The sequence below is a fragment of the Colletes latitarsis genome, chromosome 1, assembly GCF_051014445.1.
Source record: "Colletes latitarsis isolate SP2378_abdomen chromosome 1, iyColLati1, whole genome shotgun sequence".
Taxonomy (NCBI): domain Eukaryota; kingdom Metazoa; phylum Arthropoda; class Insecta; order Hymenoptera; family Colletidae; genus Colletes; species Colletes latitarsis.
In genome coordinates, this window is record NC_135134.1 from 24,852,681 (window position 1) to 24,924,769 (window position 72,089).

Consider the following 72,089-nt stretch of genomic DNA (forward strand, 5'->3'; position numbering starts at 1 on the left):
AAGTCAAAGCTCGACTCGGTTTCCGAACAGTACAAGAAAGCTGTTGATCAGTACTTGGCTGTTCGAAGAAAATATCCACCTGCGAAGTGCGAGAAAAGCAACTTCGTTTTGAAAGGTGGAATTGAAGCATGGGAGACTATGTTTATGGAGTTTCAGGCGTACATTGCTACGGAACTGACGCAACTAGCCGCTGAGAGAAAAACAGCGGCGTCGTCGGTCGACCAGCATGATGTCGCTATTGAGCTTCCAAAGCAACGTCTGAATAAATTCGGCGGGGATCCTCGTAAATGGAGCCATTTCGAGGATCTATTCACCGCTAGTATAATCAATAACCCGAGGCTTTCAGATGTGCATCGATTGCAATATCTGAACGCCTGTGTGGAAGATCAAGCGTTGGCTGCGATCGCACACCTTGAAATTACTGAAGGTAATTTCGAGGTAGCGTGGCAAACCCTGAAAGATCAGTTCGGGCTTCCACGTATGGTGACCGCCAAACTGCTTGATCAATTGACAAAAATGAAGACGATTAAAAAGGATGACCTGACTAGCTTACATCAGGTCACTGTCGTCTTCAAGCAGGCTTTTGCCGCTTTTGAAAAACTGGGCACGACAAGAGAGCAGCGAGATTGGCTGCTGGCCCATGCAATCAAAAGCAGGCTTGAAGGGTCTCTCCTTCTGGAGTGGGAACTGTCGCAGAAGCTCTCCACGAAATATCCCTCGTTTTACGAACTAGTGGAATTTCTGGAGGTGCGTGCTCGCGCTATCACAATAACGGATGATGGTAAGGGCAAATCTTCGACGAGTAACCCACCGAAAATTAAAGTACGGAGTTACAACTCCGTCGTGGAAAGTCGCTCGGAGAACAGCGAATCTTGTGGATTTTGCGGCCTCGAGCATGGAATAGCACAATGCAGTGCTTTCCAAGGCTTGACGGTAGACTACCGCTATCGTTACGCAAAAGATAGTCGGTTGTGCATTATCTGCTTGTCGCCGGGTCACGAGCGGTTCAACTGTCCGTCCGAAAAAGTATGCTCTAAATGCAATGGCAGACACCATACTCTGCTGCATTTCGAGCATTACGGAAAGGAAACGGAAAGTCGTAAGCCTACGACAGAGTTTTCAAAGGACAAAGAAAAGAAAAAACGGGCAGTCGACCCGCAACGTCTCTACCTGGCAGGACAGAAAAGTCAACCGGGTGGCGACGAAACGGAGAAAATCCCCGATACTGAATGAAGGCATTTCGCGAGCGTTCCAATACCGCGAATTCAAATTCGCAAGGAATGGAAGCCGCGGAACTTCTTCAATTCAAGCGGTGGATTTGTGGAAAAAATTGGTTCGGACAATCAAGAGATTGTTGGCCAAAAGACGCCTTCGTGCATCGAGATCGATGCGGTAGAAGCGAAGGTCGATGTAGCGAATCAGATGCGGCACGTAATTTTCAAAATTGCAAGCTGTATCGATAGCACGCATTTTTGATAAATCACCGGTGTGAAAACCAGTGAAATCTCACTGAAAGCGCACTCTGAGTGAATTCACGCAAAAAGCGGAGGAATGTAGATTTGTTTCTGTACGATCGAAGCGGAAAATCGCGATCGATCGCTGCTTTAAGTGATAACTCAGACGATTAAGCGTTTTTTACACTGAGTTATTTTCGGTCGAAAGTCGATTGAAAGACTTTCCGACAGGAATCAGTGGAAACTGAACGTCTCTCGCGTTGTTTAACCGATCGAGGGCGATTCAGAAATTTCCTGAAGTGATCTAGAGACAAGCGGGACGTGATTATTGCATGTTTCGCCAAAGTCTTGATCAGAAGATGCGGGACGTAATTATTTTACGTTCCTATAAAGTCTTGGAAAGAGGCATATGGCCCATAAATTGCTAAAATCAAATTATGTGGTTTTAGTGCAGAACTCTCTATTCTCCCATAAATCTATGGAAAATGGGACGAATAGAGAATGTTTCATTGGTAAGGGATAGGCACGTGTCGTTAAAGAACGCACGGCCGAATCTATCTCTACACGACCAATTTCGGGGTCGTGTAAATTTTCTGTGAATTTTTCCACGATAGCGACAAGTGGCAACGTCGCTTTCGAGGAAACATTGAAATTCCAGATTTTGTTGTCGAAGAATTCGGAAGGTGAAGTACCACCGCGTTCATAGAAACCGGTGTCTACTTGCATCTATCCGTCGTTGCTAGGGCTCAATCCGAGGTACGGGTTGCCTAGCAACGTAAACAACCCGAGCGAGACTGCGGTCCACGCGTCGCCATATTCCATTCAGTCAATTCTGAACTACCATGAGCGACACAAGTAGCAATCCAGAAAGTACAATTATGATCTCGGGGGACCCCGAGATCGACATTCAGTTTGGACGAATCCTGAAGTTGGCGGAAACGTCTCAGCCCTCTTGGGCAGAAGAGGTAGAGGCCGCCGCTGCTCCCGAACCGGACGTCGAGATAAATTTGGGGCTGGACAAGGTCCGGATCCCGGCTCGAGTTGTACAGGCCGGAGGAAAATATAATGCCCGCATCCCCGGAGGGACGTATGTCCTTCGGTGGGCACCAGGCGGGCGGCTGTTACATAGCGCCTGGCGGCCAGACAAGCTGGAAGGACCGGCCCAGCCGCAAGACCAGCAACAGGCGATACCGACGCCTCCACCGCCACGGCATGGGCAGCCAGCACCAGCGCAAGCTGGCAGCAACCCGGCTGCTAAGAAGCGACGAAGGAGAAGGCAGGCCAAACCTGCTGCGGAGCCACAGCCGGGGCCAAGCGGATTCCGCCAAACGCAGAGGCCCTTGCCAAAGAAGGCACGGCAGACAAAGGGCTATGCGGGGATGCATCTCCGGACGGTTGACGCTACCACGAGAGCATTGGCAGATCAAATGCTGCAAACCTCAATGAGGATTCTGCAACAGGCCACTGCTGGACAACAGTAAGTACTTTTAATTATTAAAAATTTTTTAATTTTTTGAATTAAAAGTGCGCGTCTCTCTTTCTCGGTTCGCGTAAAATCCTTGCCGTACGGGACAACCGCGTCCTCTTAGTGTTGCACAATTCGTGCAAGGGGGGCGGTATGTTTAAATATCGCATGAGTCCGAGACGCAGAAACTCGGCCGCGATGCCCGTATCTATATGGAATTCGCGTAATTCTAGATGGTTGTGCTGACATGGAAATTTTCCATCGTTCAGATTGGTATACCGCGGCTATTTACGTGTTTTTTCAAGCTAGCTTCACTGAAATTCTCGAGTTTTGGAGCAAATTCTAGGAATGTGTTGTTAGCGCTGAGAAAGAGAGAGAAAAGAGATCTATCGGAAAAAGATCGATAGACGAAACGCGGCAGCGCCGCGCCGTGGCCACGCGGCGCGTAGCAGCCCGGGCCCAGCAACGCGAGGCGTAGCTACCCGGTTCTGCGCTTGCGCGACGGAGCCGGCCGCGGCCGTCGCTGCTTGCAGATCGTCACGGTTCATTCTTGAGCCGTCGGCGATCGAGAGCGGACCTTGTGACGGTCGCGTTCCCATTTCCCTACGAGCTCCGAGGTGGATGAGCCGATCTCTCTCCTCGTAATAGAATCAGTTTGCGGACAAATAGTTTATTGGAAAATCTCGTCATAGCGACTTGAGATTTTCCCCAGAAAACGGACAATCTGCCTGACGTTGCAGCGATTGTAAGGCACGTCGAGTGTGAAGCGATCGTAGACGCAGGATTGTGATTGAACGTTGCAGTTCGTGGATGCGACTGCGACGTTGGAGATTCGGTGTGGATCGCCTTGAGTCTTCTTCCAATTATCCGGTTAGAGCTACTGGAGGGCTGATACCGACATACAGGTATCACCTAGTGGTAGTTCACCGTTTCTAGAGGTCATACGAAACCCACTGGAACCACCCGTCCTGTGTACCAGTGAGAGTACACCGACCGGTGGGGTGGAAAGTTTCACCGACCAAGATTAGAGCTATACGGCGTAGGAGCAACCGGAAGATAGATATTCAGAAAGAATATCACTTCGTGGTGCTCTCCGTGCATCGGGCGTCGGAGAACCCGCTCCAATATACCGTCGTGAGGGGACAATAAGTAGGGCCTAAGCGTACGGTGGAGCAAAGGGTTCGAAGAGCCTTCCTTCCATCGCTACACCCACTACCAGCTGTGAGTCGACCACACTGGGCTGTGAACGTAGGGTGGTTGGAATTGCAGGGGATTGAGTCCTGAACCGGTGAGCCGCAGGCCAGTTCCTCGGGACAGGAGCCTCCGTCGAGGTAGCCACGGCTGGCTGCCGGGCGTTCCTTTGATGAAGGAATCGCCGGCTTGGCAACCACGTGTGCATACCGCAGGTCGCTCCTGAGGAGCAGCTGACGAGGGAGCCGAACTAGGACAAGACGTCCTCTTGCGTGGGTGGTGTAGAAACGCCACCCGCACGGGGAGCGTGCTCGCGGGATATAGCCTCTTGGAGCCTTACAACCTCCATTTGGTTTCCCGTCCGTGGCATTGCAAAGAGAACCCGGTAGAACGGAGAAAAGCTCGTCTACCCGGTTGTGCGCGTCGGTGAGATCGTAGAAAGAGAATCTCATCGACCAGAAAGAGAAGAATACAGTCCACTAGCTAGAGCGCTAGATAGCCAGCCAGCTCTCCCCTCCAAGCACACCAGACTGTCGCTGGAGCGCGAGAAACAGCTGACGAGCGCGCGATTGTTGACTTGTCCGCAAATGTATTTATTAGGCGGATTCTTTTGTTTCAGAAAGCCTCCGCAGTAGAAAATTAAACAGGAGACAAAGAAAGAGGAGACGAGGCCGCAAAAGGAGCCGTCGTCAGTTTTTCTTTTAGTTTCTAGTTTTTTTTGTTCTAATGTTGTGATAAGTTTAGTTCTATTTTTGTAAAATAAAAACGTTATTGGAAAACTTGTAACAATTTCTCTCCCTGTCTGTTTCCTCATCCGGACCCACGTTAAAGTCCCTTAGTACTTTAACATTTGTACAAGTATGAGAAGAATGCGAAAGTATGAGTCTGATGGGTGAAAATCCCAGGGCTAACCTAGACCTAACATGCGTTATCCTCTAAACAATTGATCCAAACCAGGTTTAATGGACTGTTTCAGTGTGGTACCACTTTACTACGTGATCCAAAGCAGAAAAAACCCTCGATCAGGTCAACATGTATGTTAAAACTGCGAAAGTATGACCCTGATCAGGGCAAATCCCAGGCCTAACCTAGAGCTAACATGCGCTGTCCTCTAAAATATTGATGGAAACCAGGTTTAATTGACTGTTTCAGTGTTGTACATCATTACTACGTGATCCAATCCAGAAAAAGCCCAGGATCTACCCATCAAGTATGAGAAATATGCGAAAGAATGAGCCTGATGAGAGAAAATCCCAGACCTAACCTAGACCTAACATGCGTTATCCTCAAAAATATTGATCGAAACGTGGTTTAATCGACTGTTTCAGTGTGGTGCCACATTCCTATGTGATCCAAACCAGAAAATAACCCAGGATCTGTTCAACGAGTATGTGAAGTATGCGAAAGTATGAGACTGATGAGGTCAAATCCCAGACCAATCCCAGACTTAACTTGCGTTATCCTCTAAAATATTGATCGAAACCAGGTTTAATCGACTGTTTCAGTGTGGTACCACATTACTACGTGATACAATGCAGAAACAGCCCAGGATCTAGCCATGAAGTATGAGAAATATGCGAAAGTATGAGCCTGACGAGGGCAAATCCCAGACGTAACCCAGACCTAACATGCGTTATTCTCTAAAATATTTATCAAGACCAGGTTTAATTGAATGTTTCAGTGTGGTACCACATTACCACGTGTTCCAAACCAGAAAAAACCCAGGATCCGTTCAACGAGTATGTGAAGAATCCGAAAGTATGAGTCTGATGAGTGAAAATCCCAGGACTGACCTAGACCTAACATGCGTTATCCTCTAAAATATTGAGCGAAACCAGGTTTAATGGACTGTTTCAGTGTGCTACCACACTACTACGTGATCCAAACCAGAAAAAACCCAGGACCCGTTCTACAAGTATGTGAAGTGTGCGAAAGTATGAGTCTGATGAGGGCTAATCCCAGACCTATCCCAGACCTAACATGCGTTATCCTCTAAAATATTTATCAAGACCAGGTTTAATTGAATGTTTCAGTGTGGTACCACATTACTACGTGATCCAAACCACAAAAAACCCAGGATCTGTTCGACAAGTATGTGAAAAACGCGAAACTGTGAGCCTGATGAGGGCAAATCTTAGACCTAACCTTGACCTAACATGCGTTATCCTCTAGAATTTTTATCCAGACCAGGTTTCATTGAATGTTTCAGTGTGGTACCACTTTACTACGTGATCCAATCCAGAAATAGCCCAGGATCTAGCCATGAAGTACGAGAAATATGCGAAAGTATGAGCCTGATGAGGGCAAATCCTAGACCTAACCCAGACCTAACATGCGTTATTCTCTAAAATATTTATCAAGACCAGGTTTAATCGACTGTTTCAGTGTGGTACCACATTACTATGTGATCCAAACCAGAAAATAACCCAGGATCTGTTCAACGAGTATGTGAAGTGTGCGAAAGTATGAGTCTGATGAGGTCAAATCCCAGACCAATCCCAGACTTAACTTGCGTTATCCTCTAAGATATTGATCGAAACCAGGTTTAATCGACTGTTTCAGTGTGGTACCACATTACTACGTGATCCAAACCAGAAAAAACCCAGGATCAGTTCAACAAGTATGAGAAGAATGCGAAAGTATGAGTCTGATGAGTGAAAATCCCAGGGCTAACCTAGACCTAACATGCGTTATCCTCTAAACAATTGATCCAAACCAGGTTTAATGGACTGTTGCAGTGTGGTACCACTTTACTACGAGATCCAAAGCAGAAAAAACCCTCGATCAGGTCAACATGTATGTTAAAACTGCGAAAGTATGACCCTGATCAGGGCAAATCCCAGGCCTAACCTAGAGCTAACATGCGCTGTCCTCTAAAATATTGATGGAAACCAGGTTTAATTGACTGTTTCAGTGTTGTACATCATTACTACGTGATCCAATCCAGAAAAAGCCCAGGATCTACCCATCAAGTATGAGAAATATGCGAAAGAATGAGCCTGATGAGAGAAAATCCCAGACCTAACCTAGACCTAACATGCGTTATCCTCAAAAATATTGATCGAAACGTGGTTTAATCGACTGTTTCAGTGTGGTGCCACATTCCTATGTGATCCAAACCAGAAAATAACCCAGGATCTGTTCAACGAGTATGTGAAGTATGCGAAAGTATGAGACTGATGAGGTCAAATCCCAGACCAATCCCAGACTTAACTTGCGTTATCCTCTAAAATATTGATCGAAACCAGGTTTAATCGACTGTTTCAGTGTGGTACCACATTACTACGTGATACAATGCAGAAACAGCCCAGGATCTAGCCATGAAGTATGAGAAATATGCGAAAGTATGAGCCTGACGAGGGCAAATCCCAGACGTAACCCAGACCTAACATGCGTTATTCTCTAAAATATTTATCAAGACCAGGTTTAATTGAATGTTTCAGTGTGGTACCACATTACCACGTGTTCCAAACCAGAAAAAACCCAGGATCCGTTCAACGAGTATGTGAAGAATCCGAAAGTATGAGTCTGATGAGTGAAAATCCCAGGACTGACCTAGACCTAACATGCGTTATCCTCTAAAATATTGAGCGAAACCAGGTTTAATGGACTGTTTCAGTGTGCTACCACACTACTACGTGATCCAAACCAGAAAAAACCCAGGACCCGTTCTACAAGTATGTGAAGTGTGCGAAAGTATGAGTCTGATGAGGGCTAATCCCAGACCTATCCCAGACCTAACATGCGTTATCCTCTAAAATATTTATCAAGACCAGGTTTAATTGAATGTTTCAGTGTGGTACCACATTACTACGTGATCCAAACCACAAAAAACCCAGGATCTGTTCGACAAGTATGTGAAAAACGCGAAACTGTGAGCCTGATGAGGGCAAATCTTAGACCTAACCTTGACCTAACATGCGTTATCCTCTAGAATTTTTATCCAGACCAGGTTTCATTGAATGTTTCAGTGTGGTACCACTTTACTACGTGATCCAATCCAGAAATAGCCCAGGATCTAGCCATGAAGTACGAGAGATATGCGAAAGTATGAGCCTGATGAGGGCAAATCCTAGACCTAACCCAGACCTAACATGCGTTATTCTCTAAAATATTTATCAAGACCAGGTTTAATCGACTGTTTCAGTGTGGTACCACATTACTATGTGATCCAAACCAGAAAATAACCCAGGATCTGTTCAACGAGTATGTGAAGTGTGCGAAAGTATGAGTCTGATGAGGTCAAATCCCAGACCAATCCCAGACTTAACTTGCGTTATCCTCTAAGATATTGATCGAAACCAGGTTTAATCGACTGTTTCAGTGTGGTACCACATTACTACGTGATCCAAACCAGAAAAAACCCAGGATCAGTTCAACAAGTATGAGAAGAATGCGAAAGTATGAGTCTGATGAGTGAAAATCCCAGGGCTAACCTAGACCTAACATGCGTTATCCTCTAAACAATTGATCCAAACCAGGTTTAATGGACTGTTGCAGTGTGGTACCACTTTACTACGAGATCCAAAGCAGAAAAAACCCTCGATCAGGTCAACATGTATGTTAAAACTGCGAAAGTATGACCCTGATCAGGGCAAATCCCAGGCCTAACCTAGAGCTAACATGCGCTCTCCTCTAAAATATTGATGGAAACCAGGTTTAATTGACTGTTTCAGTGTTGTACTTCATTACTACGTGATCCAATCCAGAAAAAGCCCAGGATCTACCCATCAAGTATGAGAAATATGCGAAAGAATGAGCCTGATGAGAGAAAATCCCAGACCTAACCTGGACCTAACATGCGTTGTCCTCAAAAATATTGATCGAAACGTGGTTTAATCGACTGTTTCAGTGTGGTGCCACATTCCTATGTGATCCAAACCAGAAAATAACCCAGGATCTGTTCAACGAGTATGTGAAGTGTGCGAAAGTATGAGTCTGATGAGGTCAAATCCCAGACCAATCCCAGACTTAACTTGCGTTATCCTCTAAAATATTGATCGAAACCAGGTTTAATCGACTGTTTCAGTGTGGTACCACATTACTACGTGATCCAAACCAGAAAAAACCCTGGATCAGTTTAACAAGTATAAGAAGAATGCGAAAGTATGAGTCTGATGAGTGAAAATCCCAGGACTGACCTAGACCTAACATGCGTTATCCTCTAAAATATTGAGCGAAACCAGGTTTAATGGAGTGTTTCAGTGTGGTACCACACTACTACGTGATCCAAACCAGAAAAAACCCAGGATCCGTTCAACAAGTATGTGAAGTGTGCGAAAGTATGAGCCTGATGAGAGCAAATTCCAGACCTAACCTAGACCTAACATGTATTATTCTCTAAAATATTGGTCGAAACCAGGTTTAATTGAATGTTTCAGCGTGGTACCACACTACTAAGTGATACAATGCAGAAACAGCCCAGGATCTAGCCATGAAGTATGAGAAATATGCGAAAGTATGAGCCTGGTGAGGGCATATCCTAGACGTAACCCAGACCTAACATGCGTTATCCTCTAAAATATTTATCAAGACCAGGATTAATTGAATGTTTCAGTGTGGTATCACATTACTACGTGATCCAAACCAGAAAAAACCCAGGATCCGTTCAACAAGTATGTGAAGAATGCGATTGTATGAGTCTGATCAGTGAAAATCTCAGGCCTTACCTAGACCTAACTTGCGTTGTTCTCTAAAATATTGATGGAAACCAGGTTTCATTGACTGTTTCAGTGTGGTACTACATTACTACGTGATGCAATCCAGAAAAAGCCCAGGATCCGTTCAACAAGTATGTGAAGAAAGCGAAAGTATGTGTCTGATGAGGGCTAATCCCAGACCTATCCCGGACCTAACATGCGTTATCCTCAAAAATATTGATCGAAACCAGGTTTAATCGACTGTTTCAGTGTGGTACTACATTACTACGTGATGCAATTCAGAAAAAGCCCAGGATCTAGCCATCAAGTATGAGAAATATGCGAAAGAACGAGCTTGATGAGAGCAAATTCCAGACCTAACCTAGACCTAACATGAATTATTCTCTAAAATATTGATCGATACCAGGTTTAATCGACAGTTTCAGTGTGGTACCACATTACTATGTGATCCAAACCAGAAAATAACCCAGGATCTGTTCAACGAGTATGTGAAGTGTGCGAAAGTATGAGTCTGGTGAGGTCAAATCCCAGACCTATCCCAAACCTAACTATGCGTTATCCTCTAAAATATTGATCATAACCAGGTTTAATGGACTGTTTCAGTGTGGTACCACACTACTACGTGATACAAACCAGAAAAAACCCACGATCTGTCCAACAAGTATGTGAAAAACGCGAAAGTATGAGCCTGATGAGGGCGAATCCCAGACCTATGCCAGACCTAACTTGCGTTATCCTCTAAAATATTGATCGAAACCAGGTTTAATTGAATGTTTCAGTGTGGTACCACATTACTACGTGATCCAAACCACAAAAAACCCAGGATCTGTTCGACAAGTATGTGAAAAACGCGAAACTGTGAGCCTGATGAGGGCAAATCTTAGACCTAACCTTGACCTAACATGCGTTATCCTCTAGAATTTTTATCCAGACCAGGTTTCATTGAATGTTTCAGTGTGGTACCACTTTACTACGTGATCCAATCCAGAAATAGCCCAGGATCTAGCCATGAAGTACGAGAGATATGCGAAAGTATGAGCCTGATGAGGGCAAATCCTAGACCTAACCCAGACCTAACATGCGTTATTCTCTGAAATATTTATCAAGACCAGGTTTAATTGACTGTTTCATTGTGGTCCCACATTACTACGTGACCCAATCCAGAAAAAACCCAGGATCCGTTCAACAAGAACGTGAAAAACGCGAAAGTATGAGCCTGATGAGGGCAAATCCCAGACCTATCCCAGACCTAACTTGCGTTATCCTCTAAAATATTGATCGAAGCCAAGTTTAATCGACTGTTTCAGTGTGGAACCACATTACTACGTGATCCAAGCCAGAAATAGCCCAGGATCTAGCCATGAAGTATGAGAAATATGCGAAAGTATGACCCTGATGAGGGCAAATCCTAGACCTAACCCAGACCTAACATGCGTTATTCTCTAAAATATTTATCAAGACCAGGTTTAATTGACTGTTTTAGTGTGGTACCACATTACTACGTGATCCAAACCAGAAAAAACCCAGGATCTGTTTAACAAGTATGTGAAAAACGCGAAACTGTGAGCCTGATGAGGGCAAATCTTAGACCTAACCCAGACCTAAGATGCGTTATCCTCTAAAATATTTATCCAGAACAGGTTTCATTGAATGTTTCAGTGTGGTACCACTTTACTACGTGATCCAATCCACAAATAGCCCAGGATCTAGCCATGAAGTATGAGAAATATGCGATAGTAAGAGTCTGATGAGGGCAAATCCTAGACCTATCCCAGACCTAACTTGCGTTATCCTCTAAAATATTGATCGAAACCACGTTTGATTGACTGTTTCAGCGTGGTACCACATTACTACGTGATACAATGCAGAAACAGCCCAGGATCTAGCCATGAAGTATGAGAAATATGCGAAAGTATGAGCCTGATGAGGGCAAATCCTAGACGTAACCCAGACCTAACATGCGTTATCCTCTAAAATATTTATCAAGACCAGGTTTAATTGAATGTTTCAGTGTGGTACCACATTACTACGTGATCCAAACCAGAAAAAACCCAGGATCCGTTCAACAAGTATGTGAAGAATGCGAATGTATGAGTCTGATCAGTGAATATCTCAGGCCTTACCTAGACCTAACTTGCGTTGTCCTCTAAAATATTGATGGAAACCAGGTTTCATTGACTGTTTTAGTGTCGTACTACATTACTACGTGATGCAATCCAGAAAAAGCCCAGGATCCGTTTAACAAGCATGAAGAAAGCGAAAGTATGTGTCTGATGAGGGCTAATCCCAGACCTATCCCAGACCTAACATGCGTTATCCTCTAAAATATTTATCAAGACCAGGTTTAATGGAATGTTTCAGTGTGGTACCACATTACTACGTGATCCAAACCACAAAAAACCCAGGATCTGTTCGACAAGTATGTGAAAAACGCGAAACTGTGAGCCTGATGAGGGCAAATCTTAGACCTAACCTTGACCTAACATGCGTTATCCTCTAAAATTTTTATCCAGACCAGGTTTCATTGAATGTTTCAGTGTGGTACCACTTTACTACGTGATCCAATCCAGAAATAGCCCAGGATCTAGCCATGAAGTAGGAGAAATATGCGAAAGTATGAGCCTGATGAGGGCAAATCCTAGACCTAACCCAGACCTAACATGCGTTATTTTCTAAAATATTTATCAAGACCAGGTTTAATTGAATGTTTCAGTGTGGTACCACATTACTACGTGTTCCAAACCAGAAAAAACCCAGGATCCGTTCAACAAGTATGTGAAGAATCCGAAAGTATGAGTCTGATGAGTGAAAATCCCAGGACTGACCTAGACCTAACATGCGTTATCCTCTAAAATATTTATCAAGACCAGGATTAATTGAATGTTTCAGTGTGGTACCACATTACTACGTGATCCAAACCAGAAAAAGCCCAGGATCCGTTCAACAAGAACGTGAAAAACGCGAAAGTATGAGTCTGATGAGTGAAAATCCCAGGACTGACCTAGACCTAACATGCGTTATCCTCTAATATATTGAGCGAAACCAGGTTTAATGGACTGTTTCAGTGTGGTACCACACTACTACGTGATCCAAACCAGAAAAAACCCAGGATCCGTTCAACAAGTATGTGAAGTGTGCGAAAGTATGAGCCTGATGAGAGCAAATCCCAGACCTAACCTAGACCTAACATGAATTACTCTCTAAAATATTGGTCGAAACCAGGTTTAATTGACTGTTTCAGTGTGGTCCCACATTACTACGTGACCCAAACCAGAAAAAACCCTGGATCCGTTCAACAAGTATGTGAAAAACGCGAAAGTATGAGCCTGATAAGGGCAAATCCCAGACCTATCCCAGACCTAACTTGCGTTATCCTCTAAAATATTGATCGAAGCCAAGTTTAATCGACTGTTTCAGTGTGGAACCACATTACTACGTGATCCAAGCCAGAAAAAAACCCAGAATCTTGTCAACGAGTATGTGAAGTGTGCGAAAGTATGAGTCTGATGAGGGCTAATCCCAGACCTATCCCAGACCTAGCTTGCGTGATCCTCTAAAATATTGATCGAAACCAGGTTTAATTGACTGTTTTAGTGTGGTACCACATTACTACGTGATCCAAACCAGAAAAAACACAGGATCTGTTTAACAAGTATGTGAAAAACGCGAAACTGTGAGCCTGATGAGGGCAAATCTTAGACCTAACCCAGACCTAAGATGCGGTATCCTCTAAAATATTTATCCAGAACAGGTTTCATTGACTGTTTCAATGTGGTACCACACTACTACGGGATCCAAACCAGAAAAAACCCAGGATCTGTTCAACAAGTATGTGAAAAACGCGAAAGTATGAGCCTGATCAGGTCAAATCCTAGACCTAACCCAGACCTAACATACGTTATTCTCTAAAATATTTATCAAGGCCAGGTTTAATTGAATCTTTCAGTGTGGTACCACATTACTACGTGTTCCAAACCAGAAAAAACCCAGGATCCGTTCAACAAGTATGTGAAGAAGGCGAAAGTATGAGTCTGATCAGTGAAAATCTCAGGCCTTACCTAGACCTAACTTGCGTTGTCCTCTAAAATATTGATGGAAACCAGGTTTCATTGACTGTTTCAGTGTGGAACTACATTACTACGTGATGCAATCCAGAAAAAGCCCATGATCTAGCCATCAAGTATGAGAAATATGCGAAAGAATGAGCCTAATGAGAGCAAAGCCCAGACCTAACCTAGACCTAACATGCGTCATCCTCTAAAATATTGAGCGAAACCAGGTTTAATTGACTGTTTTAGTGTGGTACCACATTACTACGTGATCCAAACCAGAAAAAACACAGGATCTGTTTAACAAGTATGTGAAAAACGCGAAACTGTGAGCCTGATGAGGGCAAATCTTAGACCTAACCCAGACCTAAGATGCGGTATCCTCTAAAATATTTATCCAGAACAGGTTTCATTGACTGTTTCAATGTGGTACCACACTACTACGGGATCCAAACCAGAAAAAACCCAGGATCTGTTCAACAAGTATGTGAAAAACGCGAAAGTATGAGCCTGATCAGGTCAAATCCTAGACCTAACCCAGACCTAACATACGTTATTCTCTAAAATATTTATCAAGGCCAGGTTTAATTGAATGTTTCAGTGTGGTACCACATTACTACGTGTTCCAAACCAGAAAAAACCCAGGATCCGTTCAACAAGTATGTGAAGAAGGCGAAAGTATGAGTCTGATCAGTGAAAATCTCAGGCCTTACCTAGACCTAACTTGCGTTGTCCTCTAAAATATTGATGGAAACCAGGTTTCATTGACTGTTTCAGTGTGGAACTACATTACTACGTGATGCAATCCAGAAAAAGCCCATGATCTAGCCATCAAGTATGAGAAATATGCGAAAGAATGAGCCTAATGAGAGCAAAGCCCAGACCTAACCTAGACCTAACATGCGTCATCCTCTAAAATATTGAGCGAAAACAGGTTTAATGGACTGTTTCAGTGAGGTACCACTTTACTACGTGATCCAAAGCAGAAAAAACCCTCGATCAGGTCAACATGTATGTTAAAACTGCGAAAGTATGACCCTGATCAGGGCAAATCCCAGACCTATCCCAGACCTAACTTGCGTTATCCTCTAAAATATTGATCGAAGCCAAGTTTAATCGACTGTTTCAGTGTGGTCCCACATTACTACGTGACCCAAACCAGAAAAAACCCTGGATCCGTTCAACAAGTATGTGAAAAACGCGAAAGTATGAGCCTGATAAGGGCAAATCCCAGACCTATCCCAGACCTAACTTGCGTTATCCTCTAAAATATTGATCGAAGCCAAGTTTAATCGACTGTTTCAGTGTGAAACCACATTACTACGTGATCCAAGCCAGAAAAAAACCCAGAATCTTGTCAACGAGTATGTGAAGTGTGCGAAAGTATGAGTCTGATGAGGGCTAATCCCAGACCTATCCCAGACCTAGCTTGCGTGATCCTCTAAAATATTGATCGAAACCAGGTTTAATTGACTGTTTTAGTGTGGTACCACATTACTACGTGATCCAAACCAGAAAAAACACAGGATCTGTTTAACAAGTATGTGAAAAACGCGAAACTGTGAGCCTGATGAGGGCAAATCTTAGACCTAACCCAGACCTAAGATGCGGTATCCTCTAAAATATTTATCCAGAACAGGTTTCATTGACTGTTTCAATGTGGTACCACACTACTACGGGATCCAAACCAGAAAAAACCCAGGATCTGTTCAACAAGTATGTGAAAAACGCGAAAGTATGAGCCTGATCAGGTCAAATCCTAGACCTAACCCAGACCTAACATACGTTATTCTCTAAAATATTTATCAAGGCCAGGTTTAATTGAATGTTTCAGTGTGGTACCACATTACTACGTGTTCCAAACCAGAAAAAACCCAGGATCCGTTCAACAAGTATGTGAAGAAGGCGAAAGTATGAGTCTGATCAGTGAAAATCTCAGGCCTTACCTAGACCTAACTTGCGTTGTCCTCTAAAATATTGATGGAAACCAGGTTTCATTGACTGTTTCAGTGTGGAACTACATTACTACGTGATGCAATCCAGAAAAAGCCCATGATCTAGCCATCAAGTATGAGAAATATGCGAAAGAATGAGCCTAATGAGAGCAAAGCCCAGACCTAACCTAGACCTAACATGCGTCATCCTCTAAAATATTGAGCGAAAACAGGTTTAATGGACAGTTTCAGTGTGGTACCACTTTACTACGTGATCCAAAGCAGAAAAAACCCTCGATCAGGTCAACATGTATGTTAAAACTGCGAAAGTATGACCCTGATCAGGGCAAATCCCAGGCCTAACCCAGACCTAACATGCGTTATTCTCTAAAATATTTATCAAGGCCAGGTTTAATCGACTGTTTCAGTGTGGTACCACATTACTACGTGATCCAAACCAGAAAAAACCCAGGATCTGTTCAACAAGTATGTGAAAAACGCGAAAGTATGAGCCTGATCAGGTCAAATCCTAGACCTAACCCAGACCTAACATGCGTTATTCTCTAAAATATTTATCAAGGCCAGGTTTAATCGACTGTTTCAGTGTGGTACCACATTACTACGTGATCCAAACCAGAAAAAACCCAGGATCAGTTCAACAAGTATGAGAAGAATGCGAAAGTATGAGTCTGATGAGTGAAAATCCCAGGGCTAACCTTGACCTAACATGCGTTATCCTCTAATATATTTGTTTAAATATCGCATTAATTCGAGGTATTTGAACATAACATAAAATTCGTTAAACAGTGTTGATTTCGAGGTACGTAACCGACCAGGGGACTCTCGGTCGCGGCGTCCGTTACGCGACACAATATAGGCTAGAAAAACCATAATTTTCGGGTTTTTTCTGAAAGTCACGCGATCGACCAAGTAACGTACGAGTTCGAACAATTAGTTCAACGTACGAGTACAGTGAAATGGTACGTTTACAAGTTAGAAAAAGACGGACGAAAGACACGGCGACAGCGCCGCGTGTCGGAGGATTCCCCCTCTCACGGGTAATTTTTGGCAGCTCGTGCTCGTCCGTCACTCTTAATCAGGATCCTGCCTTGAGCACATCGGTAAACGATCACGCTCCGCAGAATTCCCAAAATCTCCGAATCGCTTCGAATTATTCGAGCTTTCGTTGAGGAAGATTTTGTGACACATCGGCTGATTCTATCGCAGATTCGAATAGTTCGAGTTATTCGAACTTTCGTTAAGCGGACAAGCGACGTATAGCCGTAGCTTTACTGGTTAGATTGCGTAAGCAAATTCATACCAGTAACCTACGTGTAATTCCGTTTGTCGAATCAGCTAGTTAATCGATTCGGTCGTGAGTACGACCCGGTTAAAAGACTGCGGGAAACTCGTTGATATCATCGAGTTCCCGAATTTTCCACGTATTGCTGCAAACAGCGGTCGTGCGAGAGGCATCGAGATTAAAACTCGATCCTCCCTTGATTTTCGAACGGTCTTGCTCCCACCTATAGGGGCCTTCGTGGCGTGTATACCCTGGGTGGACTTGCCGTCTTCCAGTCGGAGCTTGGGACGAGTTATTCCAAGCCCAGCTTCCGGCGACCTGCTAGAGCGCTGTTCACTGACCGCCAGTCCTGTACGGCTACTGTGCGTAGAACGCGACTCACAAAGCGCCGTGGTGTGATAGTCTCAACGTAAGTCGTCAAATACGCCGTTGAAAGACTGCACCACACTGTGTTCCGTACGCACATACGAAGACGGTAAGGGACCGAGGACCGGGTGACGGTTGGAGCCTTACAACCTCCCTCTATTCACCCTCTCCTGCGACAATCAAGAGTTGCAGTCGTCAAAGTAATGAGATTAAATCTCACTAGATAACGGGACGTTTTTAAATTCGGCCGCCTCTTAATTACCCGAGACCGGAGAAAACTCTCCGCTCTCTTAAGGCTGCGGAGGAAGCTGGATACAAACCCCGATCTCGTAACAATAACAGAGCGATTCCCGATTTAAAGGGAACGCTTACATATACAGTCCACTCGCTTAGCTGCGTATCGCGGCGGCTGAGATTCCCGCTCCTGAGTGCGACAAGCACAAACCAGGAGCGTGCAGAAAAGAGTAAGACACACAACGTGACTAGCGTTGTCAGGTATTTAACGCCTAAATTCGTCTCTCTCTTTCTATTCCATAACAGCGCGACGCGAGCCATCAGACCGATCGACGCGAGGGTTTTTCTAGACGTCAGCCAGACGTCTGAGTTTTTTTCCCAATTTCTTCTATCGTCTGTATTTAAGAGTCAAATTTAACGAAATAAACGGCTTAGTCGCATAAGGCGATCAAGCGAAAATAAAATTATAATTGTACCGCTTATTTTCCGTCTGTTCTTTCCCCCGAGATCCGGACCCCCGTTAGGCGAGGTATTTTCAAACCTCCTCCCCCTAACAATATTGATCCAAACCAGGTTTAATGGACTGTTTCAGTGTGGTACCACACTACTACGTGATACAAACCAGAAAAAACCCAGGATCTGTTCAACAAGTATGTGAAAAACGCGAAAGTATGAGCCTGATGAGGGCGAATCCCAGACCTATGCCAGACCTAACATGCGTTATCCTCTAAAATATTTATCAAGACCAGGTTTAATTGAATGTTTCAGGGTGGTACCACTTTACTACGTGATCCAAAGCAGAAAAAACCCTCGATCAGGTCAACATATATGTTAAAACTGCGAAAGTATGACCCTGATGAGGGCAAACCCCAGGCCTAACCTAGACCTAACTTGCGTTATCCTCTAAAATATTGATCGAAACCAGGTTTAATTCGCTGTTTCAGCGTGGTACCACATTACTACGTCATACAATCCAGGAACAGCCCAGGATCTAGCCATCAAGTATGAGAAATATGCGAAAGAATGAGCCTGATGAGAGCAAATCCCAGAACTAACCTAGACCTAACATGAATTATTCTCTAAAACATTGATCGAAACCAGGTTTAATCGACTGTTTCAGTGTGGTACCACATTACTATGTGATCCAAACCAGAAAATAACCCAGGATCTGTTCAACGAGTATGTGAAGTGTGCGAAAGTATGAGCCTGATGAGGTCAAATCCCAGACCTACCCCAAACCTAACTATGCGTTATCCTCTAAAATATTGATCAAAACCAGGTTTAATCGACTGTTTCTGTGTGGTACCACATTACTACGTGATCCAAACCAGAAAAAAACCCAGGATCCGTTCAACAAGTATGTGAAGAATGCGTAAGTATGAGTCTGAAGAGTGAAAATCCCAGACCTAACCTAGACCTAACATGCGTTATCCTCTAAAATATTGATCCAAACCAGGTTTAATGGACTGTTTCAGTGTGGTACCACACTACTACGTGATCCAAAACAGAGAAAACCCAGGATCTGTTCAACAAGTATGTGAAGAATGCGAATGTATGAGGCTGATGAGTGAAAATCCCAGGCCTAACCTAGACCTAACATGCGTTATCCTCAAAAATATTGATCGAAACCTGGTTTAATCGACTGCTTCAGTGTGGTACCACATTACTATGTGATCCAAACCAGAAAATAACCCAGGATCTGTTCAACGAGTATGTGAAGTGTGCGAAAGTATGAGTCTGATGAGGTCAAATCCCAGACCAATCCCAGACTTAACTTGCGTTATCCTGTAAGATTTTGATCGAAACCAGGTTTAATCGACTGTTTCAGTGTGGTACCACATTACTACGTGATCCAAACCAGAAAAAACCCAGGATCAGTTCAACAAGTATGAGAAGAATGCGAAAGTATGAGTCTGATGAGTGAAAATCCCAGGGCTAACCTAGACCTAACATGCGTTATCCTCTAAACAATTGATCCAAACCAGGTTTAATGGACTGTTCCAGTGTGGTACCACACTACTACGTGATACAAACCAGAAAAAACCCAGGATCTGTTCAACAACTATGTGAAAAACGCGAAAGTATGAGCCTGATGAGGGCGAATCCCAGACCTATGCCAGACCTAACTTGCGTTATCCTCTAAAATATTGATCGAAACCAGGTTTAATTGACTGTTTCAGCGTGGTACCACATTACTACGTGATACAATCCAGAAACAGCCCAGGATCTAGCCATGAAGTATGAGAGATATGCGAAAGTATGAGCCTGCTGAGGGCAAATCCTAGACCTAACCCAAACCTAACATGCGTTATCCTCTAAAATATTTATCAAGACCAGGTTTAATTGAATGTTTCAGTGTGGTACCACATTACTACCTGAACCAAACCAGAAAAAACCCAGGATCCGTTCAACAAGTATGTGAAGAATGCGAAAGTATGAGTCTCATGAGCGAAAATCCCAGACCTAACCTAGACCTAACATGCGTTATCCTCTAAAATATTGATCCAAACCAGGTTTAATGGACTGTTTCAGTGTGGTACCACACTACTACGTGATCCAAACCTGAGAAAACCCAGGATCTGTTCAACAAGTATGTGAAAAACGCGAAAGTATGAGCCTGATGAGGGCAAATCCCAGACCTATCCCAGACCTAACTTGCGTTGTCCTCTAAGATATTGATGGAAACTAGGTTTAATTGACTGTTTCAGTGTTGTACTTCATTAGTTCATTTTAGTTCATTTTGATGCAATCCAGAAAAAGCCCAGAATCTAGCCATCAAGTATGAGAAATATGCGAAAGAACGAGCCTGATGAGAGCAAATCCCAGACCTAACCTAGACCTAACATGAATTATTCTCTAAAATATTGATCGAAACCAGGTTTAATCGACTGTTTCAGTGTGGTACCACATTACTATGTGATCCAAACCAGAAAATAACCCAGGATCTGTTCAACGAGTATGTGAAAAACGCGAAAGTATGAACCTGATGAGGACAAATCCCAGACCAATCCCAGACTTAACTTTCGTTATCCTCTAAGATATTGATCGAAACCAGGTTTAATCGTCTGTTTCAGTGTGGTACCACATTACTACGTGATCCAAACCAGAAGAAACCCAGGATCAGTTCAACAAGTATGAGAAGAATGCGAAAGTATGAGTCTGATGAGTGAAAATCCCAGGGCAAACCTAGGCCTTACATGCGTTATCCTCTAAGATATTCATCCTAACCAGGTTTAATGGACTGTTTCAGCGTGGTACCACAATACTACGTGATACAATCCAGAAACAGCCCAGGATCTAGCCATGAAGTATGAGAGATATGCGAAAGTATGAGCCTGCTGAGGGCAAATCCTAGACCTAACCCAAACCTAACATGCGTTATCCTCTAAAATATTTATCAAGACCAGGTTTAATTGAATGTTTCAGTGTGGTACCACATTACTACCTGAACCAAACCAGAAAAAACCCAGGATCCGTTCAACAAGTATGTGAAAAATGCGAAAGTATGAGTCTGATGACTGAAAATCCCAGGGCTAACCTACACCTTACATGCGTTATCCTCTAAAATATTCATCCAAACCAGGTTTAATGGACTGTTTCAGTGTGGTACCACACTACTGCGTGATACAAACCAGAAAAAACCCAGGATCTGTTCAACAAGTATGTGAAAAACGCGAAAGTATGAGTCTGATGAGTGAAAATCCCAGGCTTAACCTAGCCCTAACATGCGTTATCCTCAAAAATATTGATCGAAACCTGGTTTAATCGACTGTTTCAGTGTGGTACCACACTACTATGCGATCCAAACCAGAAAATAACCCAGGATCTGTTCAACGAGTATGTGAAGTGTGCGAAAGTATGAGTCTGATGAGGGCAAATCCCATACCTATCCCAGACCTAACATGCGTTATCCTCTAAAATATTTATCAAGGCCAGGTTTAATTGATTGTTTCAGTGTGGGCCCACATTACTACGTGATCCAAACCAGAAAAAACCCAGGATCCGTTCAACAAGTATGTGAAGAATGCGAAAGTATGAGTCTGATGAGTGAAAATCCCAGGCCTGACCTAGACCTAACATGCGTTATCCTCTAAAATATTGAGCGAAACCAGGTTTAATGGACTGTTTCTGTGTGGTACCACACTACTACGGGATCCAAACCAGAAAAAACCCAGGATCTGTTCAACAAGTATGTGAAGTGTGCGAAAGTATGAGTCTGATGAGGTCAAATCCCAGACCAATCCCAGACTTAACTTGCGTTATCCTCTAAAATATTGATCGGAGCCAGGTTTAATCGACTGTTTCAGCGTGGTACCACATTACTACGTGATACAATCCAGAAATAGCCCAGGATCTAGCCATGATGTATGAGAAAGATGCGAAAGTATGAGCCTGCTGTCCGGGGGGGCCGATCGACTATCGACGCGATAGGTCGTGTGAGGGCCCTCTCGGCGGCGGCCGTCTCCCGGGGAGGGGTGGCATTGGCAGTATCCTTGGATATTGCCAATGCCTTTAACACCCTCCCCTGGGAAGAGATAAGGAGGGGGCTCGAATATCATCGAGTCCCCCCTTGTCTCAGGGCGGTCGTCGGGGATTATCTCCGCGGCAGGTGGATCGAGTATCCGGGCCGGGATGGTGATATGCGGAGGGGGGTGTACTGCGGTGTTCCGCAGGGGTCGGTCCTCGGGCCACTCCTGTGGAACATCGCGTACGACTCGGTGTTGCGGGCCGGCCTCCCCGACGGCGTCGGCACGGTGTGTTATGCGGATGACACACTGGTGCTGGCCGTCGGGGCGCACTGGGGGAGGGCCATGCGTCGCGCGGAGGAGGGGTCGCAACGCGTCGTCGACCGGATCAGGGGGATGGGGATGACGGTGGCGGTCCATAAGACCGAGGTGATTGCGTTTCATTCACCTCGGCAGGATCCGCCACCCCCTCTGATTCGGGTGGGTGGGGCTGACATCGAGGTGAAGCCCCAGATCAGGTATCTAGGGCTGATCCTCGATAGCCACTGGCGTTTCGAGAAGCATTTCCGCTGCCTGGTCCCCCGGTTGGAAAGGATGGTTGCGGCTCTGGGCCGGATCCTGCCCAACATGGGGGCCCGGCGGGCCGAGTTCGTCGCCTCTATGTGGCAATGGTCCAGTCGGTGGCCCTATACGGGGCCCCCGTCTGGGCGGACGACCTGGCTGCCTCCCGGCGCAGCATGACTATGCTGCGTCGGGTGCAGAGGCGCATGGCGCTCAGGGTCGTCCGCGGGTATCGGACCATGTCACATGAGGCGGCGACGGTTCTAGCGGGGATGCCGCCCATGGACCTGCTCGCGCGGTCGCACGCGGTGATGTACCGGCACCGCGTCGACCGTCGCGCGGGGGTGGGGGCGGTCCCGGGCGGGCAGGAACCTGCTTGGGGCGATTTGAAGCGCCAGGCCCGGCAGTCCGTGTTGCTCGCGTGGCAGGAGCGGCTGGCTCTGCCAACCGCGGGGCACCGGACTGTCGGGGCTGTTCGGCCACTCCTGAAGGAGTGGCTGGACAGAGGCCATGGCAGCCTCACCTACCGGCTGGCACAGGTATTTTCCGGGCATGGCAGCTTCGGAAGATACCTGTGCCGGATAGGGAAGGAGCCGACGGCGCGTTGCTGCCACTGCGACGCTGAGCAGGACACGGCGGATCATACCCTGGAGGTATGCCCCGCGTGGGAGGGGGAGCGCCGTGTCCTGGTCGGCGTCGTCGGGCGGGATGTCTCGCTGCCGGGCGTGGTGCGCGCCATGCTCGGCAGCGAGGAGAAGTGGAGGGCCGTGGCCTCCTTCTGCGAGAACGTAATGTTGCAGAAGGAGGCCGCGGGGAGGGAGCGCGAGCTGCAGCGGCGTGCTGAAGCGCGCGCTCGTGCGGTGGCCCGAGGTCGTCGCCCGGTCGCGAGGCGTCGCGGGCGGCCGCCTCGGCGTGGCGGATGACCTAGGCTGGGAGGGGGGTCCTGAGGGGACCCTCCTCCCGCCAGGCGGCGCCGGGTCGGACCGGTTGGGGGTAGGAGTGCCTTCCCCTACCGGTCCGACGCAAGGGGAGGCACCCTCGGCGGTCTGGTGCGGCCATGAACGCCCGGCCGCCGTGGGGTGGAAACGGGGTCGCGGGCGGTTGCGAGTTGGGGCTCGCAGCCGCCACTAAACGCGGCCCCGGGACGGATAGCGGCGGGATGGAGTGGCCCCGTCCCGCCGCTATGAGGCAGTGTGTCTACTGGGGGGACCGATTGTCCCCCCGGGGGATGGGCGCGAAAGCGCGGGCACGGGGAGGATACCGGAAGAATGCTTCGAGCGATTCCCGGTATCCTCCCAAAGCGTGCCGAAGGGTCACCGTGGGGTTTTTAGTGGGTAGGTCCCGCGCCTATCGTTGTACGGGCGCGGGGAATCCCACACACCCCTCCCACCTCTCCCCAAGGAGGTGGGAGGGAGTCTTTCGAAGATTTTCCCCACGACAAAGAAAAAAAAAAAAAAAAAAAAAAAAAAGTATGAGCCTGCTGAGGGCAAATCGTAGACCTAACCCAAACCTAGCATGCGTTATCCTCTAAAATATTTATCGAGACCAGGTTTAATTGATTGTTTCAGTGTGGTCCCACACTGCAACGTGATCCAAACCAGAAAAAACCCAGGATCCGTTCAACAAGTATGTGAAGAATGCGAAAGTATGAGTCTGATGAGTGAAAATCCCAGGCTTAACCTAGCCCTAACATGCGTTATCCTCAAAAATATTGATCGAAACCTGGTTTAATCGACTGTTTCAGTGTGGTACCACATTACTATGTGATCCAAACCAGAAAATAACCCAGGATCTGTTCAACGAGTATGTGAAGTGTGCGAAAGTATGAGTCTGATGAGGGCAAATCCCATACCTATCCCAGACCTAACATGCGTTATCCTCTAAAATATTTATCAAGACCAGGTTTAATTGATTGTTTCAGTGTGGACCCACATTACTACGTGATCCAAACCAGAAAAAACCCAGGATCCGTTCAACAAGTATGTGAAGAATGCGAAAGTATGAGTCTGATGAGTGAAAATCCCAGGCCTGACCTAGACCTAACATGCGTTATCCTCTAAAATATTGAGCGAAACCAGGTTTAATGGACTGTTTCTGTGTGGTACCACACTACTACGGGATCCAAACCAGAAAAAACCCAGGATCTGTTCAACAAGTATGTGAAGAGTGCGAAAGTATGAGTCTGATGAGGTCAAATCCCAGACCAATCCCAGACTTAACTTGCGTTATCCTCTAAAATATTGATCGGAGCCAGGTTTAATCGACTGTTTCAGCGTGGTACCACATTACTACGTGATACAATCCAGAAATAGCCCAGGATCTAGCCATGATGTATGAGAAAGATGCGAAAGTATGAGCATGATGAGGGCAAATTCTAGACCTGACCCAGACCTAACATGCGTTATCCTCTAAAATATTTATCAAGACCAGGTTTAATTGACTGTTTCAGTGTGGTCCCACATTACTACGTGATCCATACCAGAAAAAACCCAGGATCCGTTCTACAAGTATGGGAAGAATGCGAAAGTATGAGTCTGATGAGTGAAAATCCCAGGCCTAACCTAGACCTAACATGCGTTATCCTCAAAAATATTGATCGAAACCTGGTTTAATCGACTGTTTCAGTGTGGTACCACATTACTATGTGATCCAAACCAGAAAGTAACCCAGGATCTGTTCAACGAGTATGTGAAGCGTGCGAAAGTATGAGTCTGATGAGGTCAAATCCCAGACCAATCCCAGACTTAACTTGCGTTATCCTCTAAAATATTGATCGAAACCAGGTTTAATCGACTGTTTCGGTGTGGTACCACATTACTACGTGATCCAAACCAGAAAAAACGCAGGATCAGTTCAACAAGTATGAGAAGAATGCGAAAGTATGAGTCTGATGAGTGAAAATCCCAGGGCTAACCTAGACCTAACATGCGTTATCCTCTAATATATTTGTTTAAATATCGCATTAATTCGAGGTATTTGAACATAACATAAAATTCGTTAAACAGTGTTGATTTCGAGGTACGTAACCGACCAGAGGACTCTCGGTCGCGGCGTCCGTTACGCGACACAATATAGACTAGAAAAACCATAATTTTCGGGTTTTTTCTGAAAGTCACGCGATCGACCAAGTAACGTACGAGTTCGAACAAGTAGTTCAACGTACGAGTACAGAGAAAAGGTACGTTTACAAGTTAGAAAAAGACGGACGAAAGACACGGCGACAGCGCCGCGTGTCGGAGGATTCCCCCTCTCACGCGTAACTTTTGGCAGCTCGTGCTCGTCCGTCACTCTTAATCAGGATCCTGCCTTGAGCACATCGGTAAACGATCACGCTCCGCAGAATTCCCAAAATCTCCGAATCGCTTCGAATTATTCGAGCTTTCGTTGAGGAAACATTTTGTGACACATCGGCTGATTCTATCGCAGATTCGAATAGTTCGAGTTATTCGAACTTTCGTTAAGCGGACAAGCGACGTATAGCCGTAGCTTTACTGGTTAGATTGCGTAAGCAAATTCATACCAGTAACCTACGTGTAATTCCGTTTGTCGAATCAGCTAGTTAATCGATTCGGTCGTGAGTACGACCCGGTTAAAAGACTGCGGGAAACTCGTTGATATCATCGAGTTCCCGAATTTTCCACGTATTGCTGCAAACAGCGGTCGTGCGAGAGGCATCGAGATTAAAACTCGATCCTCCCTTGATTTTCGAACGGTCTTGCTCCCACCTATAGGGGCCTTCGTGGCGTGTATACCCTGGGTGGACTTGCCGTCTTCCAGTCGGAGCTTGGGACGAGTTATTCCAAGCCCAGCTTCCGGCGACCTGCTAGAGCGCTGTTCACTGACCGCCAGTCCTGTACGGCTACTGTGCGTAGAACGCGACTCACAAAGCGCCGTGGTGTGATAGTCTCAACGTAAGTCGTCAAATACGCCGTTGAAAGACTGCACCACACTGTGTTCCGTACGCACATACGAAGACGGTAAGGGACCGAGGACCGGGTGACGGTTGGAGCCTTACAACCTCCCTCTATTCACCCTCTCCTGCGACAATCAAGAGTTGCAGTCGTCAAAGTAGTGAGATTAAATCTCACTAGATAACGGGACGTTTTTAAATTCGGCCGCCTCTTAATTACCCGAGACCGGAGAAAACTCTCCGCTCTCTTAAGGCTGCGGAGGAAGCTGGATACAAACCCCGATCTCGTAACAATAACAGAGCGATTCCCGATTTAAAGGGAACGCTCACATATACAGTCCACTCGCTTAGCTGCGTATCGCGGCGGCTGAGATTCCCGCTCCTGAGTGCGACAAGCACAAACCAGGAGCGTGCAGAAAAGAGTAAGACACACAACGTGACTAGCGTTGTCAGGTATTTAACGCCTAAATTCGTCTCTCTCTTTCTATTCCATAACAGCGCGACGCGAGCCATCAGACCGATCGACGCGAGGGTTTTTCTAGACGTCAGCCAGACGTCTGAGTTTTTTTCCCAATTTCTTCTATCGTCTGTATTTAAGAGTCAAATTTAACGAAATAAACGGCTTAGTCGCATAAGGCGATCAAACGAAAATAAAATTATAATTGTACCGCTTATTTTCCGTCTGTTCTTTCCCCCGAGATCCGGACCCCCGTTAGGCGAGGTATTTTCAAACCTCCTCCCCCTAACAATATTGATCCAAACCAGGATTAATGGACTGTTTCAGTGTGGTACCACACTACTACGTGATACAAACCAGAAAAAACCCAGGATCTGTTCAACAAGTATGTGAAGTGTGCGAAAGTATGAGTCTCATGAGCGAAAATCCCAGACCTAACCTAGACCTAACATGCGTTATTCTCTAAAATATTGAGCGAAACCAGGTTTATTGGACTGTTTCAGTGTGGTACCACACTACTACGGGATCCAAACCAGAAAAAACCCAGGATGTGTGCAACAAGAATGTGAAGTGTGCGAAAGTATGAGTCTGATGAGGTCAAATCCCAGATCAATCCCAGACTTAACTTGCGTTATCCCCTAAAATATTGATCGGAACCAGGTTTAATCGACTGTTTCAGCGTGGTACCACATTACTGCGTGATACAATCCAGATATAGCCCAGGATCTAGCCATGATGTATGAGAAAGATGCGAAAGTATGAGCATGATGAGGGCAAATTCTAGACCTGACCCAGACCTAACATGCGTTATCCTCTAAAATATTTATCAAGACCAGGTTTAATTGACTGTTTCAGTGTGGCCCCACATTACTACGTGATCCAAACCAGAAAAAACCCAGGATCCGTTCTACAAGTATGTGAAGAATGCGAAAGTATGAGTCTGATGAGTGAAAATACCAGGCCTAACCTAGATCTAACATGCGTTATCCTCAAAAATATTGATCGAAACCTGGTTTAATCGACTGTTTCAGCGTGGTACCACATTACTATGTGATCCAAACCAGAAAGTAACCCAGGATCTGTTCAACGAGTATGTGAAGTGTGCGAAAGTATGAGTCTGATGAGGTCAAATCCCAGACCTATCCCAAACCTAATTATGCGTTATACTCTAAAATATTGATCAAAACCAGGTTTAATCGACTGTTTCTGTGTGGTACCACATTACTACGTGATCCAAACCAGAAAAAACCCAGGATCCGTTCAACAAGTATGTGAAGAATGCGAAAGTATGAGTCTGAAGAATGAAAATCCCAGGCCTAACCTAGACCTAACATGCGTTATCCTCTAAAATATTGATCAAAACCAGGTTTAATCGACTGTTTCAGTGTGGTACCACATTACTACGTGATCCAAACCAGAAAAAACCCAGGATCCGTCAACAAGTATGTGAAGAATGCGAAAGTATGAGGCTGATCCCCTCAGGGACTGCCAGCCTTTCAGCTGCAGTACGGGCTTAACGAACCCGGGGTACCCGAGTCATACACACACCGTAAGCCTCCTGTTGGTCGTCACAACGACCCCTTCACAATTCCCTATTGGTTTTGTGAATGGTACGTGACGGCAGGAGGAACGGGGGTCTTGGCTTAACCGCCTGGGCCACGAGTATGGCGACTCTATAAAATCGCCCTCCAATCCTAAGCTATGGTGCGCGGCGATGGGATGCATGGTTGGGGGAGAAGGCCCAATCCCAAGCGACCACCTCCGGGGAACCTGCCGAACCCCCGGAGTATTAGGCTTACCCGGGTAAGGCGGCTCTGCCCGGGTGGACCTTTATTTCCGACCATCTCGTGGGATTCTTATGGACACAGAAAATAAAATGGGGATGGGGCGGGTTTTGTCGGTTGGGGAGGACGGAGACGGGGTTGGGGTTAGGGTGGCGGCGCTCGCGCCCCACTCAGCGCCAGGTCCGGCTTCGTGGAGGGTGGAGGAGGACGACGAGACGGCGTCGGTCTCGTCCTTCTCCTCCAGCACGAGCCACATAGGCTCTAAGAGGAAGAGGACGGGGCAGGCCGTCGTCGAGGTGGGCGGGGCGATGAGCCCGTCGGTGAGGCTGAGTTGCCTCAGGGACGAGGTGACCGAGGAGATATCGGAGAGGATCTCCTCGTCCCTGAGGCGGGTGGAGAAAGTCGCCGCTGCCTGCGCCTTTAAGGGGCAGAAAAGCGGTGGCGCGGAGGCCCTGAAGGCCGCGGCGGAGGAAATGAGGGAGGCGGCGCGGGAGCTCAGAGGGCGGAACGCCCGTCTGCAGCTCCTGTTGGAGGAGGAGCGACAAGGGAGGAGGAGGGCAGAGGCGCTGTGGAACAGCGCGGCCCTCCCTCCCATCCTCCCTCCTCCTCCACCGCCGCGTCCCTCGGCGGAGGTAAATAAGCGGAGTGCGGCGGCAGTGGTGCGGGGCACCGCGGGCCCCTCCACCCGCACTCCGCCCGTGAAGAAGTCCCCGTCCTCCTCAGAAGACGATCTTCTGAGGAGGATTGGGGACATGATTGATGGCAAGCTGGCCGCCTTCCGGGAGGAGCTCCTCGCCGGAAGAGCGGTCAGCAGGAAGGCGGTGCCTCCCCGACCTGTTCCGGTACAGTCGGGGAAGGCAAAGAAGGGCGGAGTGAAGGCTCCGCCCAGCGTTGCGGCACCAGGGCCCCGGGTCGCGACCCCCAAGGGGGGTGGTGTACCCGTGGTCGCGGTGGTCGCGTCCTCCACAGCACCCTCCCAAGGGGGGGTGGCGTGGAGTGAGGTGGTGGGGCGGAAGGCGAAGCGGGCTGCGAGGAAGGCCTCGCAACCGCAGCCTCCGCCTCCGCCGCCGGCGGCCAAGGTAAAGGCCGCGAAGGTCGGGAAGGCACGACCAGGTCGTCCCCCAAAAACGGCAGCGGTGACGCTGACTGTTGCGCAGGGGGGCGACCTGACCCTCGCGGAGGCGATGCGGCTCGCCAGGGAGAATATCTCCCTGGAAGAGCTGGGCATCGCCTCCGTGAGGGCGAAGAGGGCCGTGACCGGGGGTCTCTTGCTGGAGATCCCCGGTGCAGAAGGCGGCGCGAAGGCGGATCGTCTCGCCCAGAGGCTCCGGGAGCAGCTGGGCGAGCGAGGTGTCCGGGTCGCCCGGCCCACGAAGCGCACGGAGATGCGCGTTTGTGGGCTGGACGACTCGGTCAGCGCACAGGATGTGTCCCGTGCCCTTGCGAGGGCGGGGGACTGTCCTGTGGAGGACCTGCGGATCGGAGAGATCCGCAGGTCGCCCTCCGGCCTCGGGTCGGTGTGGGCCCGGTGCCCCCTCTCCGCCGCCCGTAAGGTGGCGGAATCCGGGAGGGTGTTGGTGGGGTAGGTTTCGGCGCGCGTGGAAATCCTCGCGCCGCGCCCGCTCCAGTGTCACCGCTGCCTCGAATTGGGGCACGTGAGGCAGTGGTGCACCTCGCCGGTGGACCGCAGCGGTCAGTGTTACCGCTGCGGTGCCAAAGAGCACCGTGCGAGCCAGTGCTCGGCGGCCCCCCACTGCCCGCTGTGTGCGGACATGGGGAGGCCAGCCGATCACAGGGTGGGGAGCAAGAAGTGCTCCCCCCCCTCCCGGAAGGAGAGGAAGAGGCGGGCTGCACCGGCTCCGGTGCCGAGGGCGGTGGCATCGTCCTCCAAGGAGGTGGACGGTGCTACGGGGACGGACGGCCGGGAGGAGGCTGGCGCGGCCATTAATTAATGCCGCCCCGCCTCCTCCTCCAGGCCAACCTCAACCACTGCCGCGCGGCACAGGACTTGATGTCCCAAGTCCTCGCGGAGTGGGGGGTTGGCCTGGCGGTCGCCGCCGAACCGTACCGCGTCCCTGATCACCCTCATTGGGTGGGCGACGCGGACGGCTTGGTGGCGACGGTATGGGGAGGGGGCGACGGGTCCCCACCGTTCTCCTTGTTGGAGCGCGGTCGGGGATTCGTCGCCGTGGACTGGGGGGGAGTCGCTGTGGTGGGGTGCTACATTTCGCCCCGTAGCGGTCACGCTGCGTTCGAGCTGTACTTGGCCGAGGTCGCGGCATGCGTGCAGCGCTACGCGGCCCGGCCGGTGCTGGTCCTGGGGGATTTTAATGCCAGGTCGGTGGCTTGGGGATCCCCCAGGACCTCCGTTCGCGGCGGGATACTGGGCGATTGGGCGGCGGGGCTCGACCTCCGGGTATTGAACCGGGGGTCGGAGCACACATGCGTGCGGCGATATGGGGGGTCCATCGTGGATGTTGGATTCGCGACCCCCAACGCCGTGCGCATGGTGTCGGGTTGGCACGTGGTCGTGGGGGCAGAGACACTCTCCGATCACCGGTACATCCGGATGGAGGTCTCTGCCGCCGCGAGTGCATCCCGACACGGCCGCCTGCGTGGCACCCCACCACGCCGCTGGGCGCTTCGGCGCCTGGACAAGGACGCCCTGATGGCAGCTGCCCTCGCTGCAACTTGGCCGCAGGGAGCGGCCGAGTTGCCGAGCATAGAGGAGGAGGTCGCCCGGCTCGGAGCATTGGTCGCGGGTATTTGCGACGCGGCGATGCCTCGGGTCGGGCGGGCTTCTCCTCGCCGGGCGGTGTACTGGTGGTCGGACGCGATCGCGGAGTTGCGAGTCGCGACTGTCCGCGCCCGACGCCAGTACACCCGCGCGCGCCGTCGTCAACGTACAGGCGACGGCGTGGCGCGAGCGAGGGCAGCTGATGACCTGTATGGAGCATACCGCGTGGCGCGGGTTGCTCTACAGGTCGCCATCAAACGGGCCAAGACCCAGGCATGGAAGGAGCTCCTCCAGACCCTTGATGACGATCCATGGGGGCGCCCATATAAGGTGGTGCTGAATAAGCTCCGCCCGTGGGCGCCCCCCGTCACCGAGGGTCTTGACCCCCGGCTGCTGGAGGACGTGGTCAATACACTCTTCCCAATTGGGGAGAGGGGACCGCGTCCTCCGGCGGCGGCGGCTGTCCCAGTGGAGTGGACGGCCGAGCTGGGGGTCACGCAGGAGGAGCTGGCAGCGGCCATCAGACGGCTCGGGGTTCGTAACACGGCCCCGGGTCCGGATGGTGTGCCCGGCCGGGTTTGGGTCTTGACCCAGGGCGTCCTTGGGGCCGACCTCAGGCGTTTGTTCGCCCGCTGCCTGAGGGACGGGCGATTCCCCCCCAGTTGGAAGGTGGCGAGGATGGTCCTCCTCCGGAAGGAGGGTCGGCCCGCGGAGTCTCCCTCCGCATACCGGCCCATTTGTCTCCTCGACGAGGTCGGCAAACTCTTCGAGCGTGTGATTGCTGCCCGCCTCGTCGAGCACCTGTCGCGGGGTGATCCCGGTCTGGCCGACTGCCAGTTCGGTTTCCGGGGGGGCCGATCGACTATCGACGCGATAGGTCGTGTGAGGGCCCTCTCGGAGGCGGCCGTCTCCCGGGGAGGGGTGGCATTGGCAATATCCTTGGATATTGCCAATGCCTTTAACACCCTCCCCTGGGAAGAGATAAGGAGGGGACTCGAATATCATCGAGTCCCCCCTTGTCTCAGGGCGGTCGTTGGGGATTATCTCCGCGGCAGGTGGATCGAGTATCCGGGCCGGGATGGTGATATGCGGAGGGAGGTGTACTGCGGTGTTCCGCAGGGGTCGGTCCTCGGGCCACTCCTGTGGAACATCGCGTACGACTCGGTGTTGCGGGCCGGCCTCCCCGACGGCGTCAGCACGGTGTGTTATGCGGATGACACACTGGTGCTGGCCGTCGGGGCGCACTGGGGGAGGGCCATGCGTCGCGCGGAGGAGGGGTCGCAACGCGTCGTCGACCGGATCAGGGGGATGGGGATGACGGTGGCGGTCCATAAGACCGAGGTGATTGCGTTTCATTCACCTCGGCAGGATCCGCCACCCCCTCTGATTCGGGTGGGTGGGGCTGACATCGAGGTGAAGCCCCAGATCAGGTATCTGGGGCTGATCCTCGATAGCCACTGGCGTTTCGAGAAGCATTTCCGCTGCCTGGTCCCCCGGTTGGAAAGGATGGTTGCGGCTCTGGGCCGGATCCTGCCCAACCTGGGGGGCCCGGCGGGCCGAGTTCGTCGCCTCTATGTGGCAATGGTCCAGTCGGTGGCCCTATACGGGGCCCCCGTCTGGGCGGACGACCTGGCTGCCTCCCGGCGCAGCATGACTATGCTGCGTCGGGTGCAGAGGCGCATGGCGCTCAGGGTCGTCCGCGGGTATCGGACCATGTCACATGAGGCGGCGACGGTTCTAGCGGGGATGCCGCCCATGGACCTGCTCGCGCGGTCGCATGCGGTGATGTACCGGCACCGCGTCGACCGTCGCGCGGGGGTGGAGGCGGTCCCGGGCGGGCAGGAACCTGCTTGGGGCGATTTGAAGCGCCAGGCCCGGCAGTCCGTGTTGCTCGCGTGGCAGGAGCGGCTGGCTCTGCCAACCGCGGGGCACCGGACTGTCGGCGCTGTACGGCCACTCCTGAAGGAGTGGCTGGACAGAGGCCATGGCAGCCTCACCTACCGGCTGGCACAGGTATTTTCCGGGCATGGCAGCTTCGGAAGATACCTGTGCCGGATAGGGAAGGAGCCGACGGCGCGTTGCTGCCACTGCGACGCTGAGCAGGACATGGAGGTATGCCCCGCGTGGGAGGGGGAGCGCCGTGTCCTGGTCGGCGTCGTCGGGCGGGATGTCTCGCTGCCGGGCGTGGTGCGCGCCATGCTCGGCAGCGAGGAGAAGTGGAGGGCCGTGGCCTCCTTCTGCGAGAACGTAATGTTGCAGAAGGAGGCCGCGGGGAGGGAGCGCGAGCTTCAGCGGCGTGCTGAAGCGCGCGCTCGTGCGGTGGCCCGAGGTCGTCGCCCGGTCGCGAGGCGTCGCGGGCGGCCGCCTCGGCGTGGCGGATGACCTAGGCTGGGAGGGGGGTCCTGAGGGGACCCTCCTCCCGCCAGGCGGCGCCGGGTCGGACCGGTTGGGGGTAGGAGTGCCTCCCCCTACCGGTCCGACGCAAGGGGAGCCCCCTCGGCGGTCTGGTGCGGCCATGAACGCCCGGCCGCCGAGGGGTGGAAACGGGGTCGCGGGCGGTTGCGAGTTGGGGCTCGCAGCCGCCACTAAACGCGGCCCCGGGACGGATAGCGGCGGGATGGAGTGGCCACGTCCCGCCGCTATGAGGCAGTGTGTCTACTGGGGGGACCGATTGTCCCCCCGGGGGATGGGCGCGAAAGCGCGGGCACGGGGAGGATACCGGAAGAATGCTTCGAGCGATTCCCGGTATCCTCTCAAAGCGTGCCGAAGGGTCACCGTGGGGTTTTTAGTGGGTAGGTCCCGCGCCTGTCGTTGTACGGGCGCGGGGAATCCCACACACCCCTCCCACCTCTCCCCAAGGAGGTGGGAGGGAGTCTTTCGAAGATTTTCCCCACGACAAAAAAAAAAAAAAAAAAAAAAAAAAGTATGAGGCTGATGAGTGAAAATCCCAGGCCTAACCTAGACCTAACATGCGTTATCCTCTAAAATATTGATCCAAACCAGGTTTAATCGACTGTTTCTGTGTGGTACCACATTACTACGTGATCCAAACCAGAAAAAACCCAGGATCCGTTCAACAAGTATGTGAAGAATGCGAAAGTATGAGTCTGAAGAGTGAAAATCCCAGACCTAACCTAGACCTAACATGCGTTATCCTCTAAAATATTGATCCAAACCAGGTTTAATGGACTGTTTCAGTGTGGTACCACACTACTACGTGATCCAAAACAGAGAAAACCCAGGATCTGTTCAACAAGTATGTGAAAAACGCGAAAGTATGAGCCTGATGAGGGCAAATCCCAGACCTATCCCAGACCTAACTTGCGTTGTCCTCTAAGATATTGATGGAAACCAGGTTTCATTGACTGTTTCAGCGTGGTATCACATTACTACGTGATACAATCCAGAAACAGCCCAGGATCTAGCCATGAAGTATGAGAGATATGCGAAAGTATGAGCCTGCTGAGGGCAAATCCTAGACCTAACCCAAACCTAACATGCGTTATCCTCTAAAATATTTATCAAGACCAGGTTTAACTGAATGTTTCAGTGTGGTACCACATTACTACCTGAACCAAACCAGAAAAAACCCAGGATCCGTTCAACAAGTATGTGAAGAATGCGAAAGTATGAGTCTCATGAGCGAAAATCCCAGACCTAACCTAGACCTAACATGCGTTATCCTCTAAAATATTGATCCAAACCAGGTTTAATGGACTGTTTCAGTGTGGTACCACACTACTACGTGATCCAAACCAGAGAAAACCCAGGATCTGTTCAACAAGTATGTGAAAAACGCGAAAGTATGAGCCTGATGAGGGCAAATCCCAGACCTATCCCAGACCTAACTTGCGTTGTCCTCTAAGATATTGATGGAAACCAGGTTTAATTGACTGTTTCAGTGTTGTACTTCATTAGTTCATTTTAGTTCATTTTGATGCAATCCAGAAAAAGCCCAGAATCTAGCCATCAAGTATGAGAAATATGCGAAAGAACGAGCCTGATGAGAGCAAATCCCAGACCTAACCTAGACCTAACATGAATTATTCTCTAAAATATTGATCGAAACCAGGTTTAATCGACTGTTTCAGCGTGGTACCACATTACTATGTGATCCAAACCAGAAAGTAACCCAGGATCTGTTCAACAAGTATGTGAAAAACGCGAAAGTATGAACCTGATGAGAACAAATCCCAGACCAATCCCAGACTTAACATTCGTTATCCTCTAAGATATTGATCGAAACCAGGGTTAATCGTCTGTTTCAGTGTGGTACCACATTACTACGTGATCCAAACCAGAAGAAACCCAGGATCAGTTCAACAAGTATGAGAAGAATGCGAAAGTATGAGTCTGATGAGTGAAAATCCCAGGGCAAACCTAGGTCTTACATGCGTAAACCTCTAAAATATTCATCCAAACCAGGTTTAATGGACTGTTTCAGTGTGGTACCACAGTACTGCGTGATACAAACCAGAAAAAACCCAGGATCTGTTCAACAAGTATGTGAAAAACGCGAAAGTATGAGCCTGATGAGGGCGAATCCCAGACCATTCCCAGACATAACTTGCGTTGTCCTCTAAGATATTGATGGAAACCAGTTTAACTGACTGTTTCAGTGTTGTACTTCATTACTACGTGATGCAATCCAGAAAAAGCCCAGGATCTAGCCATCAAGTATGAGAAATATGCGAAAGAACGAGCCTGATGAGAGCAAATCCCAGACCTAACCTAGACCTAACATGAATTATTCTCTAAAATATTGATCAAAACCAGGTTTTATCGACTGTTTCAGTGTAGCACCACATTACTACGTGATCCAAACCAGAAGAAACCCAGGATCAGTTCAACAAGTATGAGAAGAATGCGAAAGTATGAGTCTGATGAGTGAAAATCCCAGGGCAAACCTAGGTCTTACATGCGTAAACCTCTAAAATATTCATCCAAACCAGGTTTAATCGACTGTTTCAGTGTGGTACCACATTACTATGTGATCCAAACCAGAAAATAACCCAGGATCTGTTCAACGAGTATGTGAAGTGTGCGAAAGTATGAGTCTGATGAGGTCAAATCCCAGACCAATCCCAGACTTAACTTGCGTTGTCCTCTAAGATATTGATGGAAACCAGGTTTAATTGACTGTTTCAGTGTTGTACTTCATTAGTTCATTTTAGTTCATTTTGATGCAATCCAGAAAAAGCCCAGGATCTAGCCATCAAGTATGAGAAATATGCGAAAGAACGAGCCTGATGAGAGCAAATCCCAGACCTAACCTAGACCTAACATGAATTATTCTCTAAAATATTGATCAAAACCAGGTTTTATCGACTGTTTCAGTGTAGCACCACATTACTACGTGATCCAAACCAGAAAAAACCCAGGATCCGTTCAACAAGTATGTGAAGAATGCGAAAGTATGAGTCTGATGAGGTCAAATCCCAGACCAATCCCAGACTTAACTTGCGTAATCCTCTAAGATATTGATCGAAACCAGGTTTAATCGACTGTTTCAGTGTGGTACCACATTACTATGTGATCCAAACCAGAAAATAACCCAGGATCTGTTCAACGAGTATGTGAAGTGTGCGAAAGTATGAGTCTGATGAGGTCAAATCCCAGACCAATCCCAGACTTAACTTGCGTTGTCCTCTAAGATATTGATGGAAACCAGGTTTAATTGACTGTTTCAGTGTTGTACTTCATTAGTTCATTTTAGTTCATTTTGATGCAATCCAGAAAAAGCCCAGAATCTAGCCATCAAGTATGAGAAATATGCGAAAGAACGAGCCTGATGAGAGCAAATCCCAGACCTAACCTAGACCTAACATGAATTATTCTCTAAAATATTGATCGAAACCAGGTTTAATCGACTGTTTCAGTGTGGTACCACATTACTATGTGATCCAAACCAGAAAATAACCCAGGATCTGTTCAACGAGTATGTGAAGTGTGCGAAAATATGAGTCTGATGAGGTCAAATCCCAGACCTATCCCAAACCTAACTATGCGTTATCCTCTAAAATTTTTATCCAGACCAGGTTTAATTGAATGTTTCAGTGTGGTACCACATTACTACGTGTTCCAAACCAGAAAAAACCCAGGATCCGTGCAACAAGTATGTGAAGAAGGCGAAATTATGAGTCTGATCAGTGAAAATCTCAGGCCTTACCTAGACCTAACTTGCGTTGTCCTCTAAAATATTGATGGAAACCAGGTTTCATTGACTGTTTCAGTGTGGTACTACATTACTACGTGATGCAATCCAGAAAAAGCCCATGATCTAGCCATCAAGTATGAGAAATATGCGAAAGAATGAGCCTAATGAGAGCAAATCCCAGACCTTACCTAGACCTAACATGCGTTATCCTCTAAAATATTGAGCGCAACCAGGTTTAATGGGCTGTTTCAGAGTGGTACCACACTACTTCGTGATCCAAACCAGAAAAAACCCAGGATCTGTTTAACAGGTATGCGAAAAACTCGAAACTGTGAGCCTGATGAGGGCAAATCTTAGACCTAACCTTAACCTAACATGCGTTATCCTCTAAAACATTGAGCGAAACCAGGTTTGATGGACTGTTTTAGTGTGGTACCACATTACTACGTGATCCAAACCAGAAAAAACCCAGGATCAGTTCAACAAGTATGAGAAGAATGCGAAAGTATGTGTCTGATGAGTGAAAATCCCAGGGCTAACCTAGACCTAACATGCGTTATCCTCTAAAATATTCATCCAAACCAGGTTTAACGACTGTTTCAGTGTGGTACCACACTACTGCGTGATACAAACCAGAAAAAACCCAGGATCTGTTCAACAAGTATGTGAAAAACGCGAAAGTATGAGCCTGATGAGGGCGAATCCCAGACCTATGCCAGACCTAACTTGCGTTATCCTCTAAAATATTGATCGAAACCAGGTTTAATTGACTGTTTCAGCGTGGTATCACATTACTACGTGATACAATCCAGAAACAGCCCAGGATCTAGCCATGAAGTATGAGAGATATGCGAAAGTATGAGCCTGCTGAGGGCAAATCCTAGACCTAACCCAAACCTAACATGCGTTATCCTCTAAAATATTTATCAAGACCAGGTTTTATCGACTGTTTCAGTGTAGCACCACATTACTACGTGATCCAAACCAGAAAAAACCCAGGATCCGTTCAACAAGTATGTGAAGAATGCGAAAGTATGAGTCTGATGAGGTCAAATCCCAGACCAATCCCAGACTTAACTTGCGTAATCCTCTAAGATATTGATCGAAACCAGGTTTAATCGACTGTTTCAGTGTGGTACCACATTACTATGTGATCCAAACCAGAAAATAACCCAGGATCTGTTCAACGAGTATGTGAAGTGTGCGAAAGTATGAGTCTGATGAGGTCAAATCCCAGACCAATCCCAGACTTAACTTGCGTTGTCCTCTAAGATATTGATGGAAACCAGGTTTAATTGACTGTTTCAGTGTTGTACTTCATTAGTTCATTTTAGTTCATTTTGATGCAATCCAGAAAAAGCCCAGAATCTAGCCATCAAGTATGAGAAATATGCGAAAGAACGAGCCTGATGAGAGCAAATCCCAGACCTAACCTAGACCTAACATGAATTATTCTCTAAAATATTGATCGAAACCAGGTTTAATCGACTGTTTCAGCGTGGTACCACATTACTATGTGATCCAAACCAGAAAGTAACCCAGGATCTGTTCAACAAGTATGTGAAAAACGTGAAAGTATGAACCTGATGAGGACAAATCCCAGACCAATCCCAGACTTAACATTCGTTATCCTCTAAGATATTGATCGAAACCAGGGTTAATCGTCTGTTTCAGTGTGGTACCACATTACTACGTGATCCAAACCAGAAGAAACCCAGGATCAGTTCAACAAGTATGAGAAGAATGCGAAAGTATGAGTCTGATGAGTGAAAATCCCAGGGCAAACCTAGGTCTTACATGCGTAAACCTCTAAAATATTCATCCAAACCAGGTTTAATGGACTGTTTCAGTGTGGTACCACAGTACTGCGTGATACAAACCAGAAAAAACCCAGGATCTGTTCAACAAGTATGTGAAAAACGCGAAAGTATGAGCCTGATGAGGGCGAATCCCAGACCTATGACAGACCTAACTTGCGTTATCCTCTAAAATATTTATCAAGACCAGGTTTAATTGAATGTTTCAGTGTGGTACCACATTGCTACCTGAACCAAACCAGAAAAAACCCAGGATCCGTTCAACAAGTATGTGAAAAATGCGAAAGTATGAGTCTCATGAGCGAATATCCCAGACCTAACCTAGACCTAACATGCGTTATCCTCTAAAATATTGATCCAAACCAGGTTTAATGGACTGTTTCAGTGTGGTACCACACTACTACGTGATCCAAACCAGAAAAAACCCAGCATCTGTTCAACAAGTATGTGAAAAACGCGAATGTATGAGCCTGATGGGGGCAAATCCCAGACCATTCCCAGGCCTAACTTGCGTTGTCCTCTAAGATATTGATGGAAACCAGTTTAACTGACTGTTTCAGTGTTGTACTTCATTACTACGTGATGCAATCCAGAAAAAGCCCAGGATCTAGCCATCAAGTATGAGAAATATGCGAAAGAACGAGCCTGATGAGAGCAATTCCCAGACCTAACCTAGACCTAACATGAATTATTCTCTAAAATATTGATCAAAACCAGGTTTAATCGACTGTTTCAGTGTAGCACCACATTACTACGTGATCCAAACCAGAAAAAACCCAGGATCCGTTCAACAAGTATGTGAAGAATGCGAAAGTATGAGGCTGATGAGTGAAAATCCCAGGCCTAACCTAGACCTAACATGCGTTATCCTCAAAAATATTGATTGAAACCTGGTTTAATCGACTGTTTCAGTGTGGTACCACATTACTATGTGATCCAAACCAGAAAATAACCCAGGATCTGTTCAACGAGTATGTGAAGTGTGCGAAAGTATGAGTCTGATGAGGTCAAATCCCAGACCAATCCCAGACTTAACTTGCGTTATCCTCTAAGATATAGATCGAAACCAGGTTTAATCGACTGTTTCAGTGTGGTACCACATTACTATGTGATCGAAACCAGAAAATAACCCAGGATCTGTTCAACGAGTATGTGAAGTGTGCGAAAGTATGAGTCTGATGAGGTCAAATCCCAGACCAATCCCAGACTTAACTTGCGTTGTCCTCTAAGATACTGATGGAAACCAGGTTTAATTGACTGTTTCAGTTTTGTACTTCATTAGTTCATTGTAGTTCATTTTGATGCAATCCAGAAAAAGCCCAGAATCTAGCCATCAAGTATGAGAAATATGCGAAAGAACGAGCCTGATGAGAGCAAATCCCAGACCTAACCTAGACCTAACATGAATTATTCTCTAAAATATTGATCGAAACCAGGTTTAATCGACTGTTTCAGTGTGGTACCACATTACTATGTGATCCAAACCAGAAAATAACCCAGGATCTGTTCAACGAGTATGTGAAGTGTGCGAAAATATGAGCCTGATGAGGGCAAATCCCAGTCCATTCCCAGACCTAACTTGCGTTATCCTCTAAGATATTGATCGAAACCAGGTTTAATCGACTGTTTCAGTGTGGTACCACATTACTACGTGATCCAAACCAGAAAAAACCCAGGATCCGTTCAACAAGTATGAGAAGAATGCGAAAGTATGAGTCTGATGAGTGAAAATCCCAGGGCTAACCTAGACCTAACATGCGTTATCCTCTAAACAATGGATCCAAACCAGGTTTAATGGACTGTTCCAGTGTGGTACCACACTACTACGTGATACAAACCAGAAAAAACCCAGGATCTGTTCAACAACTATGTGAAAAACGCGAAAGTATGAGCCTGATGAGGGCGAATCCCAGACCTATGCCAGACCTAACTTGCGTTATCCTCTAAAATATTGACCGAAACCAGGTTTAATTGACTGTTTCAGCGTGGTACCACATTACTACGTGATACAATCCAGAAACAGCCCAGGATCTAGCCATGAAGTATGAGAGATATGCGAAAGTATGAGCCTGCTGAGGGCAAATCCTAGACCTAGCCCAAACCTAACATGCGTTATCCTCTAAAATATTTATCAAGACCAGGTTTAATTGAATGTTTCAGTGTGGTACCACATTACTACCTGAACCAAACCAGAAAAAACCCAGGATCCGTTCAACAAGTATGTGAAGAATGCGAAAGTATGAGTCTCATGAGCGAAAATCCCAGACCTAACCTAGACCTAACATGCGTTATCCTCTAAAATATTGATCCAAACCAGGTTTAATGGACTGTTTCAGTGTGGTACCACACTACTACGTGATCCAAACCAGAGAAAACCCAGGATCTGTTCAACAAGTATGTGAAAAACGCGAAAGTATGAGCCTGATGAGGGCAAATCCCAGACCTATCCCAGACCTAACTTGCGTTGTCCTCTAAGATATTGATGGAAACCAGGTTTAATTGACTGTTTCAGTGTTGTACTTCATTAGTTCATTTTAGTTCATTTTGATGCAATCCAGAAAAAGCCCAGAATATAGCCATCAAGTATGAGAAATATGCGAAAGAACGAGCCTGATGAGAGCAAATCCCAGACCTAACCTAGGCCTAACATGAATTATTCTCTAAAATATTGATCGAAACCAGGTTTAATCGACTGTTTCAGTGTGGTACCACATTACTATGCGATCCAAACCAGAAAATAACCCAGGATCTGTTCAACGAGTATGTGAAGTGTGCGAAAATATGAGTGTGATGAGGTCAAATCCCAGACCTATCCCAAACCTAACTATGCGTTATCCTCTAAAATTTTTATCCAGACCAGGTTTAATTGAATGTTTCAGTGTGGTACCACATTACTACGTGTTCCAAACCAGAAAAAACCCAGGATCCGTGCAACAAGTATGTGAAGAAGGCGAAATTATGAGTCTGATCAGTGAAAATCTCAGGCCTTACCTAGACCTAACTTGCGTTGTCCTCTAAAATATTGATGGAAACCAGGTTTCATTGACTGTTTCAGTGTGGTACTACATTACTACGTGATGCAATCCAGAAAAAGCCCATGATCTAGCCATCAAGTATGAGAAATATGCGAAAGAATGAGCCTAATGAGAGCAAATCCCAGACCTAACCTAGACCTAACATGCGTTATCCTCTAAAATATTGAGCGCAACCAGGTTTAATGTACTGTTTCAGTGTGGTACCACACTACTTCGTGATCCAAACCAGAAAAAACCCAGGATCTGTTTAACAGGTATGCGAAAAACTCGAAACTGTGAGCCTGATGAGGGCAAATCTTAGACCTAACCTTAACCTAACATGCGTTATCCTCTAAAACATTGAGCGAAACCAGGTTTGATGGACTGTTTTAGTGTGGTACCACACTACTACGGGATCCAAACCAGAAAAAACCCAGGATCTGTTCAACAAGTATGTGAAAAACGCGAAAGTATGAACCTGATGAGGACAAATCCCAGACCAATCCCAGACTTAACATTCGTTATCCTCTAAGATATTGATCGAAACCAGGGTTAACCGTCTGTTTCAGTGTGGTACCACATTACTACGTGATCCAAACCAGAAGAAACCCAGGATCAGTTCAACAAGTATGAGGAGAATGCGAAAGTATGAGTCTGATGAGTGAAAATCCCAGGGCAAACCTAGGTCTTACATGCGTAAACCTCTAAAATATTCATCCAAACCAGGTTTAATGGACTGTTTCAGTGTGGTACCACAGTACTGCGTGATACAAACCAGAAAAAACCCAGGATTTGTTCAACAAGTATGTGAAAAACGCGAAAGTATGAGCCTGATGAGGGCGAATCCCAGACCTATGACAGACCTAACTTGCGTTATCCTCTAAAATATTTATCAAGACCAGGTTTAATTGAATGTTTCAGTGTGGTACCACATTACTACCTGAACCAAACCAGAAAAAACCCAGGATCTGTTCAACAAGTATGTGAAAAACGCGAAAGTATGAGCCTGATGAGGGCGAATCCCAGACCTATGACAGACCTAACTTGCGTTATCCTCTAAAATTTTTATCCAGACCAGGTTTAATGGACTGTTTCAGTGTGGTACCACAGTACTGCGTGATACAAACCAGAAAAAACCCAGGATCAGTTCAACAAGTATGTGAGAAATGCGAAAGTATGAGTCTCATGAGCGAAAATCCCAGACCTAACCTAGACCTAACATGCGTTATCCTCTAAAATATTGATCCAAACCAGGTTTAATGGACTGTTTCAGTGTGGTACCACACTACTACGTGATCCAAACCAGAAAAAACCCGGGATCTGTTCAACAAGTATGTGAAAAACGCGAATGTATGAGCCTGATGAGGGCAAATCCCAGACCATTCCCAGACCTAACTTGCGTTGTCCTCTAAGATATTGATGGAAACCAGTTTAACTGACTGTTTCAGTGTTGTACTTCATTACTACGTGATGCAATCCAGAAAAAGCCCTGGATCTAGCCATGAAGTATGATAAATATGCGAAAGAACGAGCCTGATGAGAGCAAATCCCAGACCTAACCTAGACCTAACATGAATTATTCTCTAAAATATTGATCGAAACCAGGTTTAATCGTCTGTTTCAGTGTGGTACCACATTACTACGTGATCCAAACCAGAAAAAACCCAGGATCCGTTTAACAAGTATTTGAAGAATGCGAAACTATGAGTCTGATGAGTGAAAAACCCAGGCCTAACCTAGACCTAACATGCGTTATCCTCAAAAATATTGATCGAAACCTGGTTTAATCGACTGTTTCAGTGTGGGACCACATTACTATGCGATCCAAACCAGAAAATAACCCAGGATCTGTTCAACGAGTATGTGAAGTGTGCGAAAGTATGAGTCTGATGAGGGCAAATCCCATACCTATCCCAGACCTAACATGCGTTATCCTCGAAAATATTTATCAAGGCCAGGCTTAATTGATTGCTTCAGTGTGGGCCCACATTACTACGTGATCCAAACCAGAAAAAACCCAGGATCCGTTCAACAAGTATGTGAAGAATGCGAAAGTATGAGTGCGATGAGTGAAAATCCCAGGCCTGACCTAGACCTAACATGCGTTATCCTCTAAAATATTGAGCGAAACCAGGTTTAATGGACTGTTTCAGTGTGGTACCACACTACTACGGGATCCAAACCAGAAAAAACCCAGGATCAGTTCAACAAGTATGAGAAGAATGCGAAAGTATGAGTCTGATGAGTGAAAATCCCGGGGCTAACCTAGACCTAACATGCGTTATCCTCTAATATATTGATCCAGACCAGGTTTAATGGACTGTTTCAGTGTGGTACCACACTACTACGTGATACAAACCAGAAAAAACCCAGGATCTGTTCAACAAGTATGTGAAAAACGCGAAAGTATGAGCCTGATGAGGGCGAATCCCAGACCTATGCAAGACCTAACTTGCGTTATCCTCTAAAATATAGATCGAAACCAGGTTTAATTGACTGTTTCAGCGTGGTACCACATTACTACGTGATACAATCCAGAAACAGTCCTGGATCTAGCCATGAAGTATGAGAAATATGCGAAAGTATGACCCTGATGATGGCAAATTCCAGGCCTAACCTAGACCTAACTTGCGTTATCCTCTAAAATATTGATCGAAACCAGGTTTAATTCGCTGTTTCAGCGTGGTACCACATTACTACGTCATACAATCCAGGAACAGCCCAGGATCTAGCCATCAAGTATGAGAAATATGCGAAAGAATGAGCTTGATGAGAGCAAATCCCAGACCTAACCTAGACCTAGCATGAATTATTCTCTAAAATATTGATCGAAACCAGGTTTAATCGACTGTTTCAGTGTGGTACCACATTACTATGTGATCCAAACCAGAAAATAACCCAGGATCTGTTCAGCGAGTATGTGAAGTGTGCGAAAGTATGAGTCTGATGGGGTCAAATCCCAGACCTACCCCAAACCTAACTATGCGTTATCCTCTAAAATATTGATCAAAACCAGGTTTAATCGACTGTTTCAGTGTGGTACCACATTACTACGTGACCCAAACCAGAAAAAACCCAGGATCCGTTTAACATGTATGTGAAGAATGCGAAAGTATGAATCCGAAGAGTGAAAATTCCAGACCTAACCTAGACCTAACATGCGTTATCCTCTAAGATATTGATCGAAACCAGGTTTAATCGACTGTTTCAGTGTGGTACCACATTACTACGTGATCCAAACCAGAAAAAACCCAGGATCAGTTCAACAAGTGTGAGAAGAATGCGAAAGTATGAGTCTGATGAGTGAAAATCCCAGGGCTAACCTAGACCTAACATGCGTTATCCTCTAAACAATTGATCCAAACCAGGTTTAATGGACTGTTTCAGTGTGGTACCACATTACTACGTGATCCAAACCAGAAAAAACCCAGGATCCGTTCAACAGGTATGTGAAGAATGCGAAAGAATGAGTCTGATGAGTGAAAATCCCAGGACTTACCTAGACCTAACATGCGTTATCCTCAAGAATATTGATCGAAACCTGGTTTAATCGACTGTTTCAGTGTGGTACCACATTGCTATGTGATCCAAACCAGAAAATAGCCCAGGATCTATCCATGAAGTAAAAGAAATATGCGAAAGTATGAGCCTGATGAGGCCAAATCCTAGACCTAACCCAGACCTAACATGCGTTATACTCAAAAATATGTATCAAGACCTGGTTTATTTGAATGTTTCAATGTGGTACCACATTACTACGTGATCCAAACCTGAAAAAACCCAGGATCCGTTCAACAAGTATGTGAAAAACGCGAACGTATGAGTCTGATGAGGGCAAATCCCAGACCTATCCCAGACCTAACTTGCGTTGTCCTCTAAGATATTGATGGAAACCAGGTTTTATTGACTGTTTCAGTGTTGTACTTCATTACTACGAGATGCAATCCAGAAAAAGCCCAGGATCTAGCCATCAAGTATGAGAAATATGCGAAAGTATGAGCCTGACGAGAGCAAATCCTAGACCTAACCCAGACCTAACATGCGTTATCCTCTAAAATATTTATCAAGACCAGGTTTAATTGATTGTTTCAGTGTGGTCCCACATTACTACGTGATCCAAACCAGAAAAAACCCAGGATCCGTTCAACACGTATGTGAAGAATGCGAAAGAATGAGTCTGATGAGTGAAAATCCCAGGCCTTACCTAGACCTAACATGCGTTATCCTCAAGAATATTGATCGAAACCTGGTTTAATCGACTGTTTCAGTGTGGTACCACATTGCTATGTGATCCAAACCAGAAAATAGCCCAGGATCTATCCGTGAAGTATCAGAAATATGCGAAAGTATGAGCCTGATGAGGGCAAATCCTAGACCTAACCCAGACCTAGCATGCGTTATCCTCAAAAATATTTATCAAGACCAGGTTTAACTGAATGTTTCAGTGTGGTACCACATTACTGCGTGATCCATACCAGAAAAAACCCAGGATCTGTTCAACAAGTATGTGAAAAATGCGAAATTATGGCCCTGATGTGGGCAAATCCCAGACCTATCCCAGACCTAACTTGCGTTGTCCTCTAAGATATTGATGGAAACCAGGTTTTATTGACTGTTTCAGTGTTGTACTTCATTACTACGAGATGCAATCCAGAAAAAGCCCTGGATCTAGCCATCAAGTATGAGAAATATGCGAAAGTATGAGCCTGACGAGAGCAAATCCTAGACCTAACCCAGACCTAACATGCGTTATCCTCTAAAATATTTATCAAGACCAGGTTTAATTGATTGTTTCAGTGTGGTCCCACATTACTACGTGATCCAAACCAGAAAAAACCCAGGATCCGTTCAACACGTATGTGAAGAATGCGAAAGAATGAGTCTGATGAGTGAAAATCCCAGGCCTTACCTAGACCTAACATGCGTTATCCTCAAGAATATTGATCGAAACCTGGTTTAATCGACTGTTTCAGTGTGGTACCACATTGCTATGTGATCCAAACCAGAAAATAGCCCAGGATCTATCCGTGAAGTATCAGAAATATGCGAAAGTATGAGCCTGATGAGGGCAAATCCTAGACCTAACCCAGACCTAGCATGCGTTATCCTCAAAAATATTTATCAAGACCAGGTTTAACTGAATGTTTCAGTGTGGTACCACATTACTGCGTGATCCATACCAGAAAAAACCCAGGATCTGTTCAACAAGTATGTGAAAAATGCGAAATTATGGCCCTGATGTGGGCAAATCTCAGACCTATCCCAGACCTAACTTGCATTGTCTTCTAAAATATTGATCGAAACCAGGTTTAAGTGACTGTTTCAGTGTGGTACCACATTACTACGTGATCCAATCCAGAAATAGCCCAGGATCTAGCCATGAAGTATGAGAAATATGCGAAAGTATGAGCCTGATGAGGGCAAATCCTAGACCTAACCCAGACCTAACATTCGTTATCATCTAAAATATTTATCAAGACCTGGTTTATTTGAATGTTTCAGTGTGGTGCCACATTACTACGTGATCCAAACCAGAAAAATCTCAGGATCCGTTCAACAAGAATGTGAAAAACGCGAACGTATGAGTCTGATGAGGGCAAATCCCAGACCTATCCCAGACCTAACTTGCGTTGTCCTCTAAGATATTGATGGAAACCAGGTTTAATTGATTGTTTCAGTGTTGTACTTCATTACTACGTGATGCAATCCAGAAAAAGCCCAGGATCTAGCCATCAAGTATGAGAAATATGCGAAAGTATGAGCCTGACGAGAGCAAATCCTAGACCTAACCCAGACCTAGCATGCGTTATCCTCTAAAATATTTATCAAGACCAGGTTTAATTGATTGCTTCAGTGTGGTCCCACATTACTACGTGATCCAAACCAGAAAAAACCCAGGATCCGTTCAATAGGTATTTGAAGAATGCGAAAGAATGAGTCTGATGAGTGAAAATCCCAGGACTTACCTAGACCTAACATGCGTTATCCTCAAGAATATTGATCGAAACCTGGTTTAATCGACTGTTTCAGTGTGGTACCACATTACTATGTGATCCAAACCAGAAAATAGCCCAGGATCTATCCATGAAGTATAAGAAATATGCGAAAGTATGAGCCTGATGAGGGCAAATCCTAGACCTAACCCAGACCTAACATGCGTTATCATCTAAAATATTTATCAAGACCTGGTTTAATTGATTGTTTCAGTGTGGTACCACATTACTACGTGAACCATACCAGAAAAATCCCAGGATCCGTTCAACAAGTATGTGAAAAATGCGAAAGCATGAGTCTGATGAGTGAAAATCTCAGGGCTAACCTAGACCTAACATGCATTATCCTCTAAAATATTGATCCAAACTAGGTTTAGTGGACTGTTTCAGTGTGGTACCACTTTACTACGTGATCCAAAGCAGAAAAAACCCTCGATCAGGTCAACATGTATGTTAGAACTGTGAAAGTATGACCCTGATGAGGGCAAATCCCAGGCCTAACCTAGACCTAACATGAATTATTCTCTAAAATATTTATCGAAACCAGGTTTAATTGACTGTTTCAGTGTTGTACTTCATTACTACGTGATGCAATCCAGAAAAAGCCCAGGATCTAGCCATCAGGTACGAGAAATATGCGAAAGAATGAGCCTGATGAGAGCAAATCCCAGACCTAACCCAGACCTAACATGAATTATTCTCTAAAATATTGATCGAAACCAGGTTTAATTGACTGTTTCAGTGTGGTACCACATTACTACGTGATCCAAAACAGTAATAGCCCAGGATCCAGCCATGAAGTATGAGAAATATGCGAAAGTATGAGCCTGATGTGGGCAAATCCTAGACCTAACCGAGACCTAACATGCGTTATCCTCTAAAATATTTATCAAGACCAGGTTTAATTGATTGTATCAGTGTGGTACCACATTACTACGTGATCCACACCAGAAAAAACCCAAGATCCGTTCAACAAGTATGTGAAGAATGCGAAAGTATGAGTCTGATGAGTGAAAATCCCAGGCCTAACCTAGACCTAACATACGTTATCCTCAAAAATATTGATCGAAACCCGGTTTAATCGACTGTTTCAGTGCGGTACCACATTACTACGTGATACAATCCAGAAAAAGCCCAGGATCTAGCCATGAAGTATGAGAAATATGCGAAAGTATGAGCCTGATGAGGGCAAATCGCAGACCTTTCCCAGACTTAACTTGCGTTATCCTCTAAAATATTGATCGAAACCAGGTTGAATAGACTGTTTCAGCGTGGTACCACATTACTATGTGATACAATCCAGAAACAGCCCAGGATCTAGCCATGAAGTATGAGAAATATGCGAAAGTGTGAGCCTGATGAGGGCAAATCCTAGATCTAACCCAAACCTAACATGCGTTGTCCTCTAAAATATTTATCAAGACCAGGTTTAATTGAATGTTTCAGTGTGGTACCACATTACTACGTGAAGCAAACCAGAAAAAACCCAGGATCCGTTCAGCAAGTAAGTTAAAACTGCGACAGTATGAACCTGATGAGAGCAAATCCCAGACCTAACCTAGACCTGACATGCGTTGTCCTCTAAAATATTGATGGAAACCAGGTTTAATTGACTGTTTCAGTGTTGCACTTCATTACTACGTGATGCAATCCAGAAAAAGCCCAGGATCTAGCCATCAAGTATGAGAAATATGCGAAAGAATGAGCCTGATGAGAGCAAATCCCTGACCTAACCTAGACCTAACATGAATTATTCTCTAAAATATTGATCAAAACCAAGTTTTATTGACTGTTTCAGTGTGGTACCACATTACTATGTGATCCAATCCAGAAATAGCCCAGGATCCAGCCATGAAGTATGAGAAATATGCGATAGTGTGAGCCTGATGAGGGCAAATCCTAGACCTAACCCAGAACTAACATGCGTTATCCTCTAAAATATTTATCAAGACCAGGTTTAATTGAGTGTTTCATTGTGGTACCACATTACTACGTGATCCAAAGCAGAAAAAACCCTCGATCAGGTCAACATGTATGTTAAAACTGCGAAAGTATGACCCTGATGAGAGTAAATCCCAGGCCTAACCTAGACCTAACATGCGTTATCCTCAATAATATTGATCGAAACCAGGTTTAATTGAGTGTTTCAGTGTTGTACTTCATTACTACGTGATGCAATCCAGAGAAAGCCCAGGATCTAGCCATCAAGTATGAGAAATATGCGAAAGAATGAGCCTGATGAGAGCAAATCCTAGACCTAACCTAGACCTAACATGCGTTATCCTCAAAAATATTGATCGAAACCTGGTTTAATCGACTGTTTGAGTGTGGTACCTCATTACTATGTGATCCAAACCAGAAAATAACCCAGGATCTGTTCAACGAGTATGTGAAGTGTGCGAAAGTATGAGTCTGATGAGGGCAAATCCCAGACCTATCCCAGACCTAACATGCGTTATCCTCAAAAATATTTATCAAGACCAGGTTTAACTAAATGTTTCAGTGTGGTCCCACATTACTACGTGATCCATACCAGAAAAAACCCAGGATCTGTTCAACAAGTATGTGAAAAATGCGAAAGCATGAGTCTGATGAGGGCAAATCCCAGGCCTAACCTAGACATAACTTTCGTTATCCTCTAAAATATTGATCGAAACCAGGTTTAGTGGGCTGTTTCAGTGTGGTACCACATTACTGCGCGATCCAAACCAGAAACAACCCAGGATCTGTTCAACAAGTATGTGAAAAATGCGAAAGTATGACACTGATGAGGGCAAATCCCAGACCTATCCCAGACCTAACTTGCATTGTCCTCTAAAATATTGATCCAAACCAGGTTTAGTGGACTGTTTCAGTGTGGTACCACTTTACTACGTGATCCAGAGCAGAAAAAACCCTCGATCAGGTCAACATGTATGTTAGAACTGCGAAAGTATGACCCTGATGAGTGCAAATCCCAGGCCTAACCCAGACCTAACATGCGTTATCCTCAAAATTATTTATCAAGACCAGGTTTAACTGAATGTTTCAGTATGGTACCACATTACTACGTGAACCATACCAGAAAAAACCCAGGATCCGTTCAACAGGTATCTGAAGAATGCGAAAGTATGAGTCTGATGAGTGAAAATCTCAGGGCTAACCTAAACCTAACATGCATTATCCTCTAAAATATTGATCCAAACCAGGTTTAGTGGTCTGTTTCAGTGTGGTACCACTTTACTACGTGATCCAAAGCAGAGAAATCCCTCGATCAGGTCAACATGTATGTTAGAACTGCGAAAGTATGACCCTGATGAGGGCAAATCCCAGGCCTAATCCAGACCTAACATGTGTTATCCTCTAAAATATTTATCAAGACCAGGTTTAATTGATTGTTTCAGTGTGGTCCCACATTACTACGTGATCCAAACCAGAAAAAACCCAGGATCCGTTCAACAAGTATGTGAAGAATGCGAAAGAATGGGTCTGATGAGTGAAAATCCCAGGCCTAACCTAGACCTAACATGCGTTATCCTCAAAAATATTGATCAAAACCTGGTTTAATCGACTGTTTCAGTGTGGTACCATATTACTATGTGATCCAAACCAGAAAATAGCCCAGGATCTATCCATGAAGTATAAGAAATATGCGAAAGTATGAGCCTGACGAGGGCAAATCCTAGACCTAACCCAGACCTAACATGCGTTATACTCAAAAATATTTATCAAGACCAGGTTTAACTGAAAGTTTCAGTATGGTACCACATTACTACGTGATCCATACCAGAAAAAACCCAGGATCTGTTCAACAAGTATGTGAAAAATGCGAAAGCATGAGTCTGATGAGGGCAAATCCCAAACCTATCCCAGACCTAACTTGCGTTATCCTCTAAAATATTGATCGAAACAAGTTTTAATTGACTGTTTCAGCGTGGTACCTCATTACTACGTGATACAATCCAGAAACAGCCCAGGATCTGTTCAACAAGTATGTGAAAAACGCGAAAGTATGAGCCTGATGGAGGGCGAATCCCAGACCTATCCCAGACCTAACTTGCGTTATCCTCTAAAATATTGATCGAAACCAGGTTTAATTGACTGTTTCAGTGTGGTCCCACATTACTACCTGATCCAAACCAGAAAAAACCCAGGATCCGTTCAACAAGTATGTGAAGAATGCGAAAGTATGAGTCTGATGAGTGAAAATCCCAGGCCTAACCTAGACCTAACATGCGTTATCCTCAAAAATATTGATCGAAACCTGGTTTAATCCACTGTTTCAGTGTGGTACCACATTACTACGTGAACCATACCAGAAAAAACCCAGGATCAGTCAACAAGTATCTGAAGAATGCGAAAGTATGAGTCTGATGAGTGAAAATCCTCGGCCTAACCTAGACCTAACTTGCATTGTCCTCTAAAATATTGATCGAAACCAGGTTTAATTGACTGTTTCAGTGTGGTACCACATTACTACGTGATCCAATCCAGAAATAGCCCAGGATCTAGCCATGAAGTATGAGAAATATGCGAAAGTATGAGCATGATGAGGGCAAATCCTAGACCTAACCCAGACCTAACATGCGTTATCATCTAAAATATTTATCAAGACCTGGTTTAATTGATTGTTTCAGTGTGGTACCACATTACTACGTGAACCATACCAGAAAAAACCCAGGATCCGTTCAACAGGTATCTGAAGAATGCGAAAGAATGAGTCTGATGAGTGAAAATCTCAGGGCTAACCTAGACCTAACATGCATTATCCTCTATAATATTGATCCAAACCAGGTTTAGTGGACTGTCTCAGTGTGGTACCACTTTACTACGTGATCCAAAGCAGAAAAAACCCTCGATCAGGTCAACATGTATGTTAGAACTGCGAAAGTATGACCCTGATGAGGGCAAATCCCAGGCCTAACCCAGACCTAACATGCGTTATCCTCAAAAATATTTATCAAGACCAGGTTTAACTGAATGTTTCAGTATGGTACCACATTACTACGTGAACCATACCAGAAAAAACCCAGGATCCGTTCAACAGGTATCTGAAGAATGCGAAAGTATGAGTCTGATGAGTGAAAATCTCAGGGCTAACCTAGACCTAACATGCATTATCCTCTAAAATATTGATCCAAACCAGGTTTAATGGACTGCTTCAGTGTGGTACAACATTACTACGTTATCCAAACCAGAAAAAACCCAGGATCCGTTCAACAAGTATGTGAAAAACGCGAACGTATGAGTCTGATGAGGGCAAATCCCAGACCTATCCCAGACCTAACTTGCGTTGTCCTCTAAGATATTGATGGAAACCAGGTTTAATTGACTGTTTCAGTGTTGTACCACATTACTACGTGATCCAATCCAGAAATAGCCCAGGATCTAGCCATGAGGTATGAGAAATATGCGAAAGTATGAGCCTGACGAGAGCAAATCCTAGACCTAACCCAGACCTAACATGCGTTATCCTCAAAAATATTGATCGAAAACTGGTTTAATCGACTGTTTCAGTGTGGTACCACATTACTACGTGAACCATACCAGAAAAAACCCAGGATCCGTTCAACAAGTATCTGAAGAATGCGAAAGTATGAGTCTGATGAGTGAAAATCCTCGGCCTAACCTAGACATAACTTTCGTTATCCTCTAAAATATTGATCGAAACCAGGTTTAGTGGGCTGTTTCAGTGTGGTACCACATTACTGCGCGATCCAAACCAGAAAAAACCCAGGATCTGTTCAACAAGTATGTGAAAAATGCGAAAGTATGACCCTGATGTGGGCAAATCCCAGACCTATCCCAGACCTAACTTGCATTGTCCTCTAAAATATTGACCGAAACCAGGTTTAATTGACTGTTTCAGTGTGGTACCACATTACTACGTGATCCAATCCAGAAACAGCCCAGGATCTAGCCATGAAGTATGAGAAATATGCGAAAGTATGAGCCTGATGAGGGCAAATCCTAGACCTAACCCAGACCTAACATGCGTTATCATCTAAAATATTTATCAAGACCTGGTTTATTTGAATGTTTCAGTGTGGTACCACATTACTACGTGATCCAAACCAGAAAAAACCCAGGATCCGTTCAACAAGTATGTGAAAAACGCGAACGTATGAGTCTGATGAGGGCAAATCCCAGACCTATCCCAGACCTAACTTGCGTTGTCCTTTAAGATATTGATGGAAACCAGGTTTAATTGATTGTTTCAGTGTTGTACTTCATTACTACGTGATGCAATCCAGAAAAAGCTCAGGATCTAGCCATGAAGTATGAGAAATATGCGAAAGTATGAGCCTGATGAGGGCAAATCCTAGACATAACCCAAACCTAACATGCGTTATCCTCTAAAATATTGACCCAAACCGGGTTTAATGGACTGCTTCAGTGTGGTACCACTTTACTACGTGATCCAAAGCGGAAAAAACCCTCGATCAGGTCAACATGTATGTTAAAACTGCGAAAGTATGACCCTGATGAGGGCAAATCCCAGGCCTAACCTAGACCTAACATGCGTTGTCCTCTAAAATATTGATGGAAACCAGGTTTAATTGACTGTTTCAGTGTTGTACTTCATTACTACGTGATGCAATCCAGAAAAAGCCCAGGATCTAGCCATGAAGTATGAGAAATATGCGAAAGTATGACCCTGATGAGGTCAAATCCCAGACCTAACCCAGACCTAACATGCGTTGTCCTCTAAAATATTTATCATGACCAGGTTTAATCAACTGTTTCAGTGTGGTTCCACATTACTACGTGATCCAAACCAGAAAAAACCCAGGATCCGTTCAACAAGTATGTGAAGAATGCGAAAGTATGAGTCTGATGAGGGCAAATCCCAGGCCTAAACTAGACATAACTTTCGTTATCCTCTAAAATATTGATCGAAACCAGGTTTAATTGACTGTTTCAGCGTGGTACCACATTACTACGTGATACAATCCAGAAAAAGCCCAGGATCTAGCCATGAAGTATGAGAAATATGCGAAAGTATGACCCTGATGAGGTCAAATCCCAGACCTAACCCAGACCTAACATGCGTTGTCCTCTAAAATATTTATCATGACCAGGTTTAATCGACTGTTTCAGTGTGGTCCCACATTACTACGTGATCCAAACCAGAAAAAACCCAGGATCCGTTCAACAAGTATGTGAAGAATGCGAAAGTATGAGTCTGATGAGTGAAAATCCTCGGCCTAACCTAGACCTAACATGCGTTATCCTCAAAAATATTGATCGAAACCAGGTTTAATCGACTGTTTCAGTGTGGTACCACATTACTACGTGATCCAAACCAGAAAAAAACCCAGGATCTGTTCAACAAGTATGTGAAATATGCGAAAGTATGAGTCTGATGAGGGCAAATCCCAGGCCTAAACTAGACATAATTTTCGTTATCCTCTAAAATATTGATCGAAACCAGGTTTAATTGACTGTTTTAGTGTGGTACCACTTTGCTACGTGATACAAAGCAGAGAAAACCCTCGATCAGGTCAACATGCATGTTAAAACTGCGAAAGTATGAGCCTGATGAGGGCAAATCCCAGACCTATCCCAGACCTAACATGCGTTATCCTCAAAAATATTAATCGAAACCAGGTTTAATCGACTGTTTCAGTGTGGTACCACATTACTACGTGATCCAAACCAGAAAAAAATCCAGGATCTTGTCAACGAGTATGTGAAGTGTGCGAAAGTATGAGTCTGATGGCGGCTAACCCCAGACCTATCCCAGACCTAAGTTGCGTTATCCTCTAAAATAATGATCGAAACCAGGTTTAATTGACTGTTTTAGTTGCGGCACCACTTTATTACGTGATCCAATGCAGAAAAAACCCTCGATCAGGTCATCGTGCATGTTAAAACTGCGAAAGTGTGACCCTGATGAGGGCAAATCCCAGGCCTAACCTAGTACCTAACTTGCGTTATCTTCTAAAATATTGATCGAAACCAGGTTTAATTGACTGTTTCAGCGTGGTACCACATTACTACGTGATACAATCCAGAAAAAGCCCAGGATCTAGCCATGAAGTATTAGAAATATGCGAAAGTATGACCCTGATGAGGTCAAATCCCAGACCTAACCCAGACCTAACATGCGTTCTCCTCTAAAATATTTATCATGACCAGGTTTAATCAACTGTTTCAGTGTGGTCCCACATTACTACGTCATCCAAACCAGAAAAAACCCAGGATCCGTTCAACAAGTATGTGAAGAATGCGAAAGTATGAGTCTCACGCGTGAAAATCCCAGGCCTAACCTAGACCTAACATGCGTTATCCTCAAAAATATTGATCGAAACCTGGTTTAATCGACTGTTTCAGTGTGGTACCACATTACTACGTGACCCAAACCAGAAAAAACCCAGGATCTGTTCAACAAGTATGTGAAAAACGCGAAAGTATGAGCCTGATGAGGGCAAATCCCAGACCTATCCCAGACCAAACTTGCGTTATCCTCTAAAATATTGATCGAAACCAGGTTTAATCGACTGTTTCAGTGTGGTCCCACATTACTACGTGAGCCAAACCAGAAAAAACCCAGGATCCGTTCAACAAGTATGCGAAGAATGCGAAGGTATGAGTCTGATGCGTGTAAATCCCAGGCCTAACCTAGACCAAACATGCGTTATCCTCAAAAATATTGATCGAAACCTGGTTTAATCGACTGTTTCAGTGTGGTACCACATTATTACGTGACCCAAACCAGAAAAAACCCAGGATCTGTTCAACAAGTATGTGAAAAACGCGAAAGTATGAGCCTGATGAGGGCAAATCCCAGGCCTAAACTGGACATAACTTTCGTTATCCTCTAAAATATTGATCGAAACCAGGTTTAATTGACTGTTTTAGCGTGGTACCACTTTGCTACGTGATCCAAAGCAGAGAAAACCCTCGATCAGGTCAACATGCAAGTTAAAACTGCGAAAGTATGAGCCTGATGAGGGCAAATCCCAGTCCTATCCCAGACCTAACAAGCGTTATCCTCAAAAATATTAATCGAAACCAGGTTTAATCGACTGTTTCAGTGTGGTACCACATTACTACGTGATCCAAACCAGAAAAAAATCCAGGATCTTGTCAACGAGTATGTGAAGTGTGCGAAAGTATGAGTCTGATGAGGGCTAATCCCAGACCTATCCCAGACCTAACTTGCGTTATCCTCTAAAATATTGATCGAAACCAGGTTTAATTGACTGTTTCAGCGTGGTACCACACTACTACGTGATACAATCCAGAAAAAGCCCAGGATCTAGCCATGAAGTATGAGAAATATGCGAAAGTATGAGCCTGATGAGGGCAAATCCTAGACCTAACCCAAACGTAAGATGCGTTATCCTCTAAAATATTGATCCAAACCTGGTTTAATCGACTGTTTCAGTGTGGTACCACATTACTACGTGACCCAAACCAGAAAAAACCCAGGATCTGTTCAACAAGTATGTGAAAAACGCGAAAGTATGAGCCTGATGAGGGCAAATCCCAGACCTATCCCAGACCAAACTTGCGTTATCCTCTAAAATATTGATCGAAACCAGGTTTAATCGACTGTTTCAGTGTGGTCCCACATTACTACGTGAGCCAAACCAGAAAAAACCCAGGATCCGTTCAACAAGTATGCGAAGAATGCGAAGGTATGAGTCTGATGCGTGTAAATCCCAGGCCTAACCTAGACCAAACATGCGTTATCCTCAAAAATATTGATCGAAACCTGGTTTAATCGACTGTTTCAGTGTGGTACCACATTATTACGTGACCCAAACCAGAAAAAACCCAGGATCTGTTCAACAAGTATGTGAAAAACGCGAAAGTATGACCCTGATGAGGGCAAATCCCAGGCCTAACCTAGACCTAACATGCGTTGTCCTCTAAAATATTGATGGAAACCAGGTTTAATTGACTGTTTCAGTGTTGTACTTCATTACTACGTGATGCAATCCAGAAAAAGCCCAGGATCTAGCCATGAAGTATGAGAAAAACGCGAAAGTATGAGCCTGATGAGGGCAAATCCCAGACCTATCCCAAACCTAACATGCGTTATCCTCTAAAATATTGATCCAAACCGGGTTTAATGGACTGCTTCAGTGTGGTACCACTTTACTACGTGATCCAAAGCGGAAAAAACCCTCGATCAGGTCAACATGTATGTTAAAACTGCGAAAGTATGACCCTGATGAGGGCAAATCCCAGGCCTAACCTAGACCTAACATGCGTTGTCCTCTAAAATATTGATGGAAACCAGGTTTAATTGACTGTTTCAGTGTTGTACTTCATTACTACGTGATGCAATCCAGAAAAAGCCCAGGATCTAGCCATGAAGTATGAGAAATATGCGAAAGTATGACCCTGATGAGGTCAAATCCCAGACCTAACCCAGACCTAACATGCGTTGTCCTCTAAAATATTTATCATGACCAGGTTTAATCAACTGTTTCAGTGTGGTTCCACATTACTACGTGATCCAAACCAGAAAAAACCCAGGATCCGTTCAACAAGTATGTGAAGAATGCGAAAGTATGAGTCTGATGAGGGCAAATCCCAGGCCTAAACTAGACATAACTTTCGTTATCCTCTAAAATATTGATCGAAACCAGGTTTAATTGACTGTTTCAGCGTGGTACCACATTACTACGTGATACAATCCAGAAAAAGCCCAGGATCTAGCCATGAAGTATGAGAAATATGCGAAAGTATGACCCTGATGAGGTCAAATCCCAGACCTAACCCAGACCTAACATGCGTTGTCCTCTAAAATATTTATCATCACCAGGTTTAATCGACTGTTTCAGTGTGGTCCCACATTACTACGTGATCCAAACCAGAAAAAACCCAGGATCCGTTCAACAAGTATGTGAAGAATGCGAAAGTATGAGTCTGATGAGTGAAAATCCTCGGCCTAACCTAGACCTAACATGCGTTATCCTCAAAAATATTGATCGAAACCAGGTTTAATCGACTGTTTCAGTGTGGTACCACATTACTACGTGATCCAAACCAGAAAAAAACCCAGGATCTGTTCAACAAGTATGTGAAATATGCGAAAGTATGAGTCTGATGAGGGCAAATCCCAGGCCTAAACTAGACATAACTTTCGTTATCCTCTAAAATATTGATCGAAACCAGGTTTAATTGACTGTTTTAGTGTGGTACCACTTTGCTACGTGATACAAAGCAGAGAAAACCCTCGATCAGGTCAACATGCATGTTAAAACTGCGAAAGTATGAGCCTGATGAGGGCAAATCCCAGACCTATCCCAGACCTAACATGCGTTATCCTCAAAAATATTAATCGAAACCAGGTTTAATCGACTGTTTCAGTGTGGTACCACATTACTACGTGATCCAAACCAGAAAAAAATCCAGGATCTTGTCAACGAGTATGTGAAGTGTGCGAAAGTATGAGTCTGATGAGGGCTAACCCCAGACCTATCCCAGACCTAAGTTGCGTTATCCTCTAAAATAATGATCGAAACCAGGTTTAATTGACTGTTTTAGTTGCGGCACCACTTTATTACGTGATCCAATGCAGAAAAAACCCTCGATCAGGTCATCGTGCATGTTAAAACTGCGAAAGTGTGACCCTGATGAGGGCAAATCCCAGGCCTAACCTAGTACCTAACTTGCGTTATCTTCTAAAATATTGATCGAAACCAGGTTTAATTGACTGTTTCAGTGTGGTCCCACATTACTACGTGATCCAACCCAGAAAAAACCCAGGATCCGTTCAACAAGTATGTGAAGAATGCGAAAGTATGAGTCTGATGCGTGAAAATCCCAGACCTATCCCAGACCAAACTTGCGTTATCCTCTAAAATATTGATCGAAACCAGGTTTAATCGACTGATTCAGTGTGGTCCCACATTACTACGTGATCCAAACCAGAAAAAACCCAGGATCCGTTCAACAAGTATGTGAAGAATGCGAAAGTATGAGGCTGATGCGTGAAAATCCCAGGCCTAACCTAGACCTGACATGCGTTATCCTCTAAAATATTGATCGAAACCAGGTTTAATTGACTGATTCAGCGTGGTACCACATTACTACGTGATACAATCCAGAAAAAGCCCAGGATCTAGCCATGAAGTATGAGAAATATGCGAAAGTATAAGCCTGATGAGGGCAAATCCTAGACCTAACCCAGACCAAACTTGCGTTATCCTCTAAAATATTTATCAAGACCATGTTTAATCGACTGTTTCAGTGCGGTCCCACATTACTACGTGATCCAAACCAGAAAAAACCCAGGATCCGTTCAACAAGTATGTGAAGAATGCGAAAGTATGAGTCTGATGCGTGAAAATCCCAGGCCTAACCCAGACCTAACATGCGTTATCCTCAAAAATATTGATCGAAACCTGGTTTAATCGACTGTTTCTGTGTGGTACCACATTACTACGTGACCCAAACCACAAAAAACCCAGGATCCGTTCAACAAGTATGTGAAAAACGCGAACGTATGCGTCTGATGAGGGCAAATCCCAGACCTATCCCAGACCTAACTTGCGTTGTCCTCTAAGATATTGATGGAAACCAGGTTTAATTGACTGTTTCAGTGTTGTACTTCATTACCACGTGATGCAATCCAGAAAAAGCCCAGGATCTAGCCATCAAGTATGAGAAATATGCGAAAGTATGAGCCCGATGAGGGCAAATCCTAGACCTAACCCAAACCTAACATGCGTTATCCTCTAAAATATTGATCAAAACCAGGTTTAATCGACTGTTTCAGTGTGTTGCCACATTACTACCTGATCCAAACCAGAAAAAACCCAGGATCCGTTCAACAAGTATGTGAAGAATGCGAAAGTATGAGTCTGATGAGGGCAAATCCCAGGCCTAAACTAGACATAACTTTCGTTATCCTCTAAAATATTGATCGAAACCAGGTTTAATTGACTGTTTCAGCGTGGTACCACATTACTACGTGATACAATCCAGAAAAAGCCCAGGATCTAGCCATGAAGTATGAGAAATATGCGAAAGTATGACCCTGATGAGGTCAAATCCCAGACCTAACCCAGACCTAACATGCGTTGTCCTCTAAAATATTTATCATGACCAGGTTTAATCGACTGTTTCAGTGTGGTCCCACATTACTACGTGATCCAAACCAGAAAAAACCCAGGATCCGTTCAACAAGTATGTGAAGAATGCGAAAGTATGAGTCTCATGAGTGAAAATCCCAGGCCTAACCTAGACCTAACATGCGTTATCCTCAAAAATATTGATCGAAACCTGGTTCAATCGACTGTTTCAGTGTGGTACCACATTACTACGTGACCCAAACCAGAAAAAAACCCAGGATCTGTTCAACAAGTATGTGAAAAACGCGAAAGTATGAGCCTGATGAGGGCAAATCCCAGGCCTAAACTAGACATAACTTTCGTTATCCTCTAAAATATTGATCGAAACCAGGTTTAATTGACTGTTTTAGTGTGGTACCACTTTGCTACGTGATCCAAACCAGAAAAAACCCAGGATCCGTTCAACAAGTATGTGAAGAATGCGAAAGTATGAGGCTGATGCGTGAAAATCCCAGGCCTAACCTAGACCTGACATGCGTTATCCTCTAAAATATTGATCGAAACCAGGTTTAATTGACTGATTCAGCGTGGTACCACATTACTACGTGATACAATCCAGAAAAAGCCCAGGATCTAGCCATGAAGTATGAGAAATATGCGAAAGTATAAGCCTGATGAGGGCAAATCCTAGACCTAACCCAGACCAAACTTGCGTTATCCTCTAAAATATTTATCAAGACCATGTTTAATCGACTGTTTCAGTGCGGTCCCACATTACTACGTGATCCAAACCAGAAAAAACCCAGGATCCGTTCAACAAGTATGTGAAGAATGCGAAAGTATGAGTCTGATGCGTGAAAATCCCAGGCCTAACCCAGACCTAACATGCGTTATCCTCAAAAATATTGATCGAAACCTGGTTTAATCGACTGTTTCAGTGTGGTACCACATTACTACGTGACCCAAACCAGAAAAAACCCAGGATCCGTTCAACAAGTATGTGAAAAACGCGAACGTATGCGTCTGATGAGGGCAAATCCCAGACCTATCCCAGACCTAACTTGCGTTGTCCTCTAAGATATTGATGGAAACCAGGTTTAATTGACTGTTTCAGTGTTGTACTTCATTACCACGTGATGCAATCCAGAAAAAGCCCAGGATCTAGCCATCAAGTATGAGAAATATGCGAAAGTATGAGCCTGACGAGAGCAAACCCTAGACATAACCCAGACCTAACATGCGTTATCCTCTAAAATATTTATCAAGACCAGGTTTAATTGATTGTTTCAGTGTGGTCCCACATTACTACGTGATCCAAACCAGAAAAAACCCAGGATCCGTTCAACAGGTATGTGAAGAATGCGAAAGAATGAGTCTGATGAGTGAAAATCCCAGGCCTTAACTAGACCTAACATGCGTTATCCGCAAGAATATTGATCGAAACCTGGTTTAATCGACTGTTTCAGTGTGGTACCACATTACTATGTGATCCAAACCAGAAAATAGCCCAGGATCTATCCATGAAGTTTAAGAAATATGCGAAAGTATGAGCCTGGTGAGGGCAAATCCTAGACCTAACCCAGACCTAACATGCGTTATCCTCAAAAATATTTATCAAGACCAGGTTTAACTGAATGTTTCAGTGTGGTACCACATTACTGCGTGATCCATACCAGAAAAAACCCAGGATCTGTTCAACAAGTATGTGAAAAATGCGAAAGCATGAGTCTGATGAGAGCAAATCCCAGGCCTAACCTAGACATAACTTTCGTTATCCTCTAAAATATTGATCGAAACCAGGTTTAGTGGGCTGTTTCAGTGTGGTACCACATTACTGCGCGATCCAAACCAGAAAAAACCCAGGATCTGTTCAACAAGTATGTGAAAAATGCGAAAGTATGACCCTGATGTGGGCAAATCCCAGACCTATCCCAGACCTATCTTGCATTGTCCTCTAAAATATTGATCGAAACCACGTTTAATTGACTGTTTCGGTGTGGTACCACATTACTACGTGATCCAATCCAGAAATAGCCCAGGATCTAGCCATGAAGTATGAGAAATATGCGAAAGTATGAGCCTGATGAGGGCAAATCCTAGACCTAACCCAAACCTAACATGCGTTATCCTCTAAAATATTGATCAAAACCAGGTTTAATCGACTGTTTCAGTGTGGTACCACATTACTGCCTGATCCAAACCAGAAAAAACCCAGGATCCGTTCAACAAGTATGTGAAAAACGCGAACGTATGAGTCTGATGAGGGCAAATCCCAGACCTATCCCAGACCTAACTTGCGTTGTCCTCTAAGATATTGATGGAAACCAGGTTTAATTGACTGTTTCAGTGTTGTACTTCATTAGTGCGTGATGCAATCCAGAAAAAGCCCAGGATCAGTTCAACAAGTATGTGAAAAACGCGAAAGTATGAGCCTGATGAGGGCGAATCCCAGACCTATCCCAGACCTAACTTGCGTTATCCTCTAAAATATTGATCGAAACCAGATTTAATTGACTGTTTCAGCGTGGTACCACATTACTACGTGATACAATCCAGAAAAAGCCCAGGATCTAGCCATGAAGTATGAGAAATATGCGAATGTATGAGCCTGATGAGGGCAAATCCTAGACCTAACCCAAACCTAACATGCGTTATCCTCAAAAATATTGATCCAAACCGGGTTTAATGGACTGCTTCAGTGTGGTACCACTTTACTACGTGATCCAAAGCGGAAAAAACCCTCGATCAGGTCAACATGTATGTTAAAACTGCGAAAGTATGACCCTGATGAGGGCAAATCCCAGGCCTAACCTAGACCTAACATGCGTTGTCCTCTAAAATATTGATGGAAACCAGGTTTAATTGACTGTTTCAGCGTGGTACCACATTACTACGTGATACAATCCAGAAAAAGCCCAGGATCTAGCCATGAAGTATGAGAAATATGCGAAAGTATGACCCTGATGAGGTTAAATCCCAGACCTAACCCAGACCTAACATGCGTTGTCCTCTAAAATATTTATCATGACCAGGTTTAATCGACTGTTTCAGTGTGGTCCCACATTACTACGTGATCCAAACCAGAAAAAACCCAGGATCCGTTCAACAAGTATGTGAAGAATGCGAAAGTATGAGTCTGATGAGTGAAAATCCTCGGCCTAACCTAGACCTAACATGCGTTATCCTCAAAAATATTGATCTAAACCAGGTTTAATCGACTGTTTCAGTGTGGTACCACATTACTACGTGATCCAAACCAGAAAAAAACCCAGGATCTGTTCAACAAGTATGTGAAATATGCGAAAGTATGAGTCTGATGAGGGCAAATCCCAGGCCTAAACTAGACATAACTTTCGTTATCCTCTAAAATATTGATCGAAACCAGGTTTAATTGACTGTTTTAGTGTGGTACCACTTTGCTACGTGATACAAAGCAGAGAAAACCCTCGATCAGGTCAACATGCATGTTAAAACTGCGAAAGTATGAGCCTGATCGGCCATCAGACGGCTCGGGGTTCGTAACACGGCCCCGGGTCCGGATGGTGTGCCCGGCCGGGTTTGGGTCTTGACCCAGGGCGTCCTTGGGGCCGACCTCAGGCGGTTGTTCGACCGCTGCCTGAGGGACGGGCGATTCCCCCCCAGTTGGAAGGTGGCGAGGATGGTCCTCCTCCGGAAGGAGGGTCGGCCCGCGGAGTCTCCCTCCGCATACCGGCCCATTTGTCTCCTCGACGAGGTGGGCAAGCTCTTCGAGCGGGTGATTGCTGCCCGCCTCGTCGAGCACCTGTCGCGGGGTGATCCCGGTCTGGCCGACTGCCAGTTCGGTTTCCGGGGGGGCCGATCGACTATCGACGCGATAGGTCGTGTGAGGGCCCTCTCGGGGGCGGCCGTCTCCCGGGGAGGGGTGGCATTGGCAATATCCTTGGATATTGCCAATGCCTTTAACACCCTCCCCTGGGAAGAGATAAGGAGGGGACTCGAATATCATCGGGTCCCCCCTTGTCTCAGGGCGGTCGTCGGGGATTATCTCCGCGGCAGGTGGATCGAGTATCCGGGCCGGGATGGTGATATGCGGAGGGAGGTGTACTGCGGTGTTCCGCAGGGGTCGGTCCTCGGGCCACTCCTGTGGAACATCGCGTACGACTCGGTGTTGCGGGCCGGCCTCCCCGACGGCGTCAGCACGGTGTGTTATGCGGATGACACACTGGTGCTGGCCGTCGGGGCGCACTGGGGGAGGGCCATGCGTCGCGCGGAGGAGGGGTCGCAACGCGTCGTCGACCGGATCAGGGGGATGGGGATGACGGTGGCGGTCCATAAGACCGAGGTGATTGCGTTTCATTCACCTCGGCAGGATCCGCCACCCCCTCTGATCCGGGTGGGTGGGGCTGACATCGAGGTGAAGCCCCGGATCAGGTATCTAGGGCTGATCCTCGATAGCCACTGGCGTTTCGAGGAGCATTTCCGCTGCCTGGTCCCCCGGTTGGAAAGGATGGTTGCGGCTCTGGGCCGGATCCTGCCCAACCTGGGGGGCCCGGCGGGCCGAATTCGTCGCCTCTATGTGGCAATGGTCCAGTCGGTGGCCCTATACGGGGCCCCCGTCTGGGCGGTCGACCTGGCTGCCTCCCGGCGCAGCATGACTATGCTGCGTCGGGTGCAGAGGCGCATGGCGCTCAGGGTCGTCCGCGCGTATCGGACCATGTCACATGAGGCGGCGACGGTTCTAGCGGGGATGCCGCCCATGGACCTGCTCGCGCGGTCGCACGCGGTGATGTACCGGCACCGCGTCGACCGTCGCACGGGGGTGGGGGCGGTTCCGGGCGGGCAGGAACCTGCTTGGGGCGATTTGAAGCGCCAGGCCCGGCAGTCCGTATTGCTCGCATGGCAGGAGCGGCTGGCTCTGCCAACCGCGGGGCACCGGACTGTCGGGGCGGTTCGGCCACTCCTGAAGGAGTGGCTGGACAGAGGCCATGGCAGCCTCACCTACCGGATGGCACAGGTATTTTCCGGGCATGGCAGCTTCGGAAGATACCTGTGCCGGATAGGGAAGGAGCCGACGGCGCGTTGCTGCCACTGCGACGCTGAGCAGGACACGGCGGATCATACCCTGGAGGTATGCCCCGCGTGGGAGGGGGAGCGCCGTGTCCTGGTCGGCGTCGTCGGGCGGGATGTCTCGCTGCCGGGCGTGGTGCGCGCCATGCTCGGCAGCGAGGAGAAGTGGAGGGCCGTGGCCTCCTTCTGCGAGAACGTAATGTTGCAGAAGGAGGCCGCGGGGAGGGAGCGCGAGCTTCAGCGGCGCGCTGAATCTCGCGCTCGTGCGGTGGCCCGAGGTCGTCGCCCGGTCGCGAGGCGTCGCGGGCGGCCGCCTCGGCGTGGCGGATGACCTAGGCTGGGAGGGGGGTCCTGAGGGGACCCTCCTCCCGCCAGGCGGCGCCGGGTCGGACCGGTTGGGGGTAGGAGTGCCTCCCCCTACCGGTCCGACGCAAGGGGAGGCTCCCTCGGCGGTCTGGTGCGGCCATGAACGCCCGGCCGCCGAGGGGTGGAAACGGGGTCGCGGGCGGTTGCGAGTTGGGGCTCGCAGCCGCCACTAAACGCGGCCCCGGGACGGATAGCGGCGGGATGGAGTGGCCCCGTCCCGCCGCTATGAGGCAGTGTGTCTACTGGGGGGACCGATTGTCCCCCCGGGGGATGGGCGTGAAAGCGCGGGCACGGGGAGGATACCGGAAGAATGCTTCGAGCGATTCCCGGTATCCTCCCAAAGCGTGCCGAAGGGTCACCGTGGGGTTTTTAGTGGGTAGGTCTCGCGCCTGTCGTTGTACGGGCGCGGGGAATCCCACACACCCCTCCCACCTCTCCCCAAGGAGGTGGGAGGGAGTCTTTCGAAGATTTTCCCCACGACAAAAAAAAAAAAAAAAAAAAAAAAAAAAAAAAAAAAAAAAAAAAGTATGAGCCTGATGAGGGCAAATCCCAGACCTATCCCAGACCTAACATGCGTTATCCTCAAAAATATTAATCGAAACCAGGTTTAAACGACTGTTTCAGTGTGGTACCACATTACTACGTGATCCAAACCAGAGAAAAACCCAGGATCTTGTCAACGAGTATGTGAAGTGTGCGAAAGTATGAGTCTGATGAGGGCTAATCCCAGACCTATCCCAGACCTAACTTGCGTTATCCTCTAAAATAATGATCGAAACCAGGTTTAATTGACTGTTTTAGTTGTGGCACCACTTTATTACGTGATCCAAAGTTGAAAAAACCCCCGATCAGGTCAACATGCATGTTAAAACTGCGAAAGTATGACCCTGATCAGGGCAAATCCCAGGGCTAAGCTAGTACCTAACTTGCGTTATCCTCTAAAATATTGATCGAAACCAGGTTTAACTGACTGTTTCAGCGTGGTACCACATTACTGCGTGATACAATCCAGAAAAAGCCCAGGATCTAGCCATGAAGTATCAGAAATATGCGAAAGTATGACCCTGATGAGGTCAAATCCCAGACCTAACCCAGACCTAACATGCGTTGTCCTCTAAAATATTTATCAAGACCAGCTTTAATCGACTGTTTCAGTGTGGTTCCACATTAATACGTGATCCAAACCAGAAAAAACCCAGGATCCGTTCAACAAGTATGTGAAGAATGCGAAAGTATGAGTCTGATGCGTGAAAATCCCAGGCCTAACCTAGACCTAACATGCGTTATCCTCAAAAATATTGATCGAAACCTGGTTTAATCGACTGTTTCAGTGTGGTACCACATTACTACGTGACCCAAAGCAGAAAAAACCCAGGATCTGTTCATAAGTATGTGAAAAACGCGAAAGTATGAGCCTGATGAGGGCAAATCCCGGACCTATCCCAGACCAAACTTGCGTTATCCTCTAAAATATTGATCATAACCAGGTTTAATCGACTGTTTCAGTGTGGTCCCATATTACTACGTGATCCAAACCAGAAAAAACCCAGGATCCGTTCAACAAGTATGTGAAGAATGCGAAAGTATGAGTCTGATGCGTGAAAATCCCAGGCCTAACCTAGACCTAACATGCGTTATCCTCAAAAATATTGATCGAAACCTGGTTTAATCGACTGTTTCAGTGTGGTACCACATTACTACGTGACCCAAACCAGAAAAAATCCAGGATCTGTTCAACAAGTATGTGAAAAACGCGGAAGTATGAGCCTGATGAGGGCAAATCCCAGACCTATCCCAGACCAAACTTGCGTTATCCTCTAAAATATTGATCGAAACCAGGTTTAATTGACTGTTTTAGTTGCGGCACCACTTTATTACGTGATCCAATGCAGAAAAAACCCTCGATCAGGTCAACGTGCATGTTAAAACTGCGAAAGTGTGACCCTGATGAGGTCAAATCCCAGACCTAACCCAGACCTAACATGCGTTGTCCTCTAAAATATTTATCATGACCAGGTTTAATCAACTGTTTCAGTGTGGTCCCACATTACTACGTGATCCAAACCAGAAAAAACCCAGGATCCGTTCAACAAGTATGTGAAGAATGCGAAAGTATGAGTCTGATGCGTGAAAATCCCAGACCTATCCCAGACCAAACTTGCGTTATCCTCTAAAATATTGATCGAAACCAGGTTTAATCGACTGATTCAGTGTGGTCCCACATTACTACGTGATCCAAACCAGAAAAAACCCAGGATCCGTTCAACAAGTATGTGAAGAATGCGAAAGTATGAGCCTGATAAGGGCAAATCCCAGGCCTAAACTAGACATAACATTCGTTATCCTCTAAAATATTGATCGAAACCTGGTTTAATCGACTGTTTCAGTGTGGTACCACATTACTACGTGACCCAAACCAGAAAAAACCCAGGATCCGTTCAACAAGTATGTGAAAAACGCGAACGTATGCGTCTGATGAGGGCAAATCCCAGACCTATCCCAGACCTAACTTGCGTTGTCCTCTAAGATATTGATGGAAACCAGGTTTAATTGACTGTTTCAGTGTTGTACTTCATTACTACGTGATGCAATCCAGAAAAAGCCCAGGATCTAGCCATCAAGTATGAGAAATATGCGAAAGTATGAGCCTGACGAGAGCAAATCCTAGACATAACCCAGACCTAACATGCGTTATCCTCTAAAATATTTATCAAGACCAGGTTTAATTGATTGTTTCAGTGTGGTCCCACATTACTACGTGATCCAAACCAGAAAAAACCCAGGATCCGTTCAACAGGTATGTGAAGAATGCGAAAGAATGAGTCTGATGAGTGAAAATCCCAGGCGTTAACTAGACCTAACATGCGTTATCCGCAAGAATATTGATCGAAACCTGGTTTAGTCGACTGTTTCAGTGTGGTACCACATTACTATGTGATCCAAACCAGAAAGTAGCCCTGGATCTATCCATGAAGTATAAGAAATATGCGAAAGTATGAGCCTGGTGAGGGCACATCCTAGACCTAACCCAAACCTAACATGCGTTATCCTCTAAAATATTGATCAAAACCAGGTTTAATCGACTGTTTCAGTGTGGTACCACATTACTACGTGATCCAAACCAGAAAAAACCCAGGATCCGTTCAACAAGTATGTGAAAAACGCGAAAGTATGAGTCTGATGAGGGCGAATCCCAGACCTATCCCAGACCTAACTTGCGTTATCCTCTAAAATATTGATCGAAACCAGGTTTAATTGACTATTTCAGCGTGGTACCACATTACTACGTGATACAATCCAGAAAAAGCCCAGGATCTAGCCATGAAGTATGAGAAATATGCGAAAGTATGAGCCTGATGAGGGCAAATCCTAGACCTAACCCAAACCTAACATGCGTTATCCTCAAAAATATTGATCCAAACCGGGTTTAATGGACTGCTTCAGTGTGGTACCACTTTACTACGTGATCCAAAGCGGAAAAAACCCTCGATCAGGTCAACATGTATGTAAAAATGCGAAAGTATGACCCTGATGGGGGCAAATCCCAGGCCTAACCTAGACCTAACATGCGTTGTCCTCTAAAATATTAATGGAAACCAGGTTTAATTGACTGTTTCAGTGTTGTACTTCATTACTACGTGATGCAATCCAGAAAAAGCCCAGGATCTAGACATCAAGTATAAGAAATATGCGAAAGAATGAGCCTGATGAGGGCAAATCCTAGACCTAACCCAAACCTAACATGCGTTATCCTCTAAAATATTGATCCAAACCGGGTTTAATGGACTGCTTCAGTGTGGTACCACTTTACTACGTGATCCAAAGCGGAAAAAACCCTCGATCAGGTCAACATGTATGTTAAAACTGCGAAAGTATGACCCTGATGAGGGCAAATCCCAGGCCTTAACTAGACCTAGCATGCGTTGTCCTGTAAAATATTGATGGAAACCAGGTTTAATTGACACTTTCAGTGTTGTACTTCATTACTACGTGATGCAATCCAGAAAAAGCCCAGGATCTAGACATCAAGTGTGAGAAATATGCGAAAGAATGAGCCTGATGAGAGCAAATCCCAGACCTAACCTAGACCTAACATGAATTATTCTCTAAAATATTGATCGAAACCAGGTTCAATTGACTGTTTCAGTGTGGTACCACATTACTACGTGATCCAAACCAATAAAAACCCAGGATCCGTTCAACAAGTATGTGAAGAATGCGAAAGTATGAGTCTGATGAGGGCAAATCCCAGGCCTAAACTAGACATAACTTTCGTTATCCTCTAAAATATTGATCGAAACCAGATTTAATCGACTGTTTCAGTGTGGTACCACATTACTACGTGATCCAAACCAGAGAAAAACCCAGGATCTTGTCAACGAGTATGTGAAGTGTGCGAAAGTATGAGTCTGATGAGGGCTAATCCCAGACCTATCCCAGACCTAACATGCGTTATCCTCTAAAATATTGATCGAAACCAGATTTAATTGACTGTTTCAGCGTGGTACCACATTACTACGTGACCCAAACCAGAAAAAACCCAGGATCTGTTCAACAAGTATGTGAAAAACGCGGAAGTATGAGCCTGATGAGGGCAAATCCCAGACCTATCCCAGACCAAACTTGCGTTATCCTCTAAAATATTGATCATAACCAGGTTTAATCGACTGTTTCAGTGTGGTCCCATATTACTACGTGATCCAAACCAGAAAAAACCCAGGATCCGTTCAACAAGTATGAGAAGAATGCGAAAGTATGAGTCTGATGCGTGAAAATCCCAGGCCTGACCTAGACCTAACATGCGTTATCCTCAAAAATATTGAACGAAACCTGGTTTAATCGACTGTTTCAGTGTGGTACCACATTACTACGTGACCCAAACCAGAAAAAACCCAGGATCTGTTCAACAAGTATGTGAAAAACGCGAAAGTATGAGCCTGATGAGGGCAAATCCCAGACCTATCCCAGACCTAACTTGCGTTATCCACTAAAATAATGATCGAAACCAGGTTTAATTGACTGTTTTAGTTGCGGCACCACTTTATTACGTGATCCAAAGTTGAAAAAACCCCCGATCAGGTCAACATGCATGTTAAAACTGCGAAAGTA